This window comes from Diadema setosum, chromosome 9 (assembly GCF_964275005.1).
Source record: "Diadema setosum chromosome 9, eeDiaSeto1, whole genome shotgun sequence".
Taxonomy (NCBI): domain Eukaryota; kingdom Metazoa; phylum Echinodermata; class Echinoidea; order Diadematoida; family Diadematidae; genus Diadema; species Diadema setosum.
Genome location: NC_092693.1, coordinates 24,189,935 through 24,252,738, shown reverse-complemented (window position 1 = coordinate 24,252,738; position 62,804 = coordinate 24,189,935). Strand labels below are relative to the sequence as shown.

General features: G+C 39.2%; 1 protein-coding gene across 2 annotated transcripts; it reads left to right on the top strand.

The window, feature by feature from the left end:
- Nucleotides 1-20,584: 20,584 nt before the first annotated feature.
- LOC140232716 (purine nucleoside phosphorylase-like) lies at nucleotides 20,585-54,138 on the top strand. 2 transcript variants are annotated; one of them, XM_072312832.1, is made up of 6 exons: nucleotides 20,585-20,748; nucleotides 42,565-42,734; nucleotides 47,198-47,301; nucleotides 50,524-50,699; nucleotides 52,648-52,838; nucleotides 53,377-54,138. In XM_072312832.1, exons 1-6 carry the CDS (start codon nucleotides 20,726-20,728, stop codon nucleotides 53,583-53,585), a joined length of 873 nt encoding a protein of 290 aa, XP_072168933.1. In that variant the 5' UTR covers nucleotides 20,585-20,725; the 3' UTR covers nucleotides 53,586-54,138. The 2 variants fall into 2 exon arrangements, with proteins under 2 accessions (XP_072168933.1, XP_072168934.1); XM_072312833.1 differs by lacking the exon at nucleotides 20,585-20,748 and adding an exon at nucleotides 34,602-34,665.
- The last annotated feature ends 8,666 nt before the right edge of the window (nucleotides 54,139-62,804 follow it).

Here is a 62,804-nt window from a genome sequence, read left to right as displayed (position 1 = left end):
GAAGAGTGATGTTTGATTTGCAATCCAATTTTGAAGGGACTGTAAGCTACAGAACTGGTTAAGGTGAGGATTCAGTTTGATAACTTTTTTTTTTTTCTTTGGTGAGATAATGAGAAACCTCTTATGAAATATGAAAAAGCATGCAATTTCAAGAAGGATTCAACGTTCATTTGATGAAAATTGGTTTTCAAATGGCCGAGATATCCAAAAAAAGCAATAATAATAAAATGTGACAGGCCAAAACATTTATTAGGATCTCTTTGTTTCACCTTGTTTTTGGATATCTCAGTCATTTCAAAACTGATTTTCATCCAATAAACTTTTAATTTCCCTTAGAATTGTATGCTCTTTGACATCTCATAGTGGTTTTTCAATATCTCACAAAATGTTAAGAGCTAAATCCTCACCTCAACCAGTACTGTACAGAGTCCCATTAACTTTTTTTTTTTTTTTTTTGCCACATTATAAACAGGCCAGCAGTTCAAAGGGTAGCAGAATACTTCTGTTTAAAAATAATAATAATAAAAATAAAATGACTCTGCATACAGCACTCATTTCTCCATCATCACACTATGAAAAATAAGTTTGGAATTTCGCTGGAAATCATTATTCCTCTCATCAAATCTGCATAGTCTATTTAATTTCAAATTACAGTGTTTCCAGTTCTTCATATGATTTTTATGACACGACTAATATTTGGCCACTCACTTTTCATCAGGGAGGTATGCCCTAACTAAATGCTTCGCCATGACGTTTTCATTTTTCATGTTGTTCTTGAGTTTTTGTTGACATGGCATAGGCCTAGATTTCAATAATTTTAGATTGTGTATATGCGCTTACCACTCGACATCTCGTTAGCAACCTTCCGGTTATGTCAGTTTTTAACATTCCTTTCCATTATAAACCCACACAGACAATATACCTCAAGAGAAAAATGTGCATGTATGATTAAGAAGCTGAAAAAAATTCATTCTTTGTCATGTATCTCTCAGCTGTGATTACTTCAAGAATGTTATATGTTGAGTACCAACTAAAACATCACTTGGATATAAAAAAAAAAAAGAAAAAAAGGGAGGTTTGCCATAACAGGGGGCAGAGAGCCTGAAGTATAACTATCACTGGACCGGAGCTAGCGAGCGTTATACGCATGCATACGGATTACGGTGCATTTTCATCTATTTTTATGAAAGTAATGGACTAATTGGAACGAAATTTTGCACAGGTGTTACTGCAATCATACCCAAACTCCATGCTAACTATGAGACCAATTGCTGCAGGTTTACAAATGTGGGCTAATACCTTTAACGGCTAACAACCTTCAAATATCACAGAAATTTTATAGATTTACAATAGTCTTGTCATTCTGGTGGAATATATCATGTTCTGTGCTATTTGGGAAGGAATGCAAAAGGGAAGGGCCATCTTTAACCCTAAAGGGGCCGGGCTTTTTTGGCTATGCTCAGACCGGGGGGGCGGATTCCGCCCCCCCTGAGATCTCGGCCATCGGTGGTGCGATCGCGATGAAATTTTGCATGCGTGAGACCCGCGTCATAATCTACAAGATTATGTTATAAGATTTTTTGAAACAATCAATTTCTAATTTTAATTAATTAATTATGCAAATTAAGCTCAAGGTGATATTTTAGCTTAATTAAAAGCATTGAGAGTCTAATTTTTGATCTGTAAATCTGTTTTAGCATATTCAACAATTGTACATCACAAAAACTTCCAAAACTCATTTCAATTCTTATGTATTTTATTGTTTTCAGAATTTCTTATGTATTTCTTTGTTTTTCAACTTTTGTTTTTTCTTTGTTTTTTCATTGGAAATTGTCACTGACCACTTTTCTACCATATTAAATTAGCACAAAATTAATCAATGAAAGTGATTAATTGTAAAAATAATCAGGTTTTTATGCCTTTCATGACAGAGCACTGTTTTTCATAGGAAATGTACACAAAATCACAAAATTGTGCCCGTTTTGGAGCGACATTCCGTTACAAAAATGGGCGTGGCTTCGCAAAAGTATGCGCGGACGTTGCAAATTTGGTCTCAAAAGTTGCGCGAGACTTGAACGAAGAAAGTCAAGAAGCCTCGCGATGAGGCCTTCTCGCGTTACAGAATTATAGCGCGAAACGTCGAGGGGGGGCGGATTCCGCCCCCCCCCCCCCCCCCCCCCCCCCCGGCCCTTTTAGGGTTAATGCATGGACATGCATAGTCAAATCACTTGAACAAGTGACAAACGAAGAGTGGCCCGTTTCAACCAACAGTATGTACTATGTATTCATTTTTTTTCCTACAGATAGTAGAGGTAGAATAGCCTGTTCCTGAATGGTTCATCTACAAGGTTAATTTTCTCTCTTTCTCTCTCATATATACCTCTATAGTAACAGCTTTAATTTTCCGATTTCTGTATTCTGGAGTACTTCTTCATCTATTTTAATGTCACTGTGCAGCTCAGTCGACCATTAATTATTATTATTTTTTTAATGATAAGTACATCTTGTAAATCAACAAAGCATTTGCATTTTGCTTTTTCTTCACTGTAGGTTGGTCTTGACAGGTGCACTCAAGATAATGCCCTGATTTCAAGTGTAGATGAAGAAGAGCTAGGCCAATGGTAGCTTGCATCTGTTGTCATCTGTAGTCAAAACATAGACCATGACTACTTGGTACTTCCCTAGTATTTGTATCATCCATGTATCTGTAGCACCTCATTTTCATCCTTTTGTTCACCATAGGTAGCAAACCTTTCATTCCATACATACAATTTCTTTCTCCCTCACACACACACACACACACACACACACTTCTTTGTTTGTCTGTCTGTCTGTCTCTCTCTGTCTCTACTGCTTGTTCAGTCTGAAATTAGACATCACATACATCTTCAATTCTTGTATTCTACTCTGTGTTGACTTACTCTAAAAGTATACAGAGGGCTGATATAACAAGACCATTTATAACAAGGTGATTTTCAGGTCCCGACTCGTCTTCTATTTCTTTGATTTTGTACCCTATCATTCAACTGGACCCCACTGAAGATCAGTTAGTGCAGATGAATATGGGCTATCCAGCCATTTTCTCAGAGGGAAAATAAACAAACAAACCAACCCAGATAAAGTGAGAAACCTGATACAACAAAGTATCTGATAATTGTCAGATTTTTTAGGACCTTGTAACACTGTAAAAGAACAAATGTTCGCATGCATTTTGATTTCGCGAATTTCGTGAGGCAGGATTCAAGAATAAAATGCATGATTAAGTTCTTGTCTACACCATGCATTGAATGGTAATGCAATTTACAAAACTTTCATGCTGCAAAAAAAGGTTGGCGGCTCCAGTTTGCTGAATTTCCTGCCACAAAAAAATATCTTGCTTCACAGTAACAAAGCTCCCCTGTAAATAAATAAAAAAAAACAAAAAACAAAAACACTACAGTTAAGGTAATCAATCCAGCTTTTTAGAGTGCTCCTGGCAATCATGAAGTTATTATTCCTGCAGAACAAAAGAATACAGACCCATCTTTCTTTCTTTTCTTTTTTTCAGCTACACTAGCACTCAAACCTTTTTTTTTTTTTTTTTTTTTAAAGATATGACGATTATGAGTAATGTTTGGAATGACATGACTTTGGGGTTGTGGTTTCAAAGAATAACAAGGAAAAGTAGAAATCACGCGGTGCGTAATATATGTCCCCGCCGGAAGTAGCATTTAGTAGCAAAATGTACAATATAGGTAAAAAGATCAAGGTCAAAGGTCAAAGAAGTCAAAGGTCAAAATTCTATGTAGAAGTTTTGAAGCCCTCACCTAGTGCCATCACATAAAGCAAACGGAATCGAAATCGGGTTAGAAATGGCGAAGGAGTAGCATTTTGTAGCCAATGTACAATATAGGTAAAAAAATCAAGGTCAAAGGTCAAAGAAGTCAAAGGTCAAAATTCTGTGTAGAAGTTTTGAAGCCCTCACCTAGTGCCATCACATAAAGGAAACAGAATCGAAATCGGGTTAGAAATGGCGAAGGAGTAGAATTTGGTAGCAAAATGTACAATACAGGTCAAAAATCAAGGTCAAAGGTCAAAGAAGTCAAAGGTCAAAATTCTGTGTAGAAGTTTTGAAGCCCTCACCTAGTGCCATCACTTAAAGCAAACGGAATTGAAATCGGGTTACAAATGGCGAAGGAGTAGCATTTTGTAGCAAAATGTACAATATAGGTCAAAAATCAAGGTCAAAGGTCAAAGAAGTCAAAGGTCAAAATTCTGCGTAGAAGTTTTGAAGCCCTCACCTAGTGCCATCACATAAAGCAAACGGAATCGAAATCGGGTTAGAAATGGCGAAGGAGTAGCATTTTGTAGGCAATGTACAATATAGGTCAAAAATCAAGGTCAAAGGTCAAAGAAGTCAAAGGTCAAAATTCTGCGTAGAAGTTTTGAAGCCCTCACCTAGTGCCATCATATAAAGCAAACGGAATCAAAATCGGGTTAGAAATGGCGAAGGAGTAGCATTTTGAAGCAAAATGTACAATATAGGTCAAAGGTCAAGGTCAAAGGTCACAACTGAAATTCTGTATACAAGTTTCAAAGCTCTCATGTAGTGCTATCATATAAAGCAAACAGAATCAAAATCGGGTTAGAAATGGCGAAGGAGTAGCATTTTGAACATTTTGATCACACACGGACGCACGGACGGACACACGGACACACGGACGGACACACGGACGAACACACGGACACACGGACACACACACGTACGGAGCCCGTTTCATAGTCCCCTGCTCGAACTCGTTCGGCGGGGACAAAAATAAAATCTTAGAGCTGAAGCGCCCCCCCCCCCTTTTTTTTTTTTCCTTTATAGAATTGCAATGTAATGCTTCAGGTTTGATATTAACCTCCGACTCTCCCCCACCTACACTTCTGATCCATATTCCAAATGTTTTCAGCCGTTTTGTACGGTACATGTATATCATTCATACACACATCTGTCACATTTCAAACACAACTTCAGCTAATCTCAGGACAACTTATCTCTTTGTAATAAGAAAGTACAGGCAAAACCTGTGACATGTATAACATGATCACCTAGACTACTGATTTTACCCCGTTATAACCAGTACCCTGTTGCATTATATACACACTAAAGAGACCAAATAAATGCAGTAATGTAATCTTGGGACCACCAAGTTCACCTTGTTAGAAGCGGTTCATCCTCGTTGTGAGTGAGGTTGCTAGAATGGGGTTTCCCTGTATGCTACAGAGACCAACCGAAACATATACCCCCGACACAAACTCATGCTGAAGGCTTATAGAGAGAAAGACAAACAAACAAACAAACAAACAGAAAATGGAGATAAAATACAGACACAAAGGCCCGAATTCACGAAGGTGGTACAAATGAAACCATGGTTTAAACCATGGACAAAAACCATGGAATGCCAAGTGTCGCATGGAATATTTTGCTACGAAATCAGTCATTTTGTCGATGAAATTATTATTTTCTAAAGAAATGACAACATTTTGTAACTAAATGAACATTTTGTCCACGAAATGATAATTTCGTTAACGAAACGGTCATTTTGCCGACAAAATGACCAATTTCGTAACGAAATATTCCGTTTGACACTTGGCGCTCCATGGTTTTTGTCCATGGTTTAGACCATGGTTTCATTTGTACCACCTTCATGAATTCGGGCCAAAGACTAAAAAAAAAAAAAAAAAAAAAAAAGATCTACTGATAAAGCTGCATGAAATGAAAGCTTCCTTGCCCATACAACAACCATTTGTACACTCACAAATCATGACACCAAAACTGATCAGTGTTTTGTCAGTTATTTATTACACAGCTTTCTCTTTCAAGTATCCACTTTTGGTACTTAGTTTTCCTCATCTTAAAATGAACTGCAATACATAAACAACAATCTGTCCCACTGAAAATGCAGGATATAAATCACAAATTTCATATAAACAATGGTCTTTACCATCAACCTGGCCCAAATTCATCTCCCTGTTTGCCACTTTGAGACTTATCTGACAAAAAGTAGCTGGCATCTAGCTCTTGTTCAAGCAGGAAAAACATTTCTGAGCAGAAAAGTTAAGCACTTAGTTTTAGATATTTCTGAAAGGATCACTATCTGTGTCAGAGAGAAAGAAGATGCATTATCATCAACCAGGTTCATAAAGTCTGAATTTTCATGCAAAATCTTCTTTACTTCTACATCTAGACTTGAAGAATAACTGAAAGGGACGCTGTGAAATTTTCAAATATTTTCCTGGACTCCAAGTCTGTAAGGGCAAAAAGATGTCCACAGTGCTGATCCGCCACCAGTGGCAAAATAGATCCCTCGAGCAGTCCAGCACCATGCATTCTGTAAGGGTGATTTGTCTTCCCTAGTCTCAGTCCAGTCTCCTTGATCCGAGTCCAGCTTGATGGCAGAGATGTTAACTATTCTTTGAGGGCGAATCATCACGCTTTATTTTCCTCTGGACACAAGAAGGACAAAAGGGTGGGGAAAGATAGCAATGGGTGAGTACCATTTCATCCACTTCATAAATATATTATGTACAGACATTTCATGTTCATTTTCTCTGTGTTGGCAAGAATTGATAATACTGACTTGGGACACATTACACTGTAAGTGTGGGGACTCAAGGGTGACCTGATTTGATACGCTGCCCACCAGGGTACATTAAAAACCCACAAGTAGCACCAGTCAGCGAGAGAGATCAATAACAAAGCTGTACAAAATTTGTTACAAGGATCGATTCTTGAATACATCACAGCTGGGCCAGCCTTCCCACTCCACAGTCTCCAACGCCACCTGATCTTTAAGCTGTGTTCAAGAATTCTGACCACCTCATCTGTATCACTAAAAAGATGTCAGTAAATTTAACAGCATTATCTTAGTCTGTGACATAATATAAGTGGATAAGAACCTTTGCTAATGTACTACCCCTGAGGCAAACAACAGTGTTATTGTGCATCATCCTAAAAAAATAAGTGCCCAAATGCAGGGCTAAAAGCAGTCATGTGGATAATGTCAATGTTTATTGCTGTGGCTGTGGTGTTGAAGAGCAGTGGCTTCCATATTAGAGTAGAATCATTTGTTAACCTTCATTAGAGGGTTACATAATGTTTTGACACAGCCAAGACTTACCCACAGAGACTGTCATATTTTGAAAAGTTTCACAAGACAGTAAAAGAATGAAACATGCTTGCAACACACATATAACATCAGGATTTTCTGGAGTACCTAGACAGAATAACATTTTTAGAGGAAAGTGAGCTACAACATTACAGTCCTCACAACCATGTGACTACCAATATTACATGAAGTACTGTACGAGCTGAAATTTTCGTGGTGGTTTTATTTTCGCGAATTTCGCGAATCGCCTTTGAACCGCGAAAATAACAACGCGCAAATATTTACGTTCAGTTAGACCTTCGCAACCGCGAAATTAACAACACGCGCAAATGTCCTCCAAGTAGCAATTCGCAAAAATATCTGTACGCGAAAATTTCAGCTCGTACAGTACAAGATCAGGAGTCAAATCAGATGCACAATTGACTTCCATCACTTGGAAGAGCTATCACAACCCTAACCACAACCTAACCTGACAGAAATAGGCATCCAATACTAATAAGTATTGCTAGCTTTCTTTTCTCATGCTATAAAGTTAACAATAACTCTGAAAGCTTGTAATATCACTACAGACAAGCCGAAGACAGTTTGTCCACTACAATGAACATAAAAGAACATCAGGCTATTGCAAGTACACGCCACACTGTACATGGCAATATTTTCGCATGTTGTTAAATTTGTGGCCTAACAGTGATTCACGAAATTTGCAGAAAAATTTAAACCCTCATGAAAGTAACAGCTTTTATAAATTACAGTTATTCACTGTTTAAACTTTTCATTCCAATTCATTGTGGGCATACTGGGCAAAAGAAAAAAAGACTGCTGCACATGTTTTTTGACTCGTACAAGGGCCACCTTAGTATTTATAGTAAAGTCAACTCCATCATGCAGGAGAAAACAGCTCTGATTGCTGAAGTCGCAGAACTGGAACTTACTGGCTGATACCGGTTTGCCGCCCTCCCATTTTGTGAAGCGTGCCCCTGTGTCTTCCACTTTCAGCGCTTCTGTTCTCAGCTCTGGCTTCAGTGCTCTCCTCACCAGTCGAGCGCATATTGATGAGTACTGTATGTACCTGTATGTCAGAAAGATAGGAGAGAGAGGGTTCACATGCAGGAGGTGATGTTTGCCTCACATGAAAATGTGTATCACATGACAACTCATGACTGTGAATTTTTGTCTTTCAGATACTTTCCTGGTCACAAGTGAGCAAAGAAATTATTAGGCGGAGTAAAAAAAAAAAAAAAGAAAAACACACACACACAACAAAAAATATTAAGCATTATCTCCACTTCATTTTTTAGGTTGCCATCTTCACTTGTCTTTTTCTTCTTCTTTTTTTTTTTGACAACACTGAAAAAAAAAATAAACCAGAGGAAAACATGACCTTCATCTAAAAATTGTGATTTTTGATTCAGAGGAAAGGATCACATTTTATATCTAGACATCCATCTACAACATAGGAGCAAGTTAAGATTCAAACGCATTTACAAAGAAGCTACTGTGGCTATTGCCAATCTGAAAGGCATTACAGAACCAATGAAACCAATCAAGCCTCATGACAACATTGTAACAAAATGTTGTACAAAATGTACTAGTCCAGTCATACAACATAGAACTCTCATCTGCTCAAAGGAGGTCAAAGCCAGGGCCTGTAAGTGTACTGCCTTTAGTTCCCAACCAGCTAGAGTACTCCTCAGCAGTATGGAATCACCACAGCACAACAATGGTCAGAGACAAAAGACCAGGTACAACGCTGATTACGCAGCAGCTCGCTTTGTGTCTAGTGACTGAAGGAACACAGCATCTTCTTTGGGTTCTGTTTTGTTTCAAACTTGAATACTGCTTGCCCGAAGTACATGCGTACCCTCTTCCAAAAATCTGTTATCATAGAGTTCATATACATGTACGTCACTACGTGTAATATTTCCCACCGACCAATACCCCAGCAATAAAACACAAAAACCTGTGAGACAGAATCACAGTTTGATATAAAATTTCCCTACAGGAACGACAGATGCATACAAATTATCATTCTCTCCAAGAACAGTGAGAATCTGGGGCCATCTTCCCTAAAATGCTGCAAATGCTATGAAAATTGATTCCTTCAAACAAGATTGCTTTACCGTTCCTAAAAATTATGCATCCTTCTGCTGGATCCTGTGGGCTTCAGCATTCTTTTGTAGTCTTCAGAGTTTACTCTTCACAAGCACTGGTGCAAATTTTATTGTATTTTTTTCTGCTTAGAGGGATGGTCTAGTACTCTTGGTTGAGATGGGGCTTAAGATTTTTTTTCTTCCTTGAGATAATGAGAAACTACTTATGTCAATAAACTAGGATAAACTATCCTAATAAAAGTCAGGCCCAAACTTTAATATTAAGACCGTTTTGTTTTTTGATATGACCTAATTTCAGCAGAACATGCGTGTATGCCATGCATATTTCTATAGTACATCCGAATACAAATTTTAATAGAAGGCGTAGCGAGACAACGATAGAACTGGTTTGGGCAATCATGCTATATTATCGGTATGCGATATTACCCTAATTGAGCACTGCTTGTGAATGCGAGTACCTATCATCAGGCACTGCATGTTTGACGTCCCATGCCAATATTTGACTGCAAGCAAAAGCGTACATGTACATGTAGGTTTTATCTGTAGTCAGTGGTTCAATTTTGGACATCATCTGTTGCCATTATGGTTGAATTTATGGGCAGCTTGCTTTACTTCATCAAGTTCATGATCACTTCTCGTCTACCACCATTGACATCCACGGTCCTACATGTATGTTACACTTTTTACAGATTAAAATCTAGACTAAGAAATCACACACTACGCGATGATTTCATTGAAGAAGAAGAAAGAAGAGTAAACATTTACCGAAGTTATGGGTAGATCTCGGCCCCTAACTAGCGCCCTCATTACATTTGCAATGTATAAGAGGCCAAGTTTACCCATACGGTACCACATTGCAGTAGATCTACAGTACAGAGTACAGTTGTAAATGTACAGTAGACCCTAGGTGCATTGCCATTTGTATTGGTACAACGGTTAGAGAATTTAACTGAAAGATCGGTCTGTATCTGGTTGTGGGGGATATGACATACAAACTGTATGTTCTGAGCTGCGCCACGGAAACTGCATCTGGCTTCAATGATCTCCTCAGCAATAACGTCAAAAAAAAAAAAATAAATAAAACACTTCTGGACAGACGGATCTTTCTGTCTAGTAGAATCTAGAGGATCTACCAAATATCAAAGGATCTAACGTTAGACTACCAGATATGAAAGAACATTGTTAACCCATTGATGACGAGTCTAGTCCCGAGTCTGTTCAGAACACTCGGGCAGGTGCTAGGCATCTAGACTCTTGTCTAGCGTCTCCCTTATGGAAAATGTGTGTTGAGCAAATTCAGTCCGTCCTAAACGGGTTAAAAATGTTTTCAACATGTCCCATATTGTGACCACACATTCTATATTGTGGCATTCACTGTCTAATCCCCGGAGTATGTTATTAAGTGTAAATAAACTGAATTACAAGAAGAAGAAGGCTGGGCTGTGCCTATTAGTGTTACGGCTGTATGTACTGGGGCCCTCCACTACTAATAGTATAGAACCTAGTAACTTTATATCAGTTTACACCATGCATGTTCACCTGCTCACATTTACGACTCTCGACTTGTGCGAGTTTCCTATCACCAAGTAGGACCCTAACGTTAAGGTGGCCTCACACTATGCGTTTTTTTTTATCGCAGTGCTTGCAATCTGTTGCGGTTGCCAGATCGCAATCGAGTCGCATAGTGTGAGCGCAACGACTGCAAGGCTTGCGAAATTTCAGCCGGTCGCAAGAGTTCACAGAGGCAACCGCAGACGATCGCAAGGTTTTGAACATGTTCAAAATTTGACAGCAGCCGCAAGGAGGTCGCAAGGCTTGCGGATGCCTCCAAGTCGCAAGAAGTCGCATGTGGTCGAGAACCACGTGTGACTTCTCGAAACCGCAAGGAGTCGCAAGAAAAAACCGCATACTTGGCATAGTGTGAGGCCACCGGCCACCTTTAGACTCCTACAATATACGTGACATGTATTAGAGTCTACGTTAAGGTGGCCTCACACTATGCAGTTTTTTCGATCGCAGTGCCTGCGATCTGTTGCGGTTGCCAGATCGCAATCATCGAGTCGCATAGTGTGAGCGCAACGACCGCAAGGCCTGCGAAATTTCAGCCGGTCACAAGGCCAGGGTTCGCAGAGGTTACCACAGTCTGCAGACGATCGCAAGGTTTTATGTTCAAAATTTGACAGCAGCCGCAAGGTCCAAGACCAAGGAGGTCGCAAGGCTTGCGGACGCCTCCAAGTTGCGAGAAGTCGCATGCGGTCGAGAACCGCGTGCGACTTCTTGAAACCGCAAGCAGTCGAAAGAAAAAAACGCATAGAACGATTAAAACGTTAGTGTGAGGCCACCTTTATGCGTTGATGGTAGGCCCTATATGTACGTTATGCGTTGATGGTAGGCCCTATATGTACGTTATGCGTTGAAGTATAGTAAGGGTACTAGATCTAGCGCAGGGACTTACTGGTCGCGCATAGCGAAACTGCGTATAGCAAGCAATATTACGCGTAGGACTAAGCGCACAATTTGCCGATACGCCCATGGAATAAACATACCCCCTGTACCCGACAACCGCTAAACATGAGAAGGAAGCAGGTAAGAAATTTTGATTTCGAACACATTTTTCATTAAATTTCCAATTTTTTCGAACAATTTTTTCACTAAATTTCCAATTTTTTTCCCTTTATTTTCTACCTACCTAATGCTACCTTACAGCTTAGCTTAAAATCTGTTTTAAGGATGCTGTAGCCTAGACGTGTCGTCTCGCTTGTCTCGTTCATAGCCGATAGAATTCGTAATTTGTTCGGTCGATCGTTTATAACATTCTACGAAAGCCGAAGCACGTTACAGCCGCAGACCAGAAGGGCAGACACTTTCACGCATGAAACTACATAGGGCAGCTGCGCGACCTTTACATACCCCGAGAAATTTTACGCATAAAATTAAGTCCGACATACAAACGGCGACAGCGCACTACTCCGTCATTGTATCATCAGGAGATTCTGGGAGGTGATTTTTCAGCATTTTCGTGATATTTATTGAGAAATTAAGGTACGATTGTGGAATAATTTCTATTAACAGTTAAATTTATAAGAGCATCACAAATTTTCGTGCGCGATATCTAGACCCCTCAACCATATGGCATAACCATACATTGTAGTAAATTTAATTGTATAGTAAGGGTACTAGGTCTCGCGCAGGGACCTAATGATCGCGCATAGCGTAACTGCGTATAGCAAGCGATATTACGCGTAGGACTAAGCGCAAAAATTGCCGATACGCCCATGGAATAAACATACCTGACTTACTGCCCAACATGAGAAGGAGGCAGGTAAGAAATTTTGATTTCCAACAAATTTTCCACTAAATTTCCGATTTTTTACCTTGTAATTTACCTACCTAACCTTAAAATCTGTTCTAAGGATGTTGTAGCCTAGACGTGTCGTCTCGCTTGTCTCGTTCGTAGTCGATAGAATTCGTAATTTGTTCGATCGATCGTTTACCACGTGACGTCATCATACACAAGAACAATGTATGCTGCCAGCTACGCTGAAATACTGTTAATAAATGTCGTTTTAAGTCAAATTTTAACACAACGATTATAATATTACAAAGGAATAAATATTTCAGTGTATCGAAGTTGAAGTGTGATTTCAATTTGAATTTGCTTGTGATTTCTTGCGCTAACTTGTGATATATTTGTGACAGGGGAGGGTCATAATGATACTGAAGAAAAATTAGATGAGAGTGTGACAAATGGGTGACGAAAATGACAGGGTGACGAATGGGTAAGCACACACACAAACACACACACACAAAAAAAAAATATATGTTCATATTTTACTTTTTTCCATTTTATATTACGTGTATATTATTGGTTAAAGTGATTAGAAATATTGTAAGAAAACTTTATAAATGAAAATCTTTAACGATTATGAAAATATCAATGATAAAAATAATGATAATAAGAATGATAAAATGATGGTGGTGGAAGTGATAATAATAATAATGAAAATGATAATGATGATTTTTTTCCATAATCTTTTATTGATTCCATATTCAATACAGTTTCATGATAAATCAAATCACATGTGGCATAGAATCCACGATTCAACAAAACACAATTATAATGAAATCAAACCAAGCTGTACTTTCAGCAGAAACAGTGCATTCGTAAAGAATATACAACGCACCGAAAAAAAAAACAAAAAAAACATACACTGCTTACTTACTTTCATTAAAATCAAATGGAGCTGTCCTTTTAGCATGACAGTGCATTCATAAGAAAAAAAAAAGAATCGAGCTGTACTTTCAGCATGACATTGCTTCATAAAAAAAAAGAAAAAAAGATGATTATGATGATTGATGATGGTGGTGGTGATAATAGTAATAATGATAATAATAATAATAATAACAATAATAATACTGCTGTTGCTTAACAGGGACAAATTTAATATCAAGTGAAAAAATATTCTACGAAAGCCGGAGCACGTTACAGCCGCAGAGGGGCAGACACTTTCACGCATGAAACTACAGAGGGCAGCTGCGCGATCTTTACATACCCCGAGAAATTGAACGCATAAAAAAAAAGTCCGACATACAAACGGCGACAGCGCACTACTCCGTCATCGTATCATCAGGAGATTTTGGGAGGTGATTTTTCTGCATTTTCGTGATATTCATTGAGAAATTCAGGTACGATTATGGAATAACTTCTATTATAAGAGCATTTCAAATTTTCGTGCGCGATATCTAGACCCCTCAACCATACACGCATTAGCATTGCCATTGCCATTGACTGCATGTTGTCGATCTATGTAATTTTTAAGTTAAAAACCCAGGAGATTTTCCTGGAAACCGCTTTGGCAGGAGTATACCAGGCCTACCAGCTCTAACATACTTACGTCATTCCAACTTGTCGCCAAGGAGCTACCATTTTTGTATAATTTTACGTTCTTCTGGTGCCTTTCTTTCAACAGATTCCGCAGACTGCACAGCCAGCGTAACGTACCTAGGTAGTAGGGATATTGATCGCAATAGAGTGCCATAAGTGCGGAAGTTACTGCGTGCGTACACACAAACCATGTGCAATGCGATGCTCCATGCATGCATGCACAAGACGATGCGGGAATTGTACGTACGCGTACGCGCACAGAAGGCAATGCTAGAGCACAAGAGCACGCACGCACCGCGATCACTGACCTATTTGTAGGTCAGTGACCGCGACCGGTAAGAATGATTAAAAAAAAACAACAACAAAAACAGACAAACGAACAAATAAATTAACAAACAAAACAACCTCCCCCTCAAAAAAAAAAGAGACAACACAATTAAACCCCACCCCCAAATTAATGATCAAAACAAGTTTGATATACGTTACTAAAGAATATCAATCCCTCTACGCTTTTATTGGAATATCGGGAAAAGTAATAGTATAAAATTTCTTTATAATTATCATTGTAAAAATCTCTTTGAAATTGGAGTCGTACCAAACAGACTTTACAACTGGATTAAATTCTCCCGCTTAAAACAGAAAAAAAAACAGAAAAGAAAAAGAAATCCTTTACGGAACCCAATAATTACATCTGTCTTGGGATATATCAGCCTATAAAAACTCTTTCGGAAAATAATTGTTACCGGCATAATGGAGAACGGGCTGGGTCTCGTTATGGTCATTCTACACTGTCTCGATCATTAATGCACCACAGAATTGGTAGTTTATCTTTCTGAAATGAAAAATTTTTGTTTTTTGTTGAGTTTACTTGTTATAAAGTGGTGTTTGATCTATTCGATATCAACTTGTCAGTGGAGCAAACTATTGAAGCATATAAGTTTACACATTTTTTTTTTTTTTTGTAAGTGATCAATCATAGTAACCATAGGCCCTTATACCAACAAATGAAGTCAAGCATAATCCTACTCCCTGGTTCTCAGTGTTACTCGAATCTTTTGTTAAACATTGCATCCGCGACTTCAAGGAGAAAATGGGAAATAAAATTTCATTTGGCTTGAAAAAAAAAAAAAAAAAAAAAACATTGCAAACTTATCGCCGGTGCTTTTATTACGACAGCCGCGTCCAGTCAATGCGTGAATTATAATCCAGCAAATTATAACCATCAGCTATACGAATCCAGCCCGTCACAGCTTTGACGTAGCAATGTCCGACATTAGAATGGAGTCAGTCACCAATGTAGGCGAATCAATTTTCCGCAGGCAATGTCTCCCAGGCCTTATCTCCATAATAGCAGGTCTGCATGCAGGTAACACAGAACTGACTATAAAAAGACGCTTCAGATGCAGTAGGCCTAACTCTCAGAGCAGTAGGCTCTGCCTATAATCAGAATGGCTGCGGCTTAGGTTCGGTGTAATAATGTCAAAGGTAAAAATGTCAGAAGTAAAAATGTAAGAAGTAATGTCAGAAGTAAAAATGTCAGAGGTAAAAATGTCAGAAGTAAAAATGTCAGAAGTATGCTTGAGTAATGACGAAGTACAAATGTTGTTGTTGTTATTTTTAAACAGTTTTACCATGGTTTATTTACTTGTATAGTATCAATATAGTTTACGTGTATAAATATTTTTTTCACATCATTTCCAGAATTATCATGGGGAAGGAGATGAAATTGTTAACGTACTGCAGGTTTATGGAGTGTAAGCATAGACCTAAAAGGTGGTATTTGCGAAACTCCTGTTGGAAGTTCTCTCAACTGCATCGTTCTGATACAGCACTGCAACATCAGGAAGATTGTATAACGTTGCCATATAGAGAGGGCATGCACACCGCAAATTATAAAACTGAAAATTCCGCAGGCGAGAAAAAAAAACCAACAACAAAAATGTGTATGTTAATCCATAACATAAAGTAACTCTCTGTCCATTTACATTCATCATTACTATTACCCTGCTTGTTAACTGTTTGCAAAATATTTGTGATTTGTTTGTTGTTGTTTTTTTTTAACATTCCAGGAATTATCATGGGGGAGGGCATGAAAATGTCAACTTACCGCGGGTTTATGGAGTGTAAGCATAGACCTATATACTTGTAATTATTTTGCGAAACTCCTTTTTGGAAGTTCTCTCAACACAATCGCTTTGATTATGCTGTACAACACTGCAACAATACATCAGTGGCCCGTTGCATAAAACTTACCGTTGAATTTCAATGGTAACTACCGTCAAAATTATAGGCGTCATATGCAGCCAATCAGTATCAAGGATTATAAGCTTTACCGCTAATTTGAAGACTTACCGCTATAAAGGAGCGGTATAGTCCAGCGGTAAGGGTTTTATGCAACAGGGCATGGAAGATAGCGTTGCCATCAAGAGAGGGCAGCACACCGCAAATCATCAAACTGAAAATTTCCGCCGGGGAGAAAAAAAAAATAAAACCAACAACACTACTATATTATTATGTTAATCCATAACCTTTTCAAAGCTTTTCCTCAACCTTTCACTGAATGTTTCATGAACCTGCTGCGGCATGAATCACTGATTCTATTAATAACCAAATGAAAAAAAAAATACTCTGTCCATTTACATTCATCATTTTGTCCCTTGCTGTTACTAGTAACTGTTTGCAAAATATTTGTGATTTTTTTTTTTCACATTCCCAGAATTATCATGGGGGAGGGCATGAAAATGTCAACTTACCGCAGGTTTATGGAGTGTAAGCATAGACCTATACTGGTAATTATTTTGCGAAACTCCTTTTTGGAAGTTCTCTCAACTGTATCGCTTTGATTATACCAGGGAGGTGGAAGAAAGTCCCTGATTATACCCACAGAAAAGTTCTGTGATTATACCGTACAACACTGCAAAATCAGGAAGAGAGCGTTGCCATACTAGAGAGGGCAGCACACCGCAAATCATCAAACTGAAAATTCCGCAGGGGGAGAAAAAAATAAAACCAACAACACCAATGTATTATTATGTTAATCCATAACCTTTTCAAAGCTTTTCCTCAACCTTTCACTGAATGTTTCATGAACCTGCTGCGGCATGCAATCACTTATTCCATTAATAACCAAATGAAAAAAATACTCTGTCCATTTACATTCATCATTATGTGGGCCCATACCCTGCTGTTAACTGATTGCAAAAAAAAATTGTGATTTGTTTTCAGTTCCTTGATTTTAGTGCATGCAATATAGTCTGTAGATCCCCCTAATAGCTCTGTTTAAGGAAAAGGTATACAAAAAATGTGTTTTTAAACAAATAATTCAAATTTGTGTCCATAACGAAAACTGATTTTGATCTCGAGCTATTGTTTATATTATGACTAATATATTTCACAAGTTTTATTGTTGCATAAGAATAGGCCCTGTAGTCGTCTTTTTTTTTCTTTTTTTTTTTGCACTTGATCATGGCTTTGTTTGATTTGAAGTTGACAGGATTTGTGATGGGGGATTACAAACTTAGGTGTCGAGGTGGGATGTGGAGGAACATTATTATTAAAACACCACCACCAACAACAAAGCTTCTCATTACACTAGTTACTATAACTCGATCAATGCTTATAGACCTATAGTATATAGATACTTTCGGATGTTATAGGTCTTGCACAGTTTCCTGCATACCAACGACGGTCCGTAAATTTTTTTCGGTTTGAAACACTCATAGTGTGTAGGCCTATGGTATGGGCTACAATCTTCATTTCTAAATGTTTATAGCAGAGTTATTATAGGCCCTGGATATAAAAGGTCACAGTGTCTATTATACTCGTAACTCTGCATGCATTTGGTAAAAGACCCGTGCATGGCACCCGGATGGTATCATGACAAGAATCATAATCAATTAGAAAGTTAGGCCCTAATAAGCGGCAAAGTCAGTTTTCAGAGGACCTCCAGCATGCAGGCTAACATTGATCCACATGATCTGAAAATCTAGAAGGTGCCAACTTTGTTTTTACACTCGAACTCATATTGTAATCACTGGAGGACCTAAATACAGTTTTTTTTTGTCTGTTTTTTTTTTTTCAAGTTCAACCGGAAATGCATCAATACTAGATACAGTCATGGCCTTTTAAAGTGCGGGGGGGGGGGGGGCAGTTTATATTTCTGGTGCCGCATGCGCTTTCGGGTTTCATCAGCTAACAAGGAAAAAAAAATCTTCAGCGTAACTTCCTGATTCCGCTTCCGGGTTTCTTCAGTTGACTCAGTGTATCGTGGCAACTATATGTGGAAAACAAACAAACAAACAAACAAACAAACAAACAAACTCCCCCAAAACAGGGTGGGGGCCGAGCCCACCCGCCCCCTGTTCCGACGGCCCTGAGATAATTTATTATGTTGTATAACATATATACATGTATATATTTATACTAATAGTTCATAATAAGGCCCTAATGATAGTACTCTCTGAAAAAATCGAGTGAAAATATCCACTCTTGGAGTGAATACAAAAAAGAGTGAATTTAGAAAGCCAATTGGAGTGAATTTTGAGTGAAAATTTTCATTTCCACTCGTTTTAGGTGACCTCAGGGATCACTCCAAAATCTTCGAGTGATCCCTGAGGTCACTCCAAAATGAGTGAAAATGAACATTTTCACTCAAAATTCACTCCAATTTCACTCTAAATTCACTCTTTTTTGTATTCACTCCTTCAGGAGTGCATAATTATTTTCACTCGATTTTTTTTTTAGAGAGTATAGTGGTATGTATAAATACAGCACCCGCGATGTATCTAGGCCATAAGTGGGTTTTAAGAATAAATGTGTTTTACTGTGTTCTGCTCTTTATTGATTTACCATTCTGTTTACTCCATGTCATAGGCCTACTTTCCCTATATAATAATCTTGCCAAACTAACAGAAGGAACCATATAGACTTGATGACATAATAGGGCCTAATTAGCGGTATACAGCTCTTTATTCCGAAGGTTCGTTATTCCGAAGGCTCTTTAGTCCGAAGATTGGTTATTCCGAAAGTTCGTTTTTCCGAATTTCATTTTCGGATTAACAAATCTTCGGAATAACGAACCTTCGGAATAACGCCACAAAATGTCCGGATTATAACGAACCCTTTTTCATTTTCTGATTAACGAACATCTAGGTATAGGGAATTTGTGTGTTCCGGATTAACGAACCTTCGGAATAACGAACCTTCGGAATATCGAACCTCCGGAATAACGAACAGCACCCTAATTAGCACTCAGTGTGCTTCCAAGATTGGTTCTCACTAGTGACAATAGGGCCTATTAGTTCTCATAAATTATGATGCACCTTCTCATTTTTGTTGCTGAGAGTTATTGGCCCTTTTAAAATAGGTCTACTATTTTCCCCTTTATTTTCAGTTATTGTGCACATCATTCTCTCTGAGAATACGTCATTACAGTGGCGTGTCTATTGGGGGTTTAGGTTTTTTCTCTTTTTTTCTTTATTAATCGTTTTTATTTGTTTTGTTTTGTTTTGTTTGATTGTTTGTTTGGTTTTGTTTTTGTTTTTGTTTTTGTTTTTGTTTTTGTTTTTGTTTTTGTTTTTGTTTTTTTTGGGGGGGGGGGTTTGCTTACTTGTCAGCCGATATGGGGATCCACCCCAGCTGGACTTACACCCAAACTTACGTAAACTCAAGTCTGACTGGTGTTTTCTTGCACCAGTCAGACTTGTCGAATTGAACTGACCTCGGGAACACCACTAAGACATTTTTTATTATTTTTTTTTTCGATTGCCAAGAAGAAGCGCCTTGATGCTTGCGTTTGAAAATCAAAATATGATTTTGTTTACACATAGGCCTACTCTTTCGTTTGGCGCTCTCGAACAACAAACACTGCACATTGAACTGTTGGCCCCTTGTGTGACGAGCACGTCCTAAGTGCACTAACGTAAGATTTCATTCATGATTTGAATGCGAGCCTTGCTGCTCGTCGCCGAATACAAGTATTTCGCTCATTCTGCTCCACCTTTCCTCACGTTTAGAGATGTACTACATTGTGACAGTGAACGACTTTACATTTAACCCGAATTGTTTAATTTCAATCAATCGCATTTCAGCATTTTTATTTTCATCGTTTCAAACTGCACTGCCGAGACTGAGGCATAGAGTGTATGTGTAGCTGTGAACGGCTCGATTAAAGGCTAGAGTTGCCGAACGAGCCGCGCGTTTTCTTCATTTGGCGCCTTTTGAACTTTACACTGCTATGACGTAGGGCGGTGTGGCCCCTCTTTGCATTCTTGAATGAAAGAACTGCAACATCGGCGTACACGCGGCTTCGCTGCATACCATGCATTTGAAGCCCAATATTGATCACGTGTATGTGTACCCGATGTGTACGCAGATACTGAGTTGATGCCGCAGTGCAGAGCTAGGGTTCGATTGTAAACACAAGAACTGAACAAGCTGCGTGCGTGGCCGTGGAAACTCGTGTTGTTTTTTCGTACAATGAATGGACTCGTGTCTTGGTGATGATATATTATCTAAACTAATACACAGGATTTGCGGATTTGCAAGTAAAGATACCCTCTCAACTCTCAAGCTGAAGAAATTGATCGTCCATAAAGATGTCTGAAAAGGAAAGTAACCGGTAAGTCTGTAGTCTGTCTGTTGATTTGTTTCTACATTCCCAATACAGTACAAACCCTTTCCCGCTTTTATACCGGCGTTGATGCTGATGCCGCCTCAAGTCTGTGGGAATCTGTGGTGAGCTGAGCCTTCGTGTTACACGTGGTAGGATCGGATCCTACTAGTAGTACGTGCCACACAATGCAATGATGAGAGGAAAAAAAAAAAAACATCTGGATTGTTCAGTTTGGGTATTTATGTGAACATTATTACCCCTCGTCACTTCCGACATTGCATCAAATCTGAGAAGATATGACATTCTTGTCTTCGATCATCTTTAAACATTGTCAAACAAGGTAAAATTAAAAAATCGCCATGGCATTAGCATTGGTATTACCGCACCCTCGCCATAGACTCTAGTGATCTGGTGATTGAGTCTCGTCTCGTCAATTCCCACGGCCACATAAACATTAGGGCGCCTAATCATGCTAATGCCTAAACAAGTTAGATTACCTGGCTAGAAAAACCAAAACATAGAAACTAGTCTAGTGGTAGTGTAGTGAAGTAAAAACTAGGGGTACGTCAATGCGATGATCATGCCGAAAATAGGTTGTAAAATCTATTAACGTTAGTAAAATTTAATAGTTTCCAAAATAGGCAATCGCACCATGAGACCAACTTTTCTACACTTAGTCCAGGGCCACTGTCACTGACCACACTAGCGCAGCGCAGCTGTACGATTTGGATTAGATAGTTCTGTGTGACTGTGATACTGCTACCAGACATTTAGGCCCAGGCTTAGGCCTAACGTTGAATCTTAAAAAATAAAAAAATAAAAAAAATAAAAATAAAAAAATAATAATGTAGGCCTAGGGGCAATTTTTTTTTTTTTAAATGAGAGTAAAGACACGTTAGAGCCTATTGACCGATTCTGTGACGCGCTATGTGTATTTTTGGCATGGGCAGCGCCATTACGCGGTGTCTCAGCCGTCCCCCCCTTCCCACTCCCCACCCCTCTCCCTACATTAGCACGCGCGCAGAATGAAAAACTGATGCATGGTTGCTTTAGCCAATGGGCGTCTCGTACTGAGTGCGCGAATGCTTGCTTAGTGCGCGAATGCTTGCTTAGTGCGCGAACCTATTGTTACAAGTGCGCGATAAACATGTTGCCCGTGGGGTGGGGGAGAGCAGGGGGGGTCGGCTGAGACACCGCAATTTGAGCTCATGGCTGCGCCCAGTGCCATAAAATGTCTGCTGCCCTCAACGAACCCGAATCGGTCAATATAGAGGTCTATCGTATCTGTCTCTTGTAAAGATCTTTAATTAGACTTTATTATGTGTGTAGCATGTATGGTGCATGTTAACTGCGACCAGCAGCCCCAACGTACAACGTACAGTGTTGGGGCTGCGCCGTTTTGGCCTCGATATCTTAATGTTGTACCAAACGGGTGCCGTTCCGGCGCTGTATTTCCTTAATTTTTCAACAAAAACTACTGGGAATACTTACATGGGTGGACTAAACCTAAATGATTCACATCGGCGACTGTTTGATGCATTTCATTGCTTATGATGCAGAAAATGCTGTCTTATAAGGCAAATATCTTCAGCTCACCGATGCTCACTAAAACTCACAATCACTTGCACATGCGCACACAATGCATTCAGTGCAGTGCATTGACAGCTGTAGTACTCGCTGCATGATGCATATTCACCGTGCGATGATACATTATTCATTTAATCCTTTTGCGTCCGTAACGTTGACGTCATTATTTATGCATGCGTAGATGCGTACTGATGGATATACACGTTCAAAGTAGCAGCAAAGCTCTCCACTAGGGCAGACCACCTACTCCTAAAAAATGTGGAAAATTATGCAGTTTCCAGATAAATTGGTGAGAAGGACCAGGGCAATGGGGTAGTGTATATTTCATTTTATATTGTCACTGTGTTTATGATGGACATTTAGGCATGGTTTATTTGTGAAGTTACCGTATATGTGGCAATAGGGAGTTGTTCGTGATTCTCACTTGAACGAAACTGCGGGGTAGCCGCCAGGACCCCGCCGCAGGCGGCGGGTCTCCGGGGCTAGGTGCATGTGGACACATCAGTGCATCATTCACAACTGTTTTTGTCGGTTTTTAATTTTACTGTAGGGTCTAGCTCATGTGTAACCAAGCCTTTAAATTTCATTGAGATATTTGGGCATAGGGCCTATCGTGAAATAGCAACAGGCCCCACCACTGCACTGTTTGTTTATAAAATATTGCGTTTTAATTACCTGGTACTGGCAAGACTCTACATGAGAGTCTAGGCCCTACTTAGGAATTCACTCAGCCCCGCTGTGTGGCGTTCAATGGTACATGAGCACAGCGCCACTGCAGCTGTGGGGCTTTCTTGCACAATAGACCTAACGTTAGGCCTACATACTCGTGAACGCGGCCTCACCAAAACGACTTGTGATTGATACAGCTGCAGGGTCAATTTCTGCAGCATAACATTTTATGTTCTTCTTTTTTTTTTTTGCTTACTTTGATCTTTCTTTTCTTTCCATTTATTTTCAGAAAGACTTCCTACTGTCCCTCCACTAATTTTACCATTGATACAACCCTACATACACTAACCAGGTACCCTATTCATATTCCTAGCTTGCTTGCGCATGGATGAACGCGCCTTGCAGTGGGGCCTTTTTCACGATTTTTTTTTTTTATGTTTGATATTTAGAATTCAAATAATGACATAATAATTTCCAAATTGTCACTTCATTTTCTCTTTAATTTCATAGCATTTCGTTAGATTGTTTCTTTGCCTGCTGGAAGCTGTCAAATAATTGAGGCAACAATTTATATACATTGATACAGTATGTCACATCAAGGAGTGTTTGTGTGTCACACACAGGTACACACATACATGTACACACACAGAAGATACATACAATGTACGTACATGCACACACACACAGCCCTGATACTAATTGCCCTCAGCTCTGATACAGACTGAAGTGTTGATGTCACTTGTTATGATATTGTGTGTTTGTGTGTGTGTGTGTGTGTGTGTTTGTGTGTGTGTGGTGTGTGTAGACAGCAACAACACACACAAAAACACACAAGGAAAGATCATAAATCTCTGAATTTCTTTTGTCTGTATGCTATCCCAGAATCAACTTAATTTTTGTTTTTTTCAATACATGACGATGGGAGTGACCCAAAGCCAAAGGATTCAGAGCAACACATCTAGACCCAAATTCACGAATGTGGATTAGATTTAGACTGATGGTTTGAATTTAGTCCATGGAGAAAAAATAAGCATGAAATAGACATACCTTTGACTTGTGAATATCAAGGTGCGATTGTTGTGGGACATCTGTTGGCGTACGTAATCTGCCGCGCACATTTACATAGAAGAAGGAATTTGCATAACACATGGTCTAAATTTAAACCACCTTCATTAAATTTGGGACCTAGGATTTGTTTGTGCTTGGAATGTTGAGTTGACTCTCTTGTACTTGGCAAAACCTTTTGACCATTGACAGTGACCACAATTATTTGATTTTGTAGTTACAAGGTGTAGTGTTCTATGTCATTATGTAAGTTTCACTACCTTTGTCTCACGGAAGCTGTGGTATCTCTGTACCAGTGAATGGAAGATAGGGTATTAGTAATAAAACCTCACCATAATGCATGCTGCTTTTGGATTTTTAGTTGTGTAATGACTTTATATATCCAGCAGCACCTCTCAAATCTATTACTTTGTTCTGGATGTCCTTGTTGTGAAAAGGTCACTGAACAACTGCATGACTGAGTATACTTTCTGTTATCTGTATTCATTTGCCTGACAGTGATATTCAGCTTCCAGCACAGTTGCGGTTATTGGCCTCCAACTTTTGAATTATAATCTGAAATGAAATGTTTGCCTTCTCTATCAGCCAAACTGCATGCAACTATGAAAGTACAAAATGACATCCTATTTTGAGGGTTATTTACAGTAGCTCTAGTTTCAGCCAACAGAGCACATCTCTTGCTGGAAAGATATTAAAAATATAGCATGAGTTGATATGAATCTATTACATTTGCTCCTATATTAATTACACCTATGACTACATCTGCGTGCTGAGCCAAACATAGATTCCACCTACGAGCATAACCCTAACCATAATCCTAATCCCCACATCAAACTAAACCTGAAAAGAAGCATACTGTTTGGGCTGTTCTTTTCGCGTACGGGTACAGATATTTTTGCAAATGAGGAGATAACAGACATTTTTGCGAGATGTTTTTTTTTTTTTTTTTCCCCCGCAAATCGACGTCGAGGCTATCCTAAGTCCACTAAGTGCTCTAGCACAAGGCGAAATTTTCATGTGTTGTTCAATTCGCGGTCCAACAGTGATTCATGAAATTCGCGAAAATGACAGCTTTTACAGTATCACAACCCTAACTCTAACCCTAAGTCCTTGGAGAAAATAAGACTGGAGCAATTGTCGCAAGAGCAAATATTGTGTCATACATCTGACCCAGAATTGCCCATGTATTCAGATATTAGTTATTACCACTGTGTAGTGCAAGGTTCAATCCTTGCCATGGCAAACATAGAGACATTACCCATGTAGCAATTTCAGTTCATGTGAGCTCTGTACATTCATGATTATTCTGCAAAACTTATTATGTTGGTACAAATTGACCAACTTTTTTTTTTTTGGGGGGGGGGGGGGGCATTGACACTGCTACCTATGTAATTGTGGACAGCAACCAGTGATAGCACCACATAACAGTCACAGAAGGCATGCACATGATGGCAATTTGTCGCTTTTTAGAGGATTCCTTCTTCCAATTTAAAGGACAAGTTCACCCTCATTAACATAAGGATTGAGAGAATGTAGCAATATTAGTAGAACACATCATTGAAAGTTTGAGGAAAATCGGACAATCTGTTCAAAAGTTATGAATTTTTGAAGTTTTTGTGCGGTCACCGCTGGATGAGAAGACTACTGCAGTGTATGATGTTACATGCGTACAATAATATAAGGAAAATATAAAGAGAATTTCACAAAATTTCATCTTTTGAAAAAAGTACTCAGTCCCTTGACTCGTTACTGACATTATGTTATGGGTAATATTATTCCCATTGCCTTTAGAAAGAGGCAAGTCGAGTGCTCATTTATTATGCGAAAAAAGTGAAAATATGTTGATTTTTCTTTATATTTTCTTTATACTGTTGTACTCATATGACATCACGAGCCTTAGTAGTCTCCTCATCCAGCGGTTCCAACACAAAAATTTAAAAAATTCATAACTTTTGCATCGATTGTCCAATTTTCCTCAAACTTTCACTGATGTATTCTACTAATATTGCTGCATTCTCTCAATCCTTATGTTAATGAAGGTGAACTTGTCCTTTAAATGGATCCACAGCTTTTGTTGCACTTTTTGTATTTCAAAAAAGAAAAGAAAAATGATTTTCTCCTCAGGGTTGATTCTGATTTTGAATTGTGAATGTGAAGACATACAGTGTAATTTCCTTTTATTCTAGGGGCCTGCATAAAGACAGTGGTCCCCCATGCATGCCACAGAGAGATCTGCACGTGACTTGTGATCAGGAAGTTTAGTCTTCTGGCTAAGTGATCTGCAGGATTTCTGCAAATATGTGATATGAATGGACTCACAAAAATCAAACAAATAAACAAAAGCAAAGATATCTTATTTTTTTCTGCCATAAGATGTGTACGTTGTTGTTTGGATGTAAAGTATAACAAGGAATATTGATGTGGGGAATCTGAAAACAATTACATGAACATGGAAGTTCATGTATCTGTTATGCATGCACCACACAGTTTTACCATCAAGCAGTGAGTCAAGACCCAGGTTTTGCACAAAACTATTTTGACACAGGGAGCCTGTACACTAAATGTACTACAGTATAAATGTGGGAAGGTTTTGACCTAGGTCTGACCTTTCCTGGCAGCTAGTGTATGATGACACTGTAACTGTCAAAACCATCAAGAATTATAAATTTCTTTTTCCACACTTGGCCAGTTTCAGTGTGCTTCATATGTTTGCCATTTTGCAAATTATAGTGTTTTCTTGACATATTTGCATCTCAAAAGCAAAAAGAACAAATTCCATAGTCATTTACATACTAGTTTAATTGAGTGAGAAAGCGATGACAATTTAGACACATGCAAATTATTCAACATTTGTAGTACTCGGGTCTTGCCATAGAGAAAAAAAGCCCATTTACACTTACCCATTCCGATTATTGTAATAGGCATGAGCAGTCTGGAGATTCAAAGTGCTTCATTTGCAGCCAAGTCATTTGGTTTTGGTGATGGAAAATAAAATCAATTTTTGTCTTCTCAAGCAATACACATGTACATGGATAGTAGATAAGAATGTGTGGAAGATATTCAGGTGAGTGCTAGACCCTCTAGGTGTCTTTGTTTTCTTTGTGGTTTTTGTGTGTGGACTGGTCTTTCCTTGTGGCAGTCATTTTATGATTAGCTAGCTTATTTCCACAGGTCCTTGGGAAGTGTAAGGTGATGTCCTAGTTTTCATGAAAACCAATATGCACACTGCATACGGCCAGTATATGGAATTTGTGCATCAATAGTCATGGCTTCCATTGAAAAGTTTAAACTGGGTAAATTTGACTGGTGGAGAAAGCTTAGAAACCGTAAGCAGTCGAATTGGTACGTGTCTAGACTCTTTGTTGGAGCACGAAGAAAAGAGGGAAGTGTCTGCTAAGAAATCAAATCTGTCATCTTTTGCTCTATCAACAAACAGAGAGTGAAACCATGGTATGTTCTTTGTGAGGCAGTCCCTCTGCTCAGTTTGTCTTCGTTATCATGGTGCAGTAGGTGTATGATGTACATTCATCATGCCTCTTGTGTGGCAACATTTGTGTCTGTTTGGCAACAACTCATGGTTAAAGTGAAAACAAAGTTCTGGTAAGGGCCTGAGAACCCGTCTGGCACCATTTCATATTTGCTTGCAATATATCGAAAGAGTCTACAAAGAAACTTACCTGGCTGACGCGGTTTGCCGGAATGATGAGTCGTTTTGGAGTATTTTGAGAAAAATAATAAAAGTCGGTAGACCGACTTTTATTCCAGAAGGCTCCAGACTAACTCGGTCTCAGGGAAAACGACCCTATTTCAGACAATTTACACACAGTTGGTGATCGCCATGTTCATCAGTACTCTATACTACGGGTACCAAACGAGGCCTTGATGAGTAGACAGGAAAGTGTGTGCTAATCCTGTACAAAACAAATGGACAGCGCGCGGTCCTCAAGCCTATATAGTATACGCACATCACCTCAGTTGCTGAGACGCACAGTGTTTGAAGTTTTTGTTGTTGTTTATCAAGTATCTTTGATTGTTTTTAGAGGTGCTTGAGAGGCGCACACTAATTTTGCATGCACGCCAAAGAGGTTTTTGATGCGCGCGTTGTAACAACTCGGACCATTACTGCGAGTAGCCAGAACGCTACAATGTAGTTTATACAGGCCGCTCCCATATGCACTAGTACAACGCTGTACAATCCAGAGGGACAATCAATACAACTCATCCCGCCGTCAAGCAAAGCGAAGCCGAGTTATCCCCGAGTCCGAGTCTAGCCTGACCCCGTTCGGGTAAGTGCTGAGACTGAACGTTTTTGGTTAATATTTCCCATTTTCGTCGTTACCCATCGAATATTGTTATTGCAGCGCTATTCTGCACATTTCCTAGGCATACGTTCACATTTTGGAGCAAAATTTGACAACTTTTGCAGGCGTACCAGAACTTTGTTTGGGCTTTAAGATACAATCTGTGTGTGGGAAGACCACAAAGCCGGCCAAAACTTGGCTTCGCTGACTTTCCCTTGATGTGTCATCTATCGTATCCCACCCCAACCCCTGCAATGACTAAACAAGTTCAATCCCATGGTGGCAAGAGCTACAGTCAAGGGCTTTTTACACTTGCAAATTTTTGCTTAGTCCCGTACCAACGGTGGGGCTAAGGGGGGGCCTTAGCCCCACCATTGGTACTGGACTTTCCTTAGCCCACTTTCTGTTTACACTTGTTTTTGCCAAAGTGGGCTAGCCCCACTGACAATCCCGTACTATCTGGCCCTGCAAAAAAGCAGGGTTAGCACCGCGATTGCGGTGCTAACCTCGCAATTGCGGTGCTAACCCCACAATTGCGGTGCCAAGCGAGCGAGTGTAAACAGAACGAAAAAATAATCCGGGGCTAAGCGACGGAGACGAAGTCCGACCCTTCACTGACCAATCAGAAACGAGGTAATCAAGTGCTGCCGGTGCGTGCGTGTACTTGTACAGTGCACAGCGTAATCATGAATATTCATGTGGTTTGGAAAGTACGGGACTAAGAAATACAAGTGTAAATAGGTCAGTTTTCTCCTTAGCCCAGGACAAGACTTAGGTGAGTGTGAAAAGCTGAAAAATTGGTACGGGACTAATGATAGTCCTGGGTCAGAGAAAGTACGGGGTTAAGAAACACAAGTGTAAAAAGGGCTTATGTCACTTTAAAAACACCCGAGGTAAGATCCAAGTTAAACATGGAGTTACTAGGTCACTGTTATGATCCCACTTGCCCAAGTTAATGACCATTTGAGTACCAAGGTACCCTTCTCAAACTGCAACCACCAAGATTTCTTGTGATTTAAGTCATGGAACCTTGACAAGAGCACCAGTCCAGGAGCGTTGTAGTTAGTAGATCTACAATGTATGTGACCATAGTTAACAAGAAGCAATAAGGCAGTGATGATCAGAACATAAAGTGTAATGAGTATGGTCAAACATGTAGGCCAAGCACTTGAGTGAAACAAAACAATAGCCTTTTGGAGATATGTGACCACTCTAAATGTGCAGGCATCAATTTTAATTTACTGGTAATGTGTATTAGCAATGAAATTAATTTTTCCCTGTATACCTTTAATATGAAGAGAAAGGTGACACATGAAAATTATGAGGGCCCAAATGGAAGCCCTCAACATGAGCCAGCTCTCTGTTTCCATGCATCATTGTAACAGCGCAGGAAGTGCAGTGGCACTTGTCTCTCAACCAGACAGCACATGTGACGTCATCAGAGGTTTCTTAAAACATACGGTACAAACTGTAAGAGCTCTTCATAACAGAATTTGCTGTCGAATAACCATCGTGCAACAACCAGAGATTACCTTTGTGCTTAGGAAAGTAACTTGCTAACATTTTATTTTCGTCAGTATATTTCAGTCTCAGCAGCAATTCATCAGGAGCTAATAGGAGAGACTGCTAAGATTGAAGAAATTTGGTGGAAACGTCCGGATGCACCCAGTGGTAAACTGTGCAGGTCTTTTAAAAGGGACACAAATCTTCATGCATACGTGTTAGTCATGTAGTGTTCTTTCAGTGTGCATATTATGATCCGTCAATAATTTTTAGAATAGTCAGCAGTCCTGTGGAGAGACGCAGGTGGAAATCATTGTAGTTTAATGTGCTTTGTTGCAGGCCTCAAATTTTGCCAGTTTTAGGGACAGGCAATTTTTGGTTTTAGGGGCACTCTCTCTCAAAATTTTTTAAGGGCAGCAAGGAAAAGTTGCAGTAAGCATGGTAATTTTGAGAGAGGCATTGCGGCAAGTAGATAGGGCATTGCGGCAAATTGCCTTTTGCCTCCCGGGTAATTCGAGGCCTGTTGTTGGCTTCTATTGAGAACTTAAATTCAACTAGTCAATTGAACTCATTATCACATGCTTTGCTGCCAAGTTTGCACATATTGTGTTAAAGTGAAAACAAAGTTCTGGTAAGGGCCTGAGAACCTGTCTGGCACCATTTCATATTTGCTTGCAATATATCGAAAGAGTCTACAAAGAAACTTACCTGGCTGACGCGGTTTGCCGGAATGATGAGTCGTTTTGGAGTATTTTGAGAAAAATAATAAAAGTCGGTAGACCGACTTTTATTCCAGAAGGCTCCAGACTAACTCGGTCTCGGGGAAAACTCGACCCTATTCCAGACAATTTACACACAGTTCGTGATCGCCATGTTCATCAGTACTCTATACTACGGGTACCAAACGAGGCCTTGATGAGCAGACAGGAAAGTGCGTGCTAATCCTGTACAAAACAAATGGACAGCACGCGGTCCTCAAACCTATATAGTATACGCACATCACCTCAGTTGCTGAGACGCGCGGTCTTTGAAGTTTTTGCTGTTGTTTATCAAGCGTCTTTGATTGTTTTTAGAGGTGCTTGAGAGGCGCACACTAATTTTGCATGTGCGCCAAAGAGGTTTTTGATGCGCGCATTGTAACAACTCGGACCATTACTGCGAGGAGCCTGAACGCTATGTACAATGTAGTTTATACAGGCCGCTCCCATATGCATAGTACAACGCTGTACAATCCAGAGGGACAACCAATACAACTCATCCCGCCGTCGAGCAAAGCGAGGCCGAGTTATCCCCGAGTCCGAGTCTAGCCTGACCCTGTTCGGGTAAGTTCTGAGACTGAACGTTTTTGGTTAATATTTCCCTTTTTTGTCGTTACCCATCGAATATCTTGTTATTACAGCGTTATTTCGCACATTTCCTAGGCATACATTGTACGTTCACATTTTGGAGCAAAATTTGACAACTTTTGCAGGCGTACCAGAACTTTCTTTGGGCTTTAATTCATGCATCAGCAAACTAATTATATGAGCACTAATGTTATAGCTGGAGATACCTTACCCATTTTGCTTCTAGTTTGATTTTTTTTTTTCCCCCCAGTGCATCTTCAGTTCGGGCAATAAAGTAGTAGAGACATACCTTTTTCTCCTCCCCAGCGCATATTATTTAACCATGATCACATGCTGTATAAGTGTAATCTGAATTAACAAACCTGAGTCAGTATTTGCACACATGGTTGTAAAATATTACAGTAAATATGCCTTCTGCTGTGTGAGTGGCACCTTTCATTGCAACAGAAGGCACTGCGAGATGTATGTAATGAGTCAACAAGGAATAAGTACATCTTATTCAGTAGATTCACTGAACAATAAAATCTGAGCCAAAACATGCAGAAAGGTCTTTTATGTGGGTGTGTGCTTGCCGAAGCATGCATTTGTTAGTCTGTGACAGTCGGTTCAACAGTGACTGGTTTATATGGAACGGACCCATAGAGCATTATTACAACCTACTACGTGTGTTACACCTTGCAGTGCTTTCAGATAACGCAACTGTGGAATGTGATCATTTGTGGCTGGTCGAGGATTCCATGGCCAGTAACACTGTGAAGGGCACCGCGATGCATGCTCGCGATGGCGCGGTGGGACCCACACCGTCCGGGGAAGCTGGAGAACCATCTTTGCCGGTGGCACATCAAGGCGACCCAGTTGTACCCGGTAGTGAGCCATCGCTCCCCAGAAGGTATATTGTGTGCACCGGCTCCTCAGTGGTGAAATGTGCTAGCTAGCCCTGAATACGTATTATGTGCATGCATACTGTCTTTATATTGGTGCCCTCCTCAGCTGGTGTACTACCTGTGGTGTGTGTACTATGGCTTCTTTGATTTTCGTGGACTTGTGCAAATTTTGCATGGAACCTTTAGTTTGTGTCAGGCTTGTGTGATGTATACAGTGATTTATTAATATGCTCTTCCTTGTGAGCCTCCCCCCCCCCTCATCCTATGTGTGTGGTTCTTAGTTGACTGTTTGTTTTTTTCTCCCCTCAATATTCACATATCCTTATTTCCAATTCTACTTTATATTTCATATTGTTATTTGTATAGATATAGATTCATATTTTCTTTTATTCTGATGTGTTTTTAAATTTGCAAATACTAGTAGCATCCGATTCACATATGAATTTGCGGAAATAAAATCTCGCGAAATATTTGGTGTATACAGTACTTTATTCTTATATCTCTTCTATATTTTACATCTGTCTTTTTTCTTATGTATTAAGGGCTTTTGGCTGTTTCTGACATCTGTATTTTATTAATGTGTTTTAGCCTTACCATTCATTAATTATGAATGATGAATGAAAACAAATAGACTAAACCCACGAGTCAGAACAGAGCATTTTCCATGTGCAGAGTAGATGATAGAGTTACAAAAGATGTCAGCTCAGGTTCAAACTAAATGTAATAGATGCTGTCATGAATGCCATATGTGGCTCAATGTGCTGTAACGGCTAATACGCAAGTAAGGGCTCAAAATTGATCTTTCACCAATTTGAATTTGCTAGCAATATATCTGAAAGCTTTACCAAGAATCTTGTCTTCCTGATGCGATTTGCCGGGATATTGAGCTCTTTTTTTGTAGCATTTTGAGATCAAAAGTATGAAATAATAAAAGTCAGTAGCCTATACACTGACGTTAGGCAAATATATAGCATTTTCGCCGTTACCCAAGAGAAACTGTGCTATTGCAGCATTATTACCTCCGCCAAGGGACGTTTGTTTGGTTATCCGTGTGCAAAATAACTCAAAAAGTTGTGAACGGATGTAAATGAAACTTGCAGAAAAATTTGAGAATGACACAAGGAACAAAAGATCTGAAAACTTTTGTTTTAACTTTTTTTTTAAGTAGAATTTTCTAGGGTCAATGAACTTAGGAGTTCAAGCTGGGCATTTTTGAGGTTCTCATACGCGCATTAAAGTGCGTGCTCTACTGCGAGGCGCGCCAGGCAGCTGAGGGCTTATGATGTAACAAAGGCTTCTATGTTGGGAAATTGGGGGATTTTTCAGCATGCATACATATGAGTGGAAATCACAAGATCATCGATGGCAAGTAGCTGCTTGGCGGAGGTCTGCACTCTCAGAGTGCTTTTCTAGTTGCACCTATTTCTTATGCATTTGTGTATACAACTTTACCATACAACAAAAATCATCCCTGATTGCTGGTATATTGTTCATATGGTTTCTTCTTCTTCTTAAGTATAGACCATCATCAGGTTTTGCAGGAAGAACCTCAACTGAGTCCGCTGTACAGAGTTTATGGCATTTAGGCTGCGTTTATCTAAAAATTTTCTGAGGCAGAATCACCATCCTCAATGCTTTTGAGGCATTTTCAGGGGTTAAATAAACGCAAATAACACTGTTTTCAAACGCATTTAGAAGCGGCGTTTTTGAAACGCGTATGAGATGATTGCCGTTCTCTGAGTAGTATATCTCAAGGTCAAATCCCAGCTGTCTACGGTTGTGCTCTCTACCCATTATTTGTGTGTGACTGATGAGGCATGTTTGCTGGTACGCAGTTGACCTTTACTTCCCGGGTCGAACGGCGCAAAGAAGCTGTGCAGTGACAACACTCGAATCGTGATTGTATGATGGTTAGATAAACGCAGCATCCCCAGAATAGCGTTTCAAACCATGTTCGCGAACACCATTCCAAACGTGTTTTGACACATGATTCTCTCTCTCAAGTTAGATAAATGCAGCCTTAATATTTCCTCTTTCTTCTGTCCTGGGACAAAGTTTTCCCCATGATACAGTGATGGAGTTTGTAGCTCCATGGTACAGTGTATCTGCATTTGAATAGCTGTGTACCTGCACAGCCTCATCATTGTAAGGAGATTATAAAGGCCTTCAGTTAGGCACTATTACAGGTAAAGCATGGCATGTCTATCTGTCCAGAGGTTGGAGGTTCAACTTTGGCAGTGAGCCAATGTTAGCTTGCATTTCTCAGGCTCTGTGCCCAGTGGCATACCATAGTCAGTGATCCATTCACTTCGATCAAAAGCTTTATGAAGCAGAGGGAAATGATCAGAATGTGGATTGAGATCATTTCTTGTGACCTTTTTCCTTGTGATTTGGGTTTTTCAAAAAAGATACCAGTCTTAAAATCGAACAAACATTTCTTGATGTGAAGAATTTGCACAAATGCAAACAGGTCTGAATTTGCAAGACTAGACTGGTGGGTGTGTCAGGGGGGTTGCCTCCATTCAAACACTAGAATCAGGGGGCTTCAAGTGTGCTGATCAATAGATTGTGAGTCTAGTTGAACTGTAGACAATGTGTTTAGTGTATAGTTGCATACCTCAACAAATATTCATGAGAAAGACAGTATGGGATGATGGTCTGCTGTTTTGGGCTTCCATAGATAACAAGTGGAGAATTCTTGCTACAGTGCAGGCAAATCTTTGTTGAGTTCATGATGTAGACACATTTTCTTTTCAAGGGCAATCTATAGGACATACGTTGTGCCATCCTGTAAAATTATGAATACCGAAGGATCAGATATTGTACTACAGCGTAGTTCATGGTTACATGGTTCAGATGTCTGTATTAAATTGACCATCCCCCCTCAAAGCAATGCTATAGCAAAACTGAATGTGATTGAACTAAATATGATTTAACTGATTAGTAGCAATAACTAACATTGGCAGAAAGCAACAAGGTTCTAATTTTTGTCAGTGGGGGAATGTACTATTATGATTATATCAGCAATCAAGTTTTTGTTTGTATGTGTGTTTGTTTGTTTGTTTGTACAGTGCTGCACTTAGAAACACTCTTTGTTGGATGTTTCCCAGTGACTGTCAGTGCTTTCTTGCTTCACCTTGAGAAAATAATCCTTTGGAAAAGATTATTCATGAAAATTTTCTTTTAAAAAGGTGATTTGTAGAATTATTTGTAAACATGTGCAATGAATAGCCTTATAGATGAGATCAATATGTGTGATGTGTCATTTCAGAGCAACATGTAAGCCTTACCTGTATACCTGAGACCCTACAGTTCAGTCATGTCACTTATATTGGTGTACATTATATACATACACTTAGGGGGGGGGGGCTGAATGCTCAACACATTTGCTCAACACATTGACCTCAGTAGATTGGAATGATATTTACAAGGCATTTCAAATAAAATTTCAGCAGCAAACATGCAGGGTACTGGTGGTCCATGAGGGATTTGAGCATGTCGCTGTGACATGCTAAAATTCTTGTGCAACATCCTCAAAGAGCCAGCAACGTTCTATGCAACATCCTTGAGAATAGGTGACATGCTCAAAATAAAACATGTAATCAAATGTGAAAAACCTGCAAAACTTGAAAAACCTCAAACTGCAACTGGTACTTCGAAAATTTGTGCACAAAACAGACAAAACATTGGACATACTCAGATAAGCAGCACAATTGGAAATTAAGTCAAAATCAAAATATTGCATGTATAATTTCCACAATATTCTCACATTCAGAGCTTAATAATAGCTGGTTTTTATATAGCGCATTTCACACACACTTCAGGGTTTCAATGCGCTTTACAGACTATTATTACCCCGGTCACTGGATACATTATTTCCAACCAGCACTAACAGTGCTCATTCTCCACTCCCTGGGGAGCATTCCAGCCAGTCGCAGCCATTTTACAGGCGCGCACATGCTGATCAACCAACATAATCTTTCTCATCCTACCGGGTACCCATTTATACTCCTGGGTGGAGAGCAGCAATGTGGATAAAGTGCCTTGCTGAAGGGCAAACGTGTCGGGCTTGGCATGGGCTCGAACCCACGAACCATACCACGCTCATGTCGTTCACAGACGAGCGCTCTTATCCACTCAGCCACGACACCTCCTTGCAAAAAAAATTTCAACTTTTCAAGTTGTTGACCATCCTGAACAGGATTATTCAATTAAGAATAATTTGGAAAGTCAATGTGTTATGAACTTCACAGATCAGTCAATGATATGAATCATTGTTCAGTGAGAAGGTAGGGCACGTGTACACATAAATTGTTTAAGTTCATGTACAAAATTGCAGGGCATTCAGAGGAAAAAAAATTATACTAGAACGGTATAGCTATACCAAAACAGTATAGCTATACAATGAATTTATATGTCTGAACGCTTACTAACGAAACGACATATAATGAAACGACATAGCGAAACGACGGTCAGAACATCGTTTCGAACTAGAACTTGATAACGAATCAGCATTCCGCGTGCGTCTGAACGTATGGCGACCATAGAACGGTATAACTTTAACTGGGCAGGGCTTAATGGGAGTGCGCACAAAAGATGACCCCACAGCTGTCACTCATGACTATCTACAGCATGCGCAGTGAGAAACTGCACATCTATACGACGTTTCCCAGAATGGTTGAGATTGGTGTCTGAACGGTCTGTCGGCTATACAATGACTCTTCATACGTCGTTTCGTTATCGAGTTTGTGTCTGAATAGTGAGTGGTTTAGATTACAAGATTAGTGTGGACAAAATTTATCTTCTTATCAGTGATGGCACATGCATAACATTTACTGTGCACTACAATAACAGGAGCATGATAGTCTTGATACCACTGCCCAGACTGCACTTGGAAACATTTGAATCCCTGCAATATACTTGCATTGAGGGTGTCATCTACATATTTTTATGGGTGATTTCAAGTTCGGTGCTAGTGCTAGTGCTACATGTAAGTGCTAGTGCTATCTCAGCACTAGCATCGGCAATAAAACCAAACTTGAAATCATTTGGTGTTGGGAGGTTGACCTGAAAATTATGACATTTTTCTGGTACTTGTGCTGGGCCTGGTGTTGAATGTCGTCTACTGAACCGAGCTCCACCAGTTGTTTAGTAGCAATTTACATGCTTTTCCCCATTGGCCAACATTAACCCCTAGGGATTATCATCTTTGTCATTTCAAGTTTGGTGCTGGTGTTAGCATTGCTGTGCAAGATCCACAATTTACATCCATAAGTCGGTGCGCATTGTACATGCAAAGTCTATGCTAATGCCATGGTCGCCCACGTAACATACACGAATACTCCAGACATGGCTACATAAATCTGAGCCTTGGAGCAAAATTAAGATCGTTGTATTTTGGAGAAGGGATGATATTTGTGGCATTTTAATCCGTCTTCCTCATTATGTGTCTTAAACTAAGCAGTCATGGGTATTTCTTTTAATATTTTACTTCAATTGCGGAATCGATATTTTCTTCACACAATTCCCACGGACTTCGTGGTGGTGTGATGCTAGCACCTAGTGTTGGGATCGATAATTTTGATCGGTATCCCTTCGTAAATCTGACCGTTGGTGTTGGAGATTGTTAACGATTGCCCCATCACTGTACAGGCATGCTAACCTGGAAACATTGCACATTACTTGAATATGAGACCATTCTGAAGCAAATAATTTTCACACAACAATAGATATATAATGTACTCTTAAATAGATCCCACAAGGATTGGAACAATCATCCCCCAGCATTCCCACTAATTCCCTCTGATTAGTTACTAGCCATCCCCTTTAAGGCAGTCATTTTGGGAGAAAGCTTTAGCACTACAATTGTAGCATCAAACTTGAAATCACCCAATGTATGTACTCTATTTCTGTCAGTTTGCATGAAAAACCTGAATTCTGTCCACATGTTTTGTTTTTGTTGTTGTTGTTTTTTTTTTTTATGTATGGGGAGGGGTTGGAGGGGAAGGGAATGAATCCATGGGGATAGGGAATTCTGAGCCTGAGGAATGGGTGTAATGAATTGGTGTTGTGAGCTAATTTGTGTTAGTAATAGTATTATATTACACTTGTGTGACAGATCTACATTAAAGAAACAGCCAGAATGTAAGATCTATAAAGAAACAGCCAGAATGTAAGATCTGTAAAGAAACAGCCAGAATCTGGACCTTGGAGTGCAGCTTAGCAGGAGGGTCACACAGAGTGCTTGCTGTTGTTTGTCATCTTGGAACTTGGAAGAGTTTACTGTTTGTTGTGTCTTCCCTTAGATTGGCTATCTCCAGTGTAGATAAATCACATTCTGCAAGATGCACCTACCCAGCTTGATTATACTTTAAAGGACATTAATGTAGACAGTGTTCAGATATCGTTGCAAGAGTTATGAACTGTACCATGGTATTCTTTCTTTAGATTTATCCCTGTTTTTCCGTGGCAATTACCTTTCACAGTAGATAAATTTCTCTTTGTTCAAAAGCTATTAACTCCCCCGGCACTTCTAGAAAAATAGTGTCTTTGTCTTCACAGTTCAACAAACAAATGCAATAAGTGACTCAGTACTTTGCTATGTATATCCGTGTTGTGTAATGAAGGGTTTACATGATTAAAAGGGTTTGTATACACAGCTATGCCACATGAGTGGGCATTCTTTATTTCTATTTAGTTTCTGTTTCCCCTTCTTTCCAGATTGATATTACATACATGTGTGTATATATGATTTGCTGTTTACTAGCTATATTGCTTGTCCAAGAGGGTAAAACTGCCCTCTTTGTGATTTTTTTTTTTTTTTTTGGTGGTCTTTTTGATAAGGGGAACAATCTCTTAGAAGTAACAGATGCATACTATGTCCAAAGAGATTTTCTGTTTTATTTCATCCTATCTCCTGTTAAGAAAATGGTGTGCTGTTTCAGAGCTGTGCCAGTTCTCTGTGATTCTGCAGAAGATTTTCTGAAAAATCTCTTCATGACCTGACACCAAAATTTAGAAGCCTCCCAGATTTTTATTTAAGATTATTTCAGCTATTGACATGCATGCAACAGATCAGTATATCCCCAATTCCCTCCTTTGAATTTCGCTGATTCTGATTTGTTGGTGTTGGCAGCCGTGCTGTATCGGAAATAGCAGTATCCCAGCTTCGACTGTAGTACATCCTATCAGCCTGCTTGTCCTGTATTTCTAGGACTGACCATGGAGCTACCGCTCCATGGACTGACAAAGTTGAAGATCCTTTGCATCTGAACCTTCACCCCTCTGAATAATATCTTTCTTTCATTTAATATGCCTTGTCTGCCTTGGACTACTGAACATAACAATGTCTGAATTTCGGAGCTTGGGTATTTGTTCCATGTTTGTTGTGTCACTGCCGGCAACCAGGGACAGACAGCCTGGTGGTAGTGTCGCTGCCCAGAAAGCAGTAGATGGCAGGTTCGAGGCCCACTGGTTTCTTTTTCTGACATGTTTGTTAATTTACAGATCAGCAGTTGCGATCTGAACAAATTTAGTTTGTAGATGGAGACAAAGAGAAGAAACTTGCATCTGAATCATTTTGTTGTCAGAAAAACTAAAGATTAATGCTCTGCACATTCACAGTCGTGGTATACTACAGAGATTTTTTCTGAAGCATGGAAACAACAACAAAGAATTCATTCCTCTTTTTTTTTTTTGGGGGGGGGGAGGGATGTCACTGTTTACATTGCAACCAGAACAGTATACAGTTCATTTCCTGAAAGGGAGCTCTACAGTAGCATCCTAGGGGAATGATTAAAGTGAAAATGAACACACACAAAAAAGCAAGTGACTGGAAAAAGACTAGAGCCTTTGCAGATAGTAAGCAATCAGGGGCACACTGTGCGCAGCATCGGGTAATGACATAAATGGCATTACCCGGCAATGACATATATGGCATTACCCGGCAATATCATTACCCGGCAAGGCTTTTATGCATTGAAGAGCGGTCACAAGACACTGCTAATTACATGAACAACAGGATCGTGAAAGTGATCACATGACTGTTGAAATGAGTCCATGCTGTATGTAGACTGGATGATGTTATCAGTAATGCAGCACTTTTGATATTGATCACATGATGTAGATGCAAATATACTGTTTCAGGCCAACAGTGACCGGCTACCAGGTATTTGTATTACAAGAGCAAAGAGAATAATATAATGATGATGATGATGATGATGATGATAATAATAAAGTCTCCTTTATCCAGGGTATCCTCTTCAGTGTTATACACTGCTCTATCAGAGGGCCCTGCCATTATTATTACCCTAGCATTGCCAGGTACCCATTTATACACCTGGGTCGAGAGGGACATGGTGGGGAAAAACATCTTGTCCAGGGATGTAAGCACTGGGCGGGAATCGAACTGGGTCTGATTGGGAGTCAGGATTCTTATCCGCTATGCCACATTGCCCCCAGAATCATTCCGATATTCAACACTGATTTGCTGATAACAGTCATACCAAGATATTAGCATATTTGGTGTCATACCATTTGTCAGAAAATAAACAGTGGGATCAGCTACTGTATACACCATATATTTAGCAAGTGTAAATTTTCACAAATCAGAGCTTCTCGACAATTTCGCAAGTGGTTAAATTCACGAACGTGGAGTACAGGACTGAATAGAAAAATGTATGCATGCAAGTCACATTTCATGTGGGGATCAGAGTCAATATTTTTGCGTGTCTTGAAATTCTGGAATAGCACGATCTGAATTCGCGAAAATAAAAACCTTGTGAAATATTCAGCATATACAGTGCTTGTACAATTCACATTGGAGTTGAACATCTCCCGTGTCAGCAACCGTGAAATTTATCACATGATCGGTGCAGTGACTCCCCCAATTAAAGTTAATGCAGGTACTGATGGCTGGGCACTCGTACCCAGACCGGGCACTTGTGCTCAGTGTTATTGATGGTGACATATGACATTCAGTCAAGGGAATACTGTGATGCCAGTTGGCAGTGGATGAAGGTTAGTGTGTAAGGCCACATGGTAGGCACATGATTGACAAACTGCAGGGAAGGAGAATTTGTGTACACGTGCATAAACCCTTCACCAGCTCTGTCAAATTTCGCTTTGACTTTGGAAATGACCTTGAACCATTTTAGCATGTTCATTGTTTATTAAATGTTAATTTTCTATCTGGACTGACACTGACTCAAAAGGGAAGAAGTAGATGCTTTGGTTGGTTTTGTTTTGTTTGTTTGTCTTTCAGTTGTCAGAGCGCTATTATGCAAATTGATGCGCAGATCTGCATGTGTCAGTAGGAATTGTGTGCACAAGGTAACTTTTTTATTATTTGACTCACGAGGCACAGCCGAGTGGGCTTAGACTAGATTTCATAGTTACCGCATGCACTCTATTCTTACTGATGATGAAAAGACATGTGCATCATCTGTTTCATAGATTGGTAGATGGAGTTTTGCCAGATATTAATTTGTACATTTGTAAAAGTGTCCTACAATTAGCAACGCATTGAAAATTTACTGGAAGTGCGCAAACGCTTCCTAAATGTGCGAACTCTCGCTACAAGTGTGCGAGAGCTTATCAACGTTGGCTATCGTCGGTGAGGCAACATGTGGTCCGTTAATATCATTGCACAGCTCTTGACCAGTAAGATTATAGAATTTTCTTGACCATTCTAAAATACTGGATGTAGCATGATAGCTGGCAGTCTGGCTTGTGGTCAAGATGGATGTTGACTTCATTGCCAAAAATATCATACTAGGTATCACATGTGCGTGGAGGGAAATTACCCGACAGTGGATGTTACAATATCAAAATGTATCATTGTGAAAACGAGGAAGAAGGGAAGGAGAGAGAGAGGGAGAGAGTACAAATTGGTTGATACAAGTATCATGGTCCTGAGCATGTTGGTGCATAGTATGCGGTACCTAACTTTAAGAGACACCTCATGCAATAATGTACTCAACATTCTAACTGCTGTGACTTATAGTTATGTCGAAGTTTTGACAAAGTATGCAGATCAGCCACTTGTATTATGCAGAAATTTAGTAAAAAAAATTCTATACCACCCAGGATACTTGTTAAAATTATTTTGATTTGATATATGAAAACCCTCTTCTTCTGGTATCGTCTTGTTTAATGTCATGCATCACCTAAAACACTGTCAAGCACTCTTGTTTCACCATCATTCAATATTTGCTTTTATTTCATTGTGGTAATTATATACTCCGAGAGCTTACTCAATACTGTCAACCCAAGCGCTGATAATTTCAGATTATGGGCTGTATTATAGCATTTCAGGGTGCTTGAGGAGTCCAGAATTCCCCATCACGTATACAAAATCTGGTACATTTATAGTTGTAAAACTGAGAGTGAAGCTCAGCTGAGTAGCAATTAAAAGTTTGTAATAGCAGTTTATCATTTCCCAACCGCTTGTTTCATTTCATGCTCTAGGTACACATATGAAGATTACGAGGCGATGGCGCACTGCCTGTTGTCGCAGCAACCCCACAAGCCGACAATAGGCATTATCTGCGGATCTGGCCTGATGAACCTGGCCAACAAGCTGGAGGAGAGATACACAATACCGTATGAAAAGATCCCCAACTTCCCTGTCAGCACAGGTAAAGATCACACGGATGATCCAGAATAATACTTCTACTCAACCCACCTTGTCCTGGAAACTACCTTCCTGTCTTTTGGTCCTTTTCCTCTTAGTTGTAATTATTTTCTTCCATCATTCATGGCTAGTATTTTATTATTTGAATAAAACATAAAATTCCCCTAGTATTTGAACCATATTTTTGTAATGTTTTGTCATTTCATTTGCAGAATTCTGAAAGGCCTGTAATGAGTTGACAACTAGGTTGAAGATAATTTCTTGTCTCAATTTGGCAAATTTTGTAATTTTTTTATTCTGACCTTTTTTTTTTCGCAGATGTAAACCAGTTCCATCTACCAGTAATCATGGTATAGTGAATATGGTTGTGACTTTGTTCACGGAAGGTTTTGAGTTCAAGTCCAGTCTGGTTCATTTATCCTCAGAAAATATATTTTGCCCACGATGTCTTTCTTGACCCAAGTACATACAAACAGTGCCTGGCAATGCCGGGGTAATGATTAAATGGCAGGGCCTCCAGGGAGATCTGTGTTTACACTGAAGAGGCTGCCCTCGGAAGATAACACCACATTAGTATCATTTTATGATATAGGTACACACTCCTATTCAGATCTGGCAATATGATGAGGAATAGAATGATAATTCCTTAACCCGATGAAGACTAATCCTGACTAGACTCAAAAATTCATAACTTTTGAACGGATTGTCCGATTTTCCTCAAACTCTCGCCGATTCGTTCTACTAATATTGCTGCATTCACAAACCCACATGTCTATGAAGGTGAACTTGTCCTTTAAGTACTTTGGAACATTCTTTGTCTCTGACCTTCTTTTCAAGATCTAGAGATATTCAGCATGACAGTGGTGTCTGTCGCACTGTCTGGATTCAGTCTACAAAATGGCTCAAAAATATTGCATGGCACACTATTTATTTTGACGCTTGCATTTAGTTTGAAGTTGTTAGCTTTATGGTGCAGCATCATGCATTACTGTTAACACAGCTGTTGACCAATTTTTATGGGTGTACTCCAAACCGAAAGTTGTTGCACTTGAAACCAAAATATCAGTGGGCTGATGGTTATGACACTTTCGAAATGGGATCCAGATTTGCACTTACCAGGGTGGAAGTAATAAAGGAAGCAAGCATAATATCTAAGAGGGTTTCAATGTGTTCTAAAGATAGGATTGTGTACCATGCTCCGGAGGCGGACTGTCCGGGACATTAGCAGGTACTCCATACATTATTCTGATTGACTATAGAAGCATGGGGACAAAATGTCTCATGCATTTCACAAATTCTTTTTATACTATGGTGAGTTACCATAGAACCTCCACCCATGTCATTAAGGAGTGATTTCGATTTATCGTAGAGCTACTCACGTGATGCTTTGTAAGAGAAATGAGACACTTACATGGAAGTGATCCATGAGATACAATGTACAAGTACCAGTACTATGAAAGTACAAGCATGCTTTTAAAAGTAGATGGAGTTAGCATTTCAAACTGATGTGTCTTCATATGACCAATAAGTCTATTCTATAATGATTTAACTATAATACAAGTGCACAGGAAACCCAGTGACAGCTAGGAGTGCCAAACTAATCATTAAAAAAAAAAAATCAGACAATCGCTCAAATTCAATGATACTGGTACCTTTATCTGTGAATTGACATTGCTCCACAACTATTTATCTAGATGTCTATTAGCCATTATGCAATCAGTGATAAGGCACTGAGAGACTGAGAACGAACAATCTGCAGCTGTCTGCACCCATAAGATTTTATTTCCTAGCAGAGAATTGTTTACTATTTGAAGGAGGTTGCTTTGGGGTATCTTAAGGGGAGCTGTACAGGGTGTCCAAGGGGAGAATTGGAAGTGTTATTTTTGCATTCAGTGGGTTTGAAAAGCTGTGGAGAGCGTTGATCTGAGGCCATCAGGATTTGGAAATCATTTTGAGTGCCTATTTGTAATCTGTAGGGTTTAAAGTGATAGTTACAGTCAAAACACGGTTGAAAGGTAGAGTGTATTAGGGGCATATTTAAGAGCTACATATTAGATTGACGGATCATGCCGGATTGTGACACAGTTTTTAGTGAAAAGACCAAGCCCCCTGTCTGATCCCCTGCTACTGTAAACGTGGATATTTTTGTCCCCGCCGAACGAGTTCGAGCAGGGGACTATGAAACGGGCTCCGTACGTGTGTGTGTCCGTCCGTCCGTGCGTCCGTCCTCCGTGCGTCCGTGTGTGCGTCCGTGTGTGATCAAAATGTTCAATTTGCTACTTCTCTGTCATTTATGAGCCAATTTTGATTCTGTTTGCTTTATATGATAGCACTACATGGGAGCTTTAAAACTTGTACACAGAATTTCAGTTGTGACCTTTGACCTTGCCTTTGACCTATATTGTACATTTTGCTACAAAATGCTACTCCTTCGCCATTTCTAACCCGATTTCGATTCCGTTTGCTTTATGTGATGGCACTAGGTGAGGGCTTCAAAACTTTTACACAGAAATTTGACCTTTGACTTCTTTGACCTTTGACCTTGATTTTTGACCTATATTGTACATTTTGCTACAAAATGCTACTCCTTCGCCATTTCTAACCCGATTTCGATTCCGTTTGCTTTATATGATGGCACTAGTTGAGGGCTTCAAAACTTCTACACAGAATTTTGACCTTTGACTTCTTTGACCTTTGACCTTGATTTTTGACCTATATTGTGCATTTTGCTACAAAATGCTACTCCTTCGCCATTTCTAACCCGATTTCGATTCCGTTTGCTTTATGTGATAGCACTAGGTGAGGGCTTCAAAACTTCTACACAGAATTTTGACCTTTGTCTTCTTTGACCTTTGACCTTGATTTTTGACCTATATTGTACATTGGCTACAAAATGCTACTCCTTCGCCATTTCTAACCCAATTTCGATTCCATTTGCTTTATGTGATGGCACTAGGTGAGGGCTTCAAAACTTCTACACAGAATTTTGACCTTTGACTTCTTTGAACTTTGACCTTGATTTTTTACCTATATTGCACATTTTGTTACAAAATGCTACTTCCGGCGGGGACATATATTACGCACTGCGTAATTTCTACTTTTCCTTGTTACCTGAGTAATTTGTCGCGCTCCACCAAGTAAGATGAATTTTGTTTGTTTTTTTAATTCCTGCAGAATCAAGACATTACATCGTGGTGCACTACATATATCAAACAAAAGTATTCACATGCTTTAATTTTTGCGCTAGTTTCTGGTCACATGAAATGTGCAAAAATTTCCACTTCTGCAATTACTTGCAGTAACTCTTTACATTTTCACGAATGCATTAAAAAAAAAAAGAAGATTACAAACAAGTTCTCTCATAGTGTGAAAGCCTTTCTAGACTGACATGTACAATTTTTTGTTATGTATTGCAGCTGTCAGCATTTATCTCTTCAAAGCTTGAAAACATGTGCAGTAGTATACAGTGTATTATGTTCATTGTGTGTTTGTGATGTTATCACTACCCCCCCCCCCCCCTATTATGTAAGATGTGCTCTTAAAACACTGAGTTTTGAGAAGTTAGGCAGTTTACCTTGTCTATCTATTAAAGCTAACTCCAATGTCTGAATATAGTAACAGAACCTAATCCATTTGGCCATGACTTCTCTGAATTGGCACAGATGTGGCTCTGTTAAAAAAACACCAAGGACATTTTGTCTCTCTACAAACGTGGAAGTTTATCAACAATTGTCATCAAAGTATCTATTATATATGCGTGTGTAGGTACCTGGTTTGTATGTGAGTGTGTGTGCGTATTTACTAATACACACATGCACACAATACTTTATGTGTCTTATTGGTAGGCAGTCAGTCGTATTTGTATTTTTCAGCCATAAATTCATTTGTCACTGGCTGCCATGCAACAAAAGATTAACCACTTTACCCCTACCCCCCCCCCCCAAAAAAAAAAAAAAACATGAAGGAAAAAAAAAAAGAAATATGAAAAGTGAAGTGCTTTTCTTATCTAGCCTAGCGCTCAGTGAATGTTACATCAGATCGCAGAGCAGTCTCCGTCTCGGAAGTGTACTGCAATGAGTAGTGGTGGTATCCAAGGCAATATGCTAGATGATATGCATAACAACTACAGAGCCCACGTACAGATTTGTGTCATGAAGGCCAGAGGCAAGGGGAAGTTGAATTGCATGATGGCTAATTGTGCATTTGGAATCCATGTAATCTAGAATTGTGTATGAAACAGCATCCAGTATGATCAATGCATACAATGTACTATAGTAAGTGGAGTAATTTTGTAGCATAGATTCACTGCGTTTGAATTCTTCGTACCGGTACGTCATGACTATTCATTTCAGCGTGCATATGATGCATTACACACAATTCCAATCATGCTATGTTTACTATGTACCATATGTGTATGAGATGATAATTTTGATATAAATTTTGCAATTTCTTGACATTTGTCTGCAGTTGAAGGCCACATTGGGCAGTTTTCGTTCGGGACACTAAACGGCAAGACAGTCGTGATGATGCAGGGCAGGTTTCACCTCTACGAAGGTTACCCCGCTTGGAAGGTAATGTCATCACATACCGTAAACATCATTGTTTTCATGTTATTGAAAGTTTATGCCCAGCGGCTGGAAACATATTGACAGATTCTGACATTTGCGCTGCGCAGTTGCTTACTCTTACATTTTCATTCAACTTACAAACAAGGCAGAATTTGATTTGACATTTCCATGCATGAAAATCAATGAACAACCAGATCGTCCTAAAATTTGAATATTAATTTAACTAACAAGTTATGTTTGGGGAGGGAACATACTTGTGAAACACACAATGTCCCTTAAAGTTAGCCAGTGACACTGGCTACTAAGTAGCAAGGTGTAGCCTGGTCTTGGGCCGGGGTAGCAAATTAATGGCCTTGCAGTACAGATTGGTATTATTCACATAGCATCTGCATCAACACAGAAAATTATGAATAAAAGGACATATTAATTTGAGATGTGAATAAGATTTGGCAGACTTTGGATTTAGAACATGCTCATTCTCCAGCCCATTCCCCGAAAATGGGAGATGCAGTAATAGTTTCTAGGGTTGAAAGCATTTTCTCCAATACACAATACACAATGTAAGATTTCCAAGATACATCATGCATGTACTGCACTTCAAGTTCAGTTGAATTAATTTCCAAGCTAATGTGTCAGAGTGAATAATTCAACATTCTAAGCTTTCAAAATTGAACATAATAATTAACAGCAATCCAAGGTTCTTGTCAAAAACGTATGGATCCACAAAATATACAAACATCCTAAAGTCAAACCACATTAAAGGAAATATCATTTCCATGAACCATGAAAAACCACACAAAGTTTGAAAGCCTCTGCTCCTTATCCCATTCACCATTGACCCATTTTGGCATCAGTGTCATTACAATGAGATTATCAGGCATGTTTCCAGTTTTCTTGAATCCCTCCTCAAAGGCATTATTTACCATTTATAGATGAAGCAAAAACCCAGCTTTAGCGCTTCAGAATAGTTCTAAAATGTGAGTTAGGGATAGAAACAACCAACGAAAAAATATTAATCAGTGTAATCAATGTTAAGTATTGCTAAATATACCAAATGTGAACAATATAATAAAATTGTTTCTAGAATAAACCATCTACACTTTAATATGGTTTATTGAGAAAAGTAGTGACACCTTCTAATATTTAAGGCTTTATTGCAAAATATTTATATGATAGGATGTTTGATACAACTGACCTATATATGCATCAAATGTAGTACAATTGTAACTAAAACTTCTTTTTTTTTTTTTTTAAATCACTGCTCCCAATGGTAAACAAAACTTTTAATGACCTCTACCTCTTTGGGTATGATCTCCTGAGTGCGGATGAGCCATTGCACATGTACAGGTTTGATAGTGGCTGTCGCAGATCCAACCAAAATGATGCAATGTCGGGCGGTCCAAGCCCTTATTGCTCCACCATTGCAAACCCCATCTGGGATTGGATAGGCATGACTTCTTCTTACCTTTTACCTTTTACAATGACATCTAGAGGTTGCATTTCATTGGTGAATGTTGGTGGAATGAGGATGCACAGACCACATGCTTCTGTGAGTGCTTTCCTCGCGTCTTCATCAACTATGGGCAGCAAATACATTGATAATCAAGAGTGAGTGAGCGGTGGTGTTCAGCCTTTCTTGAGTGCACTAGATATGAGAAACAATGAGGGGCCCAATGTGATTCACCAGGGGTGTCACTTTAACTCCAGTGGCTAGCACTATTCCATATGTCTCAGTCTCGTGGAATGTCGATGTTGGGGTGAATTACATTTCTCTGCAAATCCTTGGTAGATTATTTGCGGAAGCAACAACTCACCACTCATGGTGCATGCTAGTAGAACAGTTTGTTGCGTTTTAAATTGTCAATTCGCTTGATCTCAACGTGACTTTCACCACAATAGTTCACAATCCATTTCCCAGATGGTATTAATGCACTGGCAGTGTGATCCTAATAACTTGTCTTTGATTTTGTCCTTGCTGACACACCTTCCAATTTACCTCTGAAACTTCCCTCTCAACTGCTTCCAGAGTATCTGGATGCTTTCGAGCTGCTTCTTTGCCTCTCTGGTGAAGAATGTGCTCCTGTCTTCTCCAAAACCAGGTGATATAACTGGAGGGGTCTCATTTCTCCTTAGTCCCTTGGTTGCTGGTATCATCAGAGTAGTTTATACAAAGTTATCCACTCTTGTGTAATGCCCTGAGAAGTGTCTGGTCCTTCAAATCTGTTTCCTTCCTGAGCAAAGGAGGTTTGTCACGGCTTTGAGTGCCAGGTTTGTCGGTTGGTCCAGTAAGAGCCTCATCCAACCTCCCAAAATGATCCTTCTTCATCCCTCTTACAGCACTCTCATTGACAGGGTGTCCCAACTTCCTTTGTGATTTTTTTTTTTTTTTTTGCCACAGCAACAATGGCGTTTCAGTCAATACCTTGTTAATTTTTTACTTCCAAGTGCAGAAATGCTGCATACCAAAGGAACTTCTTTTGTGTTATGATGTACAGTAATACCAAATTGATTGCCGTTTGTTACATTATTTGAATGGAAGTGAATAAATAGTATAGAAAAAAAACAACAACACCATTTTTGGCTGCATATCTCCCAATCTTCTGATGGTTTGGCTGGAATAGACAGTATATATGGACCGTGCTTGGTTTTCACTTTGCTGCTGCTACTAAAACTAGCTGCAGACAATGTAGACCATAGAGTTTCTTCCACCATATCTTCTCCTTCAACTCTTTCAAAATTTCATCATTTGCTGGTCAGAAGGAAAACCGATGCTTCTTCTGCCCTTCCAGTTGGATAAGGATTGGATGATGTGTCTCTTTATGTTGAAGTTGTGTGCTTGTTAGTTTGCTTCGGTTGCATCTTTTTATCAAGCTCTTTCTTTGCACCTAGGTCTCAACCAAAACTATACGATCCCTTTAAAGTAGTCCCTGGTACAGGCATCTCCTTCTATAATGAAGTCCTTGTGGACTGACAGTTTTTCTTTTGTTATATCAACATTTCCGTATAGCTGAATGGTAGAGTACATGAAGATAATAGATAGTTGATAATTTGGGGACCTGAATTTTTCTTGGTTGGAACAAGAATTTCGTCATAATCATGTTTGTTACGACGGGAGTGCACTCTACATACCAAAGGGACTAAACACAGTGTACAATATCTCCTGAACCCTTCTGCTACTGCCCACCATTTAAGTAAGTTTGGTGTCCTATACCTACTCTGATCCAGCTCATCGCCCCAGTCAGAGTCATGAAGCTGCTCGGCGTCCACACCGTCGTCATCACCAACGCAGCCGGAGGTATGAACCCAAACTTCAAGGTCGGCGACATTATGCTGATGATCGACCACATAGGCTTGCCCACGTTGTCGGGGATGAACCCCCTCGCAGGCGACAATGACGAGAGGTGAGTGACAGATAAGTGAGAAATGTTTGGGTGTTTGTTATTAAGTTATTGTTGTGTAGCAGTGTATCTGCTCGGAATCAGTATGTTCATTGTTTTATATAGAGGTACCAAGTCCAGATATGTATAAGTTGATGCAAGAGAAACTCAAGCTCCGGAAACTGGATTTGTCGTTCAGAGTAGCTTTATTTCCCGAGTTTGAAAGTTTTAACTCAAGACTAAAAAAGTTTGCAAGTACAAATTTCATTCACAATGATATCTGAGAGCAATCTGAAAGTGGCATGCTCCCATAGTGGATGTTGAATCAGAACTCTCTTTATTCTTCAAAAGTGCATCCAAACTGTGGAAGAATCTTCTACTAAAGCACATGGAGAATAGAGCTTATGACTGGCTAAAACTACCTGTCAATTACAGTTGTTATGACTACAACAGGAGTGATGATCGGACTGGTCTTACTGTACAGGGTTTCTTGGAAATAGATGAGGGAGGGTGTGACTCTAATCTTCTCAGTAGTTTTGATTTGGTGATAAAAAAGGGTGAGTAGCGATGACCACATAATTACCAAGGGAAGGACCAATGATTGAGTTACTGATAGATGAAGTTTCTTTTTTCTGTCAGAGTAAACTTTTTCAGAAGACATTCATCTCTCGTTTTGAAACAAAGTTAAACTGAATAAGATGGAGCTGTCTTTATATTAATCATTTCATAACATTATGTAGCCAGAAAGGAAATTTAGTGTCTTGACACTACACTTGACACTGCATTGACACGCACGATTAGGCCAAACTAGATTCGTGACCAAATTATAATCAACACAATCAAGGAAACAGTCATTAAACCATGAGGATAAACATGCCCATTCAGAAAGTAATATGACCACCTTGTTATACTTGATCACCCAATAGCTGAGGTCTCTGTTGTAAGTTTATCTCAATCCTTGTACTGTGCTTGGTGCTGATGAAATATACATATTCATGCAGGGTTTCTCAACCTTTTTTAATCTGAGGCACACAGTGGGTCATATAAGGTTTTTTTTTTTTTCGAGGGCAGTTAGATAGAATACAAAGATTTTGTATTTGTTTTTGGCAGATATCACAGCTGGCCTGGGAGAGGGTGCATTTTTCTATTAACACATTATTTTTTGAGGCATTTTTTCAAACGCAACCGTGTTTTCAAACTCATTTAGAAACACAGATTAAAAATGCCATTCAAAGGGCAATTTGAAATGCATTTGAGACTATGATCTTGATCTTGAGTCTCGAGTATACTCGGGCAAGTGTCTATGGGAAATGCGTGTTGTAGCAAAATCAGTCTGTCCTCAATGGGTTAATGTATATATACAGGCTGAAAAATCAGCTGGATGCCAGGGGGGTGTTTCACAAAGAATTGAAGTTGGTCTTAAAAGTTAAGATCATTATGAAATCATGGAATGCAGCTGGTTTCCCTCTTCAGATTTATCAGTCTTGCAGAATCCTCTTCAAATTGTTATTGAAAATTACGGAAAAAGTCCTTTGTCACTTACATTATTTTGTATATTAATGGCTACGTGGAAGCCTCTGAAATGTTCTTTTTCTTTAGGAGTTAAAATACCTTTGAAGGAACACAAAGGATACCACACACAGCATAAAAATGATAAACAAAACTCATTTGTGTTTTATGGGTCTTGGTTTAGAATGGCTGTCTTATGTCAAGAACTTGTCATGTGCACTGCGGTGTCCTTTTCCTCCAGGTTTGGGCCAAGATTCACCAACATGTCAAACGTGTACGACAAGGAATGAAAGAAATGTTCTTTTTCTTTAGGAGTTAAAATACCTTTGAAGGAACACAAAGGATACCACACACAGCATAAAAATGATAAACAAAACTCATTTGTGTTTTATGGGTCTTGGTTTAGAATGGCTGTCTTATGTCAAGAACTTGTCATGTGCACTGCGGTGTCCTTTTCCTCCAGGTTTGGGCCAAGATTCACCAACATGTCAAACGTGTACGACAAGGAGCTGCGGGCACTCACTATGAAGGTTGCCCAAGATCTCCAGTGCTCCACATTCATCAAGGAGGGCGTCTACGTCATGGTCAGCGGCCCCTCGTACGAGAGCCCAGCAGAGTTGAGGTTTCTACGGACCATCGGGGCAGATGTTGTAGGTGAGGTTTCTGCAAAGAGCTTGTGCGTACTGGCACACACAAACAATCATGGACCAGCCAAGCACAGACGATGGTGTACCTTTTCACAAGTTTCCACATACACAGACACATACAGTGGTGACAGTTTTTTCTTGATACTCTGTTTTTCAGTGAAGTTGGTATCATGAGTTACGAGATTGGATGTATGAACAAGACTACTTATGCTAAGTAACTGCTCTACATACTCTAGTGTGTATGCATCAATGCCTTCATACTGTAAAACCAGATATTACTGCATGCATGTAACTTTTGTGAATTTCTTGAGGAGTCGTGGTTTGTGAAAGTAAAATGCGCATGTAAGTTTTTGTCTACACAATGCAGTACATGTAACACTCTAGATACTTTCTTCTTTTTTTTTTCATGGGCGGCAGTTTGTAGAAGTTTCATACCGCAAAAATGGCTGTTGGCCCCAATTTGCAAAAGTTTAATGCCGCACATGTTTGTGGTCTTACAGTAGTAACATTTCATCTCTTTAACGTGTATGTGTGTTTTCATGCAGGCATGAGCACCGTACCAGAGGCCATCGCAGCAAGGCATTGTGGGATGCGGGTGCTGGGCTTCTCACTCGTGACAAATAGCTGCATCATGGACTACAAGTCCCACGGCGAGACCAATCACGAGGAGGTCCTGGAGACTGGCAAGTGGCGTGCCGGGGTCATGCAGGACCTGATCGCGCATGTGGTGGAGCGGATGAACGGAGAGGAGTAGCTCTAAGCATTATCAATGTATTCTTGTACGGTAGTTATCTTTACGTCTAATTGAGATTTTTATGTCCTTTTGTGTGGACTGGTCCATAGCCACGATAGACAGAGCACTAAACTATTTTCTGTAAGCGGGCAAATAGGAATTTTTATCTCGCTGATTGGATGGAGCAGGCAAGTAAGCAATAAGATTCTGTTCTGTTCACTTCACAGTAGATAAGGCTTTTGTGTCCGAGTATGTTTGCGCACAAATGTTAGGCAGTATCTATTTGCAGAATGATGAACACATGAATATTGACAAAGTCATGCTTCTTCCCGTTCCCTCATTTCTTTTTTTCCAGGGAGTTCTGTATCTACACAGCACAAAGTGCTGACATTATGCAGAGATAGCTATATATTGCAGCTGTAAATGTTCCCAACATCAACTGAGAGGAATATTGAATTACCATGAATAATGTAAGTACAGGTGTTGGTGAGAATCCCAATGTACAGTAGTGTACAGTGGCTCAGGTTGTCTTGCTGCTCTTATGGTTCATGCCTCCACCCCGTGAAAAAGGTGCCCAAGGCATTATTTACTCAAGTTTCCAATGCAATTCTCAACTTGCCCACTGCCCCTCCAGGCAGGAAGAATACACACTCATGATTTTTTTTTTTTTTTTTTTTCCAGACAGCATTAAAGGCAAGTTTTGTTCACATACTGTATGGGGAGTCGTCTGTGTATGAGCAGGCCGCTGTTAGTTCCTATCTCACTCTCGAGTGGTTTCAGTGAACTAAGATCCTGTCTTCACAATAACTTACAAGATGTGCATTGAGCACAAATGGTAGCAATGTAGAATTCATCTTATATTATGGGTACACTAAAATCATGTATATTGTGCTGATACTAATGGAGATACCAAACAAGGTTTCCCAAGAACACATGGTGTCCATTGCGATGCCTGAATGTATAGATGGATTTGTATATATATATATATATATATATATATATTGTGGCATTGTTGGGTCTTCTTTTCATCATTACACAACTCTCCAAGCACTTTTCCCACTGTGGTGATGAATACAGGGTTATCTGTCCGTGAACAATCCACATACCATGCTACATGTTGGTCACATCGTAGTGGTGGAGACAATCGTGAACTTTGTAAAAATTAAAAGATTTTGCACAAGAGACATGGTCCTCTACCTTTTCAATATCGTGATTTTTTAATGATATTATTATGAGTGCAATTTACCATTTCATTATGTTTTTAAGACGCTAACTCTTACAGGAGATATAATGATCTAAGAATTCTTGACCATTGCATGGTACACCACATGACCACTTCATCATTAGGTTAGGGGGTATACGTGGTCGAAGTTATTGGTTCCAGTTCAGAATAATGTATTTTCGAAATTAGGTACTTTGCAAGTGTTGTAAAAACTTTTTGAAGCTAAGTCACACTTCATCACTAGCAGTCAAGGCAAGATTTAATATAATGTGAACAGTTGTACATGAAGTAGATTACATTGAATGCTCTATACATACTCATGCACCTTTGTGTATTAAACGGTCATTCTATATTCTTGCTCTCTCAGCCAGATAGACTCAGGAAGGGTAATGGTGTTTGTAAATTTTCAAAAGAACATTTCGAAGACTTATGGACCATGGTGATTAAGTTCAGTAGAATATAGCTTGCCGGGTGATCACTGTGGGAAGTCAAGGATCTATTAAAGTGTGGGCACAAAGAGAGAAAGGAGACATGGGTATTATTTTGTCTCTCTTTCTCTCTCTCTCTTTGTTACTATGTTGCTGTATAGCTGTGTAAAATTCAAGAGGTTTTTTGTTTATTTTCGTTTGTCTTCACCAGTAGCGTTGTGTAACAAGGCTAAATTTTAGAACGTAAAACATTTATGATATGCGTTCTGTATTGGGATCATTTTCCTCCTGCTGCCCCAACAGTTGCTGGAGGCTTATTTTTTATTTTTTATTTTTTTTTAATCTTTTTGAGAGATGTTAGAGATGTATTCATTTCCTATGTAGATCATTGTTCGAAGCTCCTTTCAGTTTTACCCCAGTGTTTGTAATCTTTGGTTATGAACATGACAATGTTGTATTCTGTATAAGTATTTGGTTGTGTTAGTCCTGATTGACGTATAGGCAGAAGGCAAATGAAAACAGCTTCGTGCTCAAGCACGCACTAGATTGTATCTCCCTCTTTTTAACAAAATAAATGTGTCAGGTTTTCTGCGCTGTATGACAAATTATTTATGTGGATTACATATTCTCTGCGAGATGCTATTACTACCAGCCAATGGCATTGTTCCCTTGTGATAAGAATTGACTGCAGACACTTAGTATATTCTCCTTTGTCCCGTCACTCAGAGGAATTTTAAATTTTTTGAATGGTTACATATGTAGTGTGCCTTTTTAATAAAAAAAAGTAAGATATTCTATTAACGTATATTCCTGATTTGATATATATTTATTTGCATTTTCACATCTCTGAAACTGTATCCATGAAAGAAAATATCCATGCACTTAAATTATGAAAGTGACACGTTGATTTTAAAAAAGTAAAGAAATTCAGTACTGTTTCCGATATTGTTTAAAGGTGCTATTATCACCTGCTCTAAACTCTGCTCTCAAGCATCGAGACTTTAATATTCAATGAGAAGCCTGTCATGGACACTCAAAGTTCCTATGGGTGCAACCTCATGACATATGCTGACCTTGTATAACCTGTCATCACGTCTTGTGTGAGATTTGGTTAAAAAAAAAAAGAAAAAAAAGATGAAATTTGGGGTGAGCCCTGCACTAAAATATGCCAATCTTGAAATTTTGTTTCAGAGTTGGAACAAGTATTTAATGGAGATGTGTTGTTTTCATTCACTGTCAGAAACATAATGTTATTTAAAAGCTTCTATTCGAATGCCCATGTGCTTTGTGCTAGTAATGACAGATTTGTACATATGTAGATGGAGAATTTGTTCTCCTGAAAAGTTTTTGTAAAATATCTCAAAGTTTAAACTTTAAACTAACCAGATGACAAGCGTGCACCACTGTACATTAAATGGAAAGATGCGTACCAGTTTTCCCTTGTCAACAACCCATTGTGCATTTCTGAATGACGAAAAGCATATTTTAACCCTATTTCTGCCAATGAGTCACTTCAATTTGAGGCTGGCATCATTTTTTTTTTTTTAAGTTATTATCACCGTGGTGACATCATTGGACATTGACAGTGATCGCAAAGACATTTTTGTTCTGCCTCCATTTGGAAGTATTTAAACATCTTATCTTTCAGGTTGTACCAGTGAGGTAATATGCAGTGAAGATTAAAGGACAACTAGTTTGTGATATACATGTGAAATGATGAAGTAACTGGTACAGCTGTCTTGTGGCAGCATGTGGTCCATAATCTCAAGGAAACATGTAAACACCTGATGTAATGATTTCTGTTAAAAGGAGAATGGATGTGCTCATGCATATTTGAAGGAAAGAAAAGGGAAATGTATGTCTTACCTGTGGCTTTCCACTGAGTATTTTCATTTTTCTCCACCAAAACATGGAAAACTGTTGGCTCAAGGTAGGAAAAGCATTGAAATGAATATCTTATTGAGAAAAAAAAAGAGGGGGGCTCATACATAGTACCTTTTAAGGCCAAACAAGCTTGCATAGCCATGCTTAGCAGAGCGAGGAAAAAAAGTGATGCAATCTTTGTTTGAAGTGTGCCTGTGTGTTTGCATTACAAGGAAACATGTCTTAGTCTGAGTAATATGTCTTATCTTATCAGATAGCAGTGTCCTTACTGAGTGGATTAGATAAGTTTTTCTATTGAGTGCTCACTGCATTTGTTGTCTTGTTGAAATGTATGCAGGCATTTTGTGAAACTTCTATCATTACCACAAAGCATTCATCTCAGTTAATGAAATAATGATTGAAATTGTTCAACCACAGGGCGCAGCATTGCAGTGACAGTATACACAATTAGTGGAGCATTTCGCAGGCAATGTTTTGCTCTATCATTGTATCTCACCGACTGTTTGTCATTGTAAATATATACGTACACCATGTACAGATAGCACAAAGAGACAATATCATTGTATAATTCTACCATGACATGTACAGTTACAGGAAAATCTGAATAAGGCTACAATGTGTGGGGGGTTTTTCTCCCAGGTTCTTTCACACTTTCCGGGTACAGAAAGTCTAACCCATCACATGATCTGTTCTGACCATAACGTAAACATAATTTGCTTTGCTATTATGCGTACTGCTCAGATGTCATTTGGTCAATTAGATGCATTGGGGTTTTTCCCCCAGATCTCAAAGTGTATCATATAAAAAGAGGAAGCAGCATTCAATTTTAATGGTCTGCATGAGGCAGTACTGCGAAACCAGCAACATTGGCAGCATGTAACTTTCGCAAATTGGAGCTAACAACCTTTTTTTGCAGCATGGAACTGTTGTGAATTGCCAACCGTGCAAAAAATTATGAGTTCATTACATGTACTAGTAATACAGGGATTTGTGGAACACACACTGCTGATCTATATACAACACAAACATACTACTAAACAAGTTTAGTTTTAAAAAAAAAAAAAGGAAACTAAACAAATGCGCATTACTAGTTCATGTACTGTTGGTACTTTACAGTGTACTGCATCATCATACTGGCATTCAATGCATTGTGTAAACAAAAACTTTCACATGCATTTTACCTTCCCAATGTAGGCTCCTTACAAAATGTGCAAAAGTTTCATGCATGCAAAAACTTTCTGGTTTTACAGTACACTTTAATGTGTAAAATACCATGAGGTCATTCCGGAACTGTACATTCTTTCTTCTTGTGTACCCACATTCTGTTACAAGCAGGGAAATCTTGAGAGGAGAGTTGATAATATTTTCTCTCAGATGAACTGTGCGGTATTCAAACTACATCTATGAATGTGGGTATTTTTGTGCAAGTTTTCAAGCTCCCATCTGGCACGCTCTGAGCCATAGTGCTGCTTTGGCGATGCATGTGTGTGTTTCCCTCGGCGTGTCGTGGCTGTTGTTATGATACATGATTTTTGTAGTGCCGATGTATTGGAAATGTAGTGAAAAAAAAAGAAGAAAGAGCCAAGTGTCCTGTCTAGAATGATATCAAGGAGTTTTCTTCATCCTGCTGTAAAGGAAGAACATGTAATTATTCTGCCGTTTCTGTGCAAAGCTACACTGCAAGGTTAGGTCACTACAAATGAGTTCTATCAGTGAAATTAAGGAGTAAACAACCGACTTCTATGTGTCGCAGTGTGTGTGTTGTTAAGAAGAATGTTACACCTTGTTTCCACTGATGATTGGATTTTATTTATTTCTGGTCAGCTTGTAAGACTGGAAATTGAAATAAATGCATTTATTTGTACATGTGTAAATTGCACGGCACTCGGTGGACTGGTTTCCTGTGTGTTTGATATCCTATTCATTTTCTCTGTGTAAACGTTCTGTGCATTAGTCAAGTCATAAAGTGAAGTTTTATAATAAAATCAGAGAACAGGATGATAGAATAAATCAGACATGATATCAGATAGTTTCAAACGTCTTCACAGAGGAGTGATATCTGTCACAACCATGCATGCTAATGAACATCTTCACCTCAGATCTCTTCCATTGGTTTTTATGTACACACACACAAACACACACGTGAAAAAAAAAATACAATTGTAATATATTAATGACTGTAAGAACACTGTGCAATAATTTGTTGTAAAGGATATGGCTTATTCATGATTTCACATAAAAAATAAAAAAAAAACTAACAGGAGTCATATGAGGGAGCGACCACTCAAATTGCGCATGTAGTTGCGCGAACAGTGTGTATGTCCATGTTGTCGAATGTGTGAAAATGTGTAACACTGAGATTTCGTAACTTTAGTCTAGGTCTGATTTTGCTAGAATCTCTACTGTCCTGTTTTTATGATTTTACTGTACTTCTCTACGCCACTAACATGAACATGCTATGGCACTGCACTTTTAAAGGACAAGTTCACCTTAATATACATTATGATTGAGAAAATGCAGCAATATTAGTAGAACACATAATGTTTGAGGGAAATCAGACGATCCGTTAAGAGTTATTACTTTTTGAAGTTCAATACTCCTACAACTTGTGATGTCAGCATACACTGTACTTTCACTTTTCTCGGCTAACAAAAGAGCACTTGACTTACCCCTTTCAGAAGACGGGTGGAATAATCTTACCCTTAACATACAGTCAACCTTGCTTGGTCGACCTCGCATAAGTCAAATAATCACCTGCAGTAGTCGAAGGTCTTTTCAAGTCCTCTTTTGATTCTATTCTATTGATTTTAATTCCTCATAAGTCAAAGCTATTTTTTCAGTCCAAATAGATTCGACTTCGGCGAGGTTGACTGTACTTCAGTGACAAGTTGAGGGAATGTACAAATTTTTTCAAAAAAAATCAAATTTTGTAGAATTCTCTTTGCATGTTCCTTATATAAAGTTCTACACATGTGACATCATAAATTACAATAGTCTCATCCAGCTGTGTCTGCACAGAGACTTTAAAAATTCACAACTTTAAACAGATTGTCTGATTTTCTTCAAACTTTCACTGATGTGTTCTACTGATATTGCTGCATTCACTTAATCCTATAAGCATATCAAGGTGAACTTGTCCATTAATGTTTTTAGGAGGTGCCCCAAGTCATCATAGCAGGCGGTTGGTGGTTTCTGTCGGATGAAGGGAACGGTTGTCACTCTGGTGCTGCTTCAACCACACAAGCTGTGAATGGCTTTGCCAAATGTCATCTGACCAAATTTCACCTTGCAATGTACACATGTCCTTGTATTTTTCTTTTTCTCACTACCCTCAACAACAACAAAAAAAAAGGCTGTGACACCACAGCTTCAGCATTCCTTCTTATAAAATAAAATTTTCAGATTTATTGACATAACATTCGTAATATATGCAACTGAGAACAATTCACATGTCACAATCATACCAACATTTCATCAGGCCTATCTTGTAGTAACCCCTGCTCTCAACATGCGAAATAAATAAATTACTCCAGCTTACAACTGAAACACCTTCAGTAAATGACCATGATGGATGATATAACCAGAGATTCTATACAGGGGAATCTTTGATACAACTATTTTATTAATGTAAGAGTGGATATTTCTGCACAAGTAAATTTTTGTGCTCGGACGGGTAAGACGAGTTTCGCATGTTTTATGGAATCAAGACAAGAACTATTGGAACATGTAGCAAGAAAAAGAACCTACATGTAGATGGCACTGGTACAGCCAGCCTCTCCCGAGATAGATCACAGACCTACAAATGGCTTAACAAACCTGTAATTGGTTTGTGCCATGAAAAACATGATGAACCAGGACAGCGGTTTTTGTAGGGATGCTACAAACCCTCTTACCACAGGCAATATTGTACGAATAATGCCTTTTTAGAGTTAGTAAAATAAAACACTGGAGTTATATTTCCCCAAAAAGCACTGTGCAGCTCTGAGGAAAAAATATTGTCTCAAGGGGAAATGATATAACATAGGACTGTTAAGTTTGATATTACGAAAGGGCAATATTTGTTATATGCTACAGTATGGGTTAGTCTTTATTAACACACATCATTTTAGCCCCGTCAGCAGCCAGTCAAATCTGGAATTACACTATCTAAAGCATCATCTTCTCTCTCAATATAACAATTTTGATCCTGTGCTGCATTAGTCATGTAACTGCATTATGACCAATCACTGACCAGTATTCATGTAGACTATGTTATTATAATTCACTGTTGGGGAAGTCGTACCTGAATGGGCACTTGGCCTTTTAGACCTACATAGCCCTTGCCACATGGACCTTCAGTCAGCTGGGAGACGTATCATTTGTTATATGGATGGTATAGTTTGGTTGAGGTGGTAGCAAGCTAAAGGTTTGCTACTTTTTCTGTGAGAAAAAAGTAGCAAAAATAAGAAACCTCTTATGAAATATGAAAAAGCACACAATTCTAAGAGGAACTCAAAGTTTATTTGATCAAAATTGGTTTTGAAATGGCCGAAATATCCAAAATAAAGCAATCATTACAAAGTCAAAATTCAAAATTCAAAATTCAAATTCAAAATCAAAATAAATGGTGGGACCCACCTTTTATTAGGATTGCTTTGTTTTACTTTGTTTTTGGATATCGCAGCCATATCAACACCGATTTTGATCAAATAAACTTTGAGTTCCTCTTAGAAATGTATACTCTAAATTATTTCACAAGTGGTTTTGTAATTATCTTGCAAAAATTTAAAAGCTGAATCCCCATCTCAACCAAAATGATACAGTACCATCCCTTTAAGTTCTGCATTGACACAGCGCAGTGGAATCACACAGCACTTGTCCAGTATGTCCAGCCAGCCACCCTCTCTGCTTTGTCCACCTCACTGTTTGACCACCTCACCGTTTGACCAAGGCACCTTCCATGTCCACTGATCATATCACAGACCATCATTCACCTGTCTTCACATCCACATTCATACATCATAACTACTGTCTTGTGTAATGGCCATCAATGTATCCCCATGCCAAGGCATTCTGGACCAGAATTGTAGCAAGAGACCCGGGGGTCTCACGCTCACCCAACTATCGCAAGTTTACCTTCCATGCATTCTTGCAGACGACTACCTGAGAACATTGCAAACTTGGGGGGGGGGGGAGGGGGTGGGCAGCTTCGAGGGCTTCTATGGAGCATGGTGTCCATTTGCATATTCCATCACACTGGTAAAAATACCTGCCAAGTACACTGTATTTAGAAAATTGAATTTTGACATAAAAACAAACAAACAAACAAACAACCTTAAATGTAAAAATTGCCCCCCCCCCCCCCCCTCATTTGATCCCCACCACACCACTGGATCTACTAAAAATAACTTTGAAAGTGTGTTCACTAACGTATTTACTCAGTGCATTTCCAGTTTTAAACAATATTTTTCTTTCTTTCCTTTTTTTTTTTTTAATGGGGGGTTCTGTAGTCCTGTGTTAAAGGGAAGGTAAACCCAAAGAACAATGTGGATTGAGTGAAAGCAGCAACATTAGTAGAACACATCAGTGAAAGTTTGAGGAAAATCGGACAATCGATGCAAAAGTTATGAATTTTTAAAGTTTTGGTGTTAGAACCACTGGGTGAGGAGACTACTAGAGGATATGACGTATGAGTGGACAACAATACAAAGAAAATATAAAAGAAAT

Excerpts from the sequence above, each read along its gene's own strand:
- LOC140232716 (XM_072312832.1), top strand. The coding sequence starts at position 20,726 with ATGTCTGAAAAGGAAAGTAACCG. Across the intron at positions 20,749-42,564 it reads TCTGAAAAGGAAAGTAACCG|GTACACATATGAAGATTACG; the intron begins GTAAGTCTGTAG and ends TTCATGCTCTAG. Across the intron at positions 42,735-47,197 it reads CAACTTCCCTGTCAGCACAG|TTGAAGGCCACATTGGGCAG; the intron begins GTAAAGATCACA and ends ATTTGTCTGCAG.